The 59,365-nt window shown below is 43.0% G+C and overlaps 2 protein-coding genes across 2 annotated transcripts; one reads left to right on the top strand and one right to left on the bottom strand.

Annotated features, from left to right (window-relative positions):
• Positions 1-28,163: 28,163 nt before the first annotated feature.
• LOC115946887 (uncharacterized) lies at positions 28,164-32,426 on the bottom strand. Its single transcript, XM_031051108.2, has 4 exons — positions 32,192-32,426; positions 29,683-29,820; positions 29,287-29,318; positions 28,164-28,544 (listed from the first exon to the last, which is right to left on the bottom strand). The coding sequence occupies exons 1-4, from the start codon at positions 32,424-32,426 to the stop codon at positions 28,164-28,166; spliced, it is 786 nt and encodes a 261-aa protein (XP_030906968.2).
• A 4,168-nt stretch (positions 32,427-36,594) lies between these two features.
• PDCL3 (phosducin like 3) lies at positions 36,595-44,556 on the top strand. Its single transcript, XM_005151370.3, has 6 exons — positions 36,595-36,681; positions 38,083-38,212; positions 38,866-38,956; positions 39,605-39,748; positions 40,561-40,769; positions 42,982-44,556. The coding sequence occupies exons 1-6, from the start codon at positions 36,676-36,678 to the stop codon at positions 43,122-43,124; spliced, it is 723 nt and encodes a 240-aa protein (XP_005151427.1). The 5' UTR covers positions 36,595-36,675; the 3' UTR covers positions 43,125-44,556.
• Positions 44,557-59,365: the final 14,809 nt, after the last annotated feature.

Here is a 59,365-nt window from a genome sequence, read left to right as displayed (position 1 = left end):
CATCACTATAGACAGGCAGTTCTGGATAGTAATCCAGATAGTACAAACAGACTTAGTATGAACAGCTCCTCGTTTATTGTTGTTTGCCAGTCTGGTCTGATTACTACTCAGGGATGGCCATTTCCCTGAAACTTATAGTTCCAATATTTTCAAGCCAATATAATGCTTTAAAAGCTGAAAAGCTTTTGCTTTTTGCTACAGTAAAGCTTTTGTGGAGTGATATAATCTAATGATGTGAGAAAATACTCAGGCTGATAAATGTCCAGGCATAACCACTTTGGCCAAAGGGCAGAATATCAAGTCTCACAGATGTCAGAACTCAGCAGACATCCAAGAGTTCATAAAAAAGAAGTTTAATATGTCAGGGAAGCAATCTGTTCATTTTCAGTGACAGTAAAATTCTGTGTAAATACATTTGACCTGAAACAGAGGAAATTAATTGCTTTTGTATAAATGAGTCAAATTACTTAACAGGAAAAATACAGATATCTTCAGCAATAATTATAAGTGGTAATATTTGAGTACTCATTCATTTTGAATGCCACTTAGCTCAGGCCTCTGACAGGAGTAAGTGCTGCCAAATACAACTAAGGGAAGCAAAGCTTTGGGTTAAACTCCTTGCTTCTCTCTCCCTGATAGATGCATAACTTGGAGTGTCGAGAGGCCTGAGCTCCCAGTTATTTACAAACTCAGCTTCTTAGATAGGCTGGGTTTTGTGTATGGTTTTAAAGTCAGGCAGATAATGAGTAATATCACCAACACAGTGTTGGTGGCTCATATGATACTGAAATAGATTAACATAGTCTTCTCTCCAGCTGGTGGGTTTAGAGTGAGTGAAGTTCGAAGAAACTTGCATGGATAGTAAAAATGGTCTGGGATTGGTTCTCCCTGTAGCTGGCTCTTGGTGAGACTTTTATTTTAATGTAATCTTTTCACATATACTAATGGAGAGTCAGAATTTGGTATTTGCAGAAATCTGAGACATGGTATACATGTTAGCCTATTATCCTTTAGTAATCAATGAAAGGTATTCATTACCATAGGCTGTAGTAATCCATTTATAAACACACAATTCTGATTTACATATAACTATGCTCAGATAAAATTAAAGCTACAAATTAAATCATTCCAATTTAGGAGGCATGGATGAATGTCAGCATGTTATTCAGCTGTTAAAATCAGATCTGTTCAGCTGGTGATATCAAGTATGTGTCAGCCATTCCAGTATTTGACTGGGAGGCCAACTGGAAATTTCTGGTAGAGCACAAGCTAAAAAGCCAGGCACAAATCATTCTGGACAAATCCTTGATGAAAGCTCAACCTCAGACACAGATGGGGTTATCCCACTGGTTGCCTAAGTAGAAGAGCATACTGCTTCCCTGTCTGGCTGGAGAAGCAACAAATAAAATTAAGCTGAGCAAAAGTTCCAGAATGAAGATCTCTTCAAATGCCTCAAATGTACTAATTATAATGATTTTTCAGCCCAATATGGCCCATTGCCACAGCACTGTTTCCATACAGCACAACCTGGTAAGTGCAAATTGCCTCATTTCAGAGGAATTTCGACTTCTCTGGCTGAACATAGCAGACATAAAATCATGTTTATCCAGAAAATCAGCCAAGAAACTATTGAAAAAATTGCAAATGTTCAGATCCCTGGTCTAGTTCCCTAACTTCCCCATTAGTACCCATCCTCTATTTTGATGCTTTTGGTTAGTTCTTATCTTTGAATTCCCACCCTATGGGGGTACTGATCCCTTTGAAATATTTACTTGCTGGCCTACTCATCTTTTAAGATGTAAAACCAAAAATGAGACAATCTCTCTCTGTTTGGACCACTTGTCTGCCCTAGAAAGGTAAAAGAATGTTAGTAAACCCACATTAAACAGCCTTGCATTCGGCAAAAATAGACACTATCATGTTTAATAGAAGATGAGTACTGGGAGATGTCTGCAGGCTTTATGGCAGGTTTGCTTAATAAATACCTTCAAATTTCTACAGCTTTTCTCATCTTTTCTAACAGGCTGTGAGTTGGGTATAGAAAGCCCTCAGAGGAGGATAAGGCTTTATACCAAGCATTGCCAAGGACATGCAAGCAGAAGAAGCTGTTTGGGATGCACTTGGGCACTGCATGATGATGGCTCTGCCCTCGCTGTCTGTGGTAAGATCTGGTTTCATTGAAGAGATTATTTACAAAAAGGGAGCCAGCCCTTCACATTTCTGCCTGTTGAAGCCAAATTTTCTTCTTCATTTATCGATCACAGCATGTTTTGTTCTAAAAGTATGTGTGCCATAATATTGCTGTTGCTAAATATATGTCAAGCCTCTTGACTCACCATAAAAAAAATCCTCTTGTTTCTCATTGACCCCCAGCTGAAGCCTCATTTCTAACTCTATGAATCACTGTGGACACTTAACCTATTTCTCTTTCTTCATGTAGGAAGCCCAGGATCTTGGAAGCAGGAATTTAATTTGTTCAATAAAAGTATGGCTCATTAACATGGCTTGGTGCTGATATATCCATTGAGCTGCACCTTACCCAACACCTTTGAAATGAAATATACACCAGCAAAGAAAGTTGTGATTGAAAGAAGGCGAATGTGTTCCTAATATGATACACTCATCTATTAGAAATTTTAAAAAATTTTCCCCAATCTTCCCTCATGCTTCACAGTCACTGATAAAATACTGTTTTCAGTTTGGTAATAAGTTGCACTGATTCTTTTGGTGGAGCTTGTATGAGTTAGTTTTCATCTTGTCTTTAAGTGTAAGCCTTACTTGAAGTAAACGAGTAACTCCACAGGCTTCGTGGGACCAACATATAGGCAAAATATGCTGAGGGAAAGCACAGAGTGCATTTAGGGTGCTCATTGGAAAAGGTGAGGTAAAGGTAAAAGGTAAAGCAGAAGGTACTTTATTGTGCATGAAAAGGAGGAAGGAAAGGTTCAGATACTTCATGGTTCAGTACTTCATGCCAGGGAGAGGTAGATTTTACCTACCCAACATGACCACACACCCTTTTCATTATGCTATTGCAAAAAAATTTCACTTCTAAACTCAGATATATTTAAATACTTAGAAAAGGGCTATGATTTAACAGGCTATATGGGACAGAAGTGGGAATTTAGGCAGGTAATGAGTAGCCTGGGAAAGAAAGCAGAAGACTATGCCTTTCTTACCAGGCAGAGAAGGACAGTTGCAGTGAATATTACTAGCAAATTGGTAACCAGTAGTATTCTACTAAAAATTGTAGCAAATACTTAGGTTTTAAAAGTATTAGTACCTAACATGCTAGTATTCAAAAACATAGTAACAAACAGTGAATCTGGAGTGGCTCCCTAAGATCCTGTGTTTCTGCAGCACAGGAGTTATTAGGGTGTAAAATCTGCAATGAACATGGAAACAGCAACACTGTTGTGGAGCAATAATTTTCAGTTTGGTTAAAGTGGAGTGTCAAAAGACAGAAGGAAGATAATTAATATGAAAATGTGCAATCCTTTAGAGTATCTTTACTTTCTAGTGTTTTACTGCCTGCCTCTGATGGGCACAGCTCACAGTACTGGGGCTCTGCTTTCACATTTCTGCAACCACGTTGGCTTCAATGAAATTACACCAAACAGGAACCTGCTTCTTGCTGCCATCATAAAATGACATCCTCCTTTTCTCAGAACATTTAACAAATGCACAGAGTCCTTTACTCTGAGATTGCATGGGCTTGGACAGAAAGCAGAATCACTGTGAAAAGAGGTACAGGCTTCCTGGAACCCTGTGTCTCTGCATTACTGAAAGGTTGGGAGGACTTGCTATGAGAGACCATAATCACAAAATTCACTGTATTTTGCATTAGCTCACACATAGGGTAAAAAATATACAGTCAGAGGGAATTACCTCTTTGAATGCTATCCTGTCTTGAAATTTCTATTTCAAGTAGAAATGAATGAGAAGCTGAGAGCTGAGTGCCTGCTCTAGCTATGCCTGACTTCTTGACAGCTCCCCACTCAGATTATTGCCAAGGGGCTGTGATGAGGCAAAGACGTCTGCTGCTAACAGGGGAAGGAACAAAGTGTGAACTAATGGTGCTGGAGTCACTCAGCTGCTCCTGTGCCTCTTTACATACTTGGGACACACAGCTGTGGAACTGAAGAGGTCACATGAAGCCTGGCTCCCCTTTTCTTCTCTGTGAGAAAGCAGGTGCATCTCCTGTCTGACTGCTCTGAGATGCTGAGATACTCCTACCAGGAACAGTCCTGCCATAATCCTTTTAATGCACAGCGCAGCCAATGGGAGACATTACACGATAAGGTGGGCTGCTGCACCAATAACGCCTTCTGCAGTTTTTAATGTCTTACATCACACATAGAGTCATTGCCTCCCAAACAGCTCTATTGTGTATGTTAGACATTGGAGAACTGGATATGTATTTGCTTTAGCAGGTGCAAAGGCTATAAAAAAAGAGGTTGCCAGGACTCTGCCTTTCTCAGTCTCAGTTTTGATTAGAAAGCATTGCTCTTGGAGAAAACTAGGAAACATTTTCCAGAGTAAAACCAGGCGATTAAATCGGGAGAATAGTCACCTTTCTGTTATGAGCAGCTCTGTGTCAGAGAATCACAGAATTGCTTGGGTTGGAAGGGACCTTAAAGATCATCTAGTTGCAACCCCCTGCCATGGGCAGGGACACCACCTACTATACCAGAGCTTTGCCCAACCTGCCCTTGAACACTGCCAGGGATGGGGCAGCCACAGCTTCTCTGGGCACCCTGTGCCAGGGTCTCACAACTTTCATATTGAAGAATTTCTTCCTACATCTAATCTAAATCTACCCTTTTTCAGTTTAAAGCCATTAAATTTGTTTACTACCATACCGACTCTGAAATCAAACAAGAGGTGTTGGGTTTTTCTTATTTCACATGAAGGTAAATGTAAGAAGATGGCCTGGGACTTGTTCGATATGAAAGTTCACATCCCATCAGATTAGAAAGCAAACTTTATTTCCCAAGCTGCCAGAAGAAGAAACATTTTCCAAACACTCAGTAAGCCCTACCACAAAACTGAATGTTCCATTTGAAGTGAAAATCCCAGCAGCTCCATCGCTTCTCCTTGCACAGCCCCTTCTTTCCCTCCCTCCTTTCTGCCACCTCTTCTAGGAAACCAGCTTTTACGGGGGGGTTACAAGCAGACGGAATGACTGATGCCGGGCTCCGACAGCCTCCCGCGGGCGGGGGGGTATCCGCTCACATCGGTCCGGGGGCGCAGCGGCGGGAGCGGTGCGCGGGGCCGCCCCGGCGCCCATTGGCTCTGCGGCGGCCCGGGCTCGATGCGACCCCATAAAGGCAGCGGGTCGGTCCGTCCATCCGCTCGGTTGCCGCTGCCCAGCCATGCCCCCTCCGCTGCACGCCCTGCCCTGGCTGCTCGCCGCCTGCTGCCTCTGCGCCCTCCCGCGGGGCTCAGGTACGTCCCGTCCCGGCACCGGGAGAACACATGAGACCCCAGCCGAACCTCCCCTCGAGGGGCACCGTCGGGGCTGGGCTCCGGGGCTTCCCCGCTCAGCCGCGTCCCCCCGTGCCGTGTCCCCGCAGGGTTCCCCCAGCCTTTCTCGCGCTCCTGGGACGGCGCGGACCTGCCCAAAAGCCAGGTAGGTCCGTCTTTGCCTTCCCCGCCAGAGAGCGATGCGCGGTGGAGGGGCAGGACAGAGACCGTCCATCCCGAGCTGGCCGCGGGAGGTGGGAAATGGGACTAGCTCATGGCAGGGAAATAAGGTAGGGAATTGGCAACGGGCTGGAAATGCGTCCTGAAATTCCTTGGGGGGGGGGGGGGGGGGGGGGGGGGGGGCGAGGGAGGTGTGATGAAGACAGTAGGGAGGTTGAAACTCTTTGACACCCGCAGAAGGAGGTGAGACAGGTGCAGGCACAGTGGGTTGTGCAGCTGGGTGCAGAACAGGTTACCTGTGTCAGCAAAAGCTGGACAAGCTAATGACCACCCAGTCCTGGCTCCCTGAGCTAAAAAGCATGTCCCAAGGTATGATAGACCTATTGTTAATGTCTGTGCTTTTTTTAAAGCAGCTGGCATTGTGTTTCAGTCAGTGGATGGAACTGTCTAATCAACCCCAGGTAAATTGACTTTGGTAATGTCTTTGATCTGCTGGGATTCTCCCTTCCAGACATACTAATTGCGCTGTGTAACCCTTAGCATCGATGTCTGCAGGTGGAAGAACCTCCTTCAGAGAGCCAGCGGCTCTGGAAAGCAGTGACTTTGCTGGTGTATGTGCTCTCCTCCCTGCAGAGATAGCTCAGACCTAGGCAAAGAAAAAAGTGCTTTTCTTCCCACCACAGTGATAGCTAACACTGGGGCAAGAAGTAGTGCTGGTCAGTGCTGCAGGAGTTACGGGCAGGGTCCTGCCTGGTCCCAGCTTGGTGGTGGTGGGTGGATGAGTTTTTTCCAGGGTGCTCAGAGGGCAGGGGAGGGAGAGGAAGTTTTTGCAGTTCATTTCTGCTGTGATGTCTCTGGCCCAGAGCTTGCAAATGGTTTAAAAACACCCTCAGTAGCTTTGAAAGATCATCCCTGCTATATTTGATACCCAACCGAAGGGTCATTTTCAAAGGGGAGAGAAAAGTCTGCAAGATCAGGAATGATCTGGAAACTTTGAACATTCTGTGCTGAATTTTTCTTCCTGAAGTCTTTCAGTTTTTTTAAACCAGAGCTGGTAGGCAATAGTTCCCAGAACCAGTTATTCAGGTATCTTACATTTTCTTTCTCTGGAGCTGTTGTTGTTTCCTATCTAATAGAATTGTGTGCATCGGCAATCCCTGTCCCGTGGCAGTGAGTATGGGACAGTACTTTTCAGTATATGATTAAAGATTATAGTACTGATTGTCTGAAATGGTTGTGAAAGAGAATGCGTGTCGATTAAATACGCCAAACCCCCAAAGCTTTTTTTACAACATAGAAAGATGTATTTTAAGTGTAAGAGGCTGACTTAGATCTTTATAGCACAAGACTGTTCACAACATTAGTAGGTTGTGTGTATTCTCATACAAAATACTAGATTTCCAGCTCATAATAGCATCATAAGTCTTTCCCTGCTCAGAGTGGTTTTAGTGGAACCATGTTTGATCTAAATCATGCTGGGATCAGGATCAAACCTGTTCTTTATCAAAATACACCACATCTTCTCCATAAGTGTATTGTATACTGTTTGGTTTTGCAGATCTCCAGCACTGTTTTGGATCTCTGTTATTCCATATTCAATAGCATGCAAACAAATGAGGTAAGGTATATTTGTTTCTTTTATTTCAAAGCACCTCTTTCTTAACCTTAAAAAGCAGCCCCTCCAAACCCAACTTTTAGACACTTCTCTCCAAACAATAATGTATAATCTAATAGTGTCATGGTTTAGGAGCTGTGAGATAGTATAGAAAAGATCATTTCTTCTTGCTAGTAGCTTGCATGTAATTCTCAACTCCATTAAACTGTACATGAAATTGCTGTTTTTCAGAGCTCAAGAACCAAAACTTCCATTTACAGCCGGGGTCAGTATTTTAACCTGTCACTTTTGACTAATACAGGGTTAAATATGTTAAAAATATGCATAACATTGGATCAACAGCATATTTAATATCATGCTAAACATAGAATCATAGAATGGTTTGGGTTGGAAGGGACCTTAAAGATCACCTAATTCCAGCCCCACTGGCATGGGTAGGGACACCTTCCATTAGACCAGGAGGAATATGAAGCATAGCATGCCCCCACTAGAACATGGAGGCATATGACTTGCTTTACTGACCTTAATACTCTGTTTGAACTTGGGGTTTTTTTGTGCTTCTGACTCACATCCAAAAGATTTAGTCGAGGAATTACTGAGTGTAGCTCTTTCTTATTGGTGCAGACATATTAGGACCTAGCTCAATGTCAGCTCTGCTTTATGTAACTTTTTTTATCACCACCAGTTTATTAAGAACCTTTCCCGTAAAATTCACTCAGCTCCTGGTTATGTTAAAAACGCCAATTTACTTGTGGAGTTTGAGTCCTCTGTTGTTTCAAATCACAAGTAGAGCCTTCAAGAGAACAATAAAGTATTTTGACATGTATTTCAATATCTCTTCTTGCCAGCATGCTTTCCTAAAGCAGCCACACAACTCTACAATACTCAAGTTGATTGTATAAAAAAATCCAGCATTTCAGTCTTAAATGTCTACTAAATGTTTTTGAGTTCAGTATTGCTTCCTGTGCTTCTGCAGCTTGGCTAATGAGGGGACATGCAGAATCATTCGGTAACTTTAAATGGAGCCCTATTCCTGGTTACTATTTTGGTTATTAACTTTGCAAGAAGTTCACACTCTGTGTCTTCAAGATTGGGAGCTGAAACAGGTACAGTATTCTGTTGAGAGATATGACTAATATCAGCTCCATATCTCCAATATGATTTCTAGATGTGGTCTGATTAAGTGGCAGATCAAATGGATGTGTGCAATATGGCAAAAGGACTATGCTAAATAGCAAGTTTTACCCAACTGGTTAAATCTCTTATTACATGAAGTTGTACTTTCTCTCTCAGTCCACAAGGGATCTTGAGAAGACACTGTAGACATGCATCTATATGTAGTGCACCCAACGAAACAGTTATGAAATCCTACTGGTTTTAGCTGGACTTAAACTTTCTACATGAGCCTATATGTGGATCTTTTAAAACAAATTTGGTTCATTAAGTTATAGATTATGTAGAAAAAAATGGATGGTTTTTCAAGAGAAGAAATGAGGCCTCAGAACTAGAAAGGCAAATTCAATGGCAATTTGGGTGTTAATGGGACTTGGATCCCATCTGGAGAATTTAAAATCTTTTGGGAGAACTAATAGACTATTTAACTTCAGTGTCTAATCTTTGGATAAATCTTGCAGATGGCACTTTCAAAAGAATAAAAAAGAGCTATCTAAATGTGGCTTCATCACAATCATCTCTGTAAGAGTTTCAAATTTCCATCCTAAAGTCAAGCTGACACACAATTTAGAAGCTTAGTTTTTACCATGTAAACTCCCACCTGTTATAAATTAGCTGGGATATTTGAAACTGCAGGCTAAGTCATGAGTCAGTCTGTATCTTTGCATGGTATATAATAATCATCTTGTAACAAAACTAGCATTCACACTATCTCTTTGCTTTAGTCTCCTCCTTTGCATCCTTTAAAACACCTTGATTGAGCACTTTTTTCTTTCATTGTATTTTGTAGCCCTATAAGTTGATGTCAGTTGCTCTATAAATTACTGTCTTGAGGCTTGAATCACAGAAATCCTTGTCTTATACTCTGAATAATGATTCTTTCATTGTTGCTTGTGTATTATGTCTTTCATAATTCCTCCTCTCCAGTTTCATCTGTATGCTTTTCCTGTGTTCTCATCCCGTTTTCATGTCCTTGCTCATTATATGTGACTGCTCCAGGTAACTAAATCTGTTCACTGTTCAATCTAATTCACTGATATAACTGTGGCTGCAGCACACAGAGCTATCCTAGCTGGGAGCAGGCAGCCCTGCAGACTTGCCATTGGCAGGAAGGTTCCCAGACGTGGCTGGTTTACCAGAGTGCTACTTCAGGGTTTGGTTAGACACAGAGTCCCCATGAAGTCATGAGGAAAAGTTCTATTCCTTGTTGTAAGACCAAGTAATAAAAATGAGCAGTTTCTTGAAGAATAAAGGGTGCAGGGAAAGCCTTAAAACCAGCAATCATGCCTGTGCTAAAAACAAGGGCAGTCTGAAAATTGAAGAGCAGCTGTGTTTTAACGAGATAAGAGCTATGTGTAGAATTCAAGCCAGAGGAGTGGAATTGCTGCATTCACTCCAGGTTGAGCTCTGCTTCACCTGCCAGAGCACGGCTGTTCTTGGTTGTGCAGCAAGGGAAGCATGTTTAATGTTTGTAATGAATGGGTAACATTGGATAAGGCAAGGTTCAAACACCAACCTTTCAAAATATCTGTTTGTTGCTGTTCTTACATCTGTCTGTGGTAAGTGTAAGACTATCTCTTTTTCACATGGAGTGCAGCAATCACTCATCAGTGATGGAGGATTTACTGTAACCAAACAAAGAAATTACAGCATCTTGATTAACTTTCACTGTCCACTTGCAGGAATCACAGATTGCTGCTGCAAAGTTTACAAAGAAGGTAGGTAAATGTGAAGACAAGTGAGTAGCAGTGGACAGGAAAGTATGGCCTGTTTCTTTTACTGCTTTTTTTAAAGTCAGCTTCATTTTTCTTTTCTTTCCAATGGTTGGGAAGTGAGCTGTGCCAACCTTGTTTCTGCAAAGCAATCCAATATGTGTAAAGCTTGCTTTTATACATTTTCTAAAGCCCTTGAATCTGTAATTATGGTAATATAGTATATGTACACTAGGCAGAATGGGTAGTTCTTGACAATGCCCTTTGTGTATTAATTTTTAATCAGCATTCCAGATGAATGGACATCAGGGATTAACAACATCTTGTTGTTTACATGCTGCCGAAAAAGCCCCTGAATTATTGATATTCTGATGGAATGACACTGAAACTTGCCAACTGGTCTATGGAACTGTGTTTAAAGTATCTCGTTATTGTTTGTGTTTTATTTTGCAGGATAGTCATGCGACTCTGGGACGGCCTTTTTTCCTTTTCAGGGTATCTGGAATCTCTTACTTAAAGATTCTGAATCACAAACAACGTGATGTGTTACAGTGTAGATGAACAGCTGTTTCCCTTCACAAATTCTTTCTGCACTTTTGAGTAGAGGCCAAGTATCCTTTGAAAGCTTAGGGAGCCGTTTGCTTATAAATCTCTGGTTCCATTAAAAGATGACAAGATAATGAGATCTGGGGTAGTAATGGATTAAGCACTTTTTTATTTGAAGAAGTGACTCTGCAAATGTTTTATCTTGAGCCAAATTATCCAAAGACAGAAGTAGCATGTGGCCTGTATCTCCAAGGTGCACTGATCCTAAATTTATTACATAAAATGTGTGTGAGCTGAATGTCCACTTGGTCAGAAAGGTCTTGCCAGAAAGTGATGGCACACTGTAGCAGGGTGAAAAGCCAAAGCAATATTATGGACATCATCATAATATCTTTTGTGTGTTTTTTTTTTTTTTCCACCCATCGTCTTGCTGAACTATGGTATGGTCTATTTTTCTGTTTATATTTGGCACACACAGATTAACACCAAATCAGTTTTTAGTACCTAAGAAGTTATAAAGTAGGTCATAGCAGATAACCAGAGTCCTATTTCAGCTGCAATTTCCATTTTGGCTCACTTCAAGTGTGTTTGGCCAAGTGCTTTCAGTAGTGGTATTTATATGCTCTTGCTTAGGCACCTGCATATAGTATCTCAGTGAATTGGGACCAAGACCCTTAATGAAAATAATTAAAGCCAGAATGTTTAGCCGTTCGGGCAGAGGCTGAAGGAATCTTTCTCAAACTCAAAGGCAAAACCCACCATGCACAGATCCCCTGGTATTTGACCTCTTGTCCCCTTGAAGGAAATCTTACTGTAGCCTTCTTATGTACTCTGTCTGCATGACAGGAGATGTATTTTGGTGTGCTTATAAATCTAGCATCTTATACTTCTGCACAACCATATAATTCTTATGTTTTTCAGCCTCGGAATGGAAGAACTGTTGAAAGCAGTGGTAAGTAGGCATCCAAAAGTGACAAAAACTTGTGCTGGCTTTTTATTAATAATGATCTTCATGACAGAAGGAGTTACTGCAACTTATTACAAACCTAGACCCCTACCAGTGTTTCATATTGTCACCAGGGAGTTTTTTGGGCAGAAACGCATGTTTTTTCATGCTCAGAGACTTCCAGTGTATGCTGTTGGCAAGTACTCTTCTGTTCTCTCTTTAAAGTTCAGTAAGGAGGAGCTTTCCTCCTCTGCAAAATTATGGAAATGGTACAGCAATTATAAAGTTTAAAACCAGAGGGTATAAATTGTACTTGGAACACAAAAGCTAGACCCCTCTCTGTTCCAAGAGACTATCAGTACCTAATCTTACACAAGATCCCACTAATACAGATCTCTGCATGCAGATGAGAGTTATCCTCACATCAGAATTAGGATCTGCCTTGGGGTAAACTAACTAGAAAGAGTAGGGGTGGGGATGTAAGGAAGAAAGGTGGTGAGATCTAATAATATCACCTAGCATTGCATATCCATCTTTGAACGTGTCTGTTAAAGGTCTTAATGGGAAATGGATGAGACAGTCAATGTACACATGTTCTCTCCTTCAGTCTCTCATCTTCCAACCTTTTTTCCTGCAATAAAGATCACTGTTTTCTGTTTGCAATGTAAGAATTACTTCCAGCTGTTGATTGAAAGGGTTGGGGTTTTCTGGGGGAACAGAACAGAAGAACAGAAAAAGAAAAAAAACCTGCAAAGGAAACCCAAGGAAAGAGAAACTTTGCTGTATATTCTGGATTAAACCATTTCAGAAAGAAAGGAACCAAAGACTTGGTGGAGTGTTGTAGAGCAGCATTGCTGCTCACTTCCTCTGGTCTTGGGCACTGCCCTCCGTGTCCATTGCTTCTCGTGGATGAAGGGAAGATAAAGAGCTAGATGCATCTCTGCTTTGAGACAGTGCAGCTATTCTTCTTGCGTGGTTAAGTCCACATGCATGCAGGAAATATTTCGTAGCTATGAAACCTTTAGGGGCAGGTAGTGCTGCCCAGATCTGTTTAGAGTAACCGGCAGCATGAGTTTTGGGGCAAAACATTTCAAAACCAATTAGATTAAACTTGTATGAAAGTACTTTATGCAGACTACTCTGCTGTTAGCAGAATTGCTGGACTATCAACTGCATATCACTGAAGTGGTGGTGTAGAAGCTACTACTTTGTAACCATGCCCTGGCCTTGCATACAGCAGTAAATTTTATCCACAGCTTAGCCCCCTGAGCCAACCTGGCTGCGAGATGCACACCATGCCTCCACACTATGAAAGAAGGGCAGTGAAGTTAGGACATGGTGGAGAGAGAACTGTATGAAGAGGGAGGTTTCATGTTTGAGCACAAGTAACAGGTTAGGCACTTATCTGAACTTTCAGACTCTCATCCATCAAACTTCTGCTAGAACTTAAAGCTATTTCATGTCTAACTTGGAGAAGGACTAGACATACAGAACTGAATGAATACTAAGTCATATTCAGACATAAAATATAATGTGTTAATTTGTTTCAGAATACCATGGAATATGAAGTTCATTGGTTGACTTACCAGTGCGAAGACTTGGTTTACATAAAGAGACTTCCCATTGCACTAATTGTCTATTGTGTGACTCAGTTGCCTGGATTTTGCTGTTCCATGTAATAAATTTGCAACCGTTAATTATTGTTGTCCTTTTTTTATTGAAGTGGATACTAGACCTCATTGGGCTATAGTGTAGCATTGCATGGTTCCAACTGTATTCAAAGGAAATCAATCATCAGAATATCGGCCATTTTCAAAACAAACAGTGCATTTTGTAGTATCTTCTTTAATGGGGTCATGAATTACCAGCTTGCATTTTTGACTAAATAATATGTTTCCCTGGCATCTCACAAAGTGCATCCCAAACAGCATAATGGAACGTTAGAATCATCATTGATATTTTGACGACTTGATTCTTGTTTTTCATAACTAAGGGCTTGAGTGTGATAACTGCTGAATCCAAAGTACTTTGAAAGAAGGGGAACAAGTACTGCTGTTACACACAGGCACTATTTGGTCAGATGCTGTGTTTTTCAGCCTTGCCTTACTGGCTATCATAAAGCACAAATGAGTCACTTATGAGAGATATTCTGAACATCTGCCCTTTTTACTGAAATCATGCATTTAAACCTGTGGTCCAGCCAATTGTGCTTGCACTGTGTGCAGTGGGGTGATCTGTTCTGGTAAGTGAGGACATATATGGGCAGAAAACTTAAAGCAGCTACTTCCTTACTAAGAAAAAAGCATAGTAAAAGCCAGGGTCTGGAGATACACACCAGGCTGGAATTCCTCAACAAGGAGTCCCACGGTGTTGGCTTCTTCAAGCCCTGTTTTATTTTCCCTTTCCCTCCTTGATTCCTCAGCCCTAGTACATGGCATGATCCCATCTCAGTTACACTGGTACAGAGGAATGCCAACTGTGAGAAGGCATGGGAATACCTCTGTCTTTAAAAACAAATCCTGAGAAACCTGGCATTTCTGGCCTGTTTCACCTCAAAGACTAAGCTGAACAGTATAAAGTTTTACTCAGCTCTGCATAAATACTGGTATTAATTTTGGGCAGGATACAGTTAATTTTCTTCACAGTAGCTTGTATGGTGTTGTGTTTTGGATCTGTGACCAAGACACTGTTGATAATACAGGGATGTTTTAGCTATTGTGAGTAGTGCTTACACAGAGTCAAGTCCTTTTCTATTTCCTACACCACCCCACAAGTAAGTAGACTGGTAGGGTACAACGACCTGGGAGAGGACACAGCTAGGACAGCTGACCGCAACTGACCCAAGGGATATTCTAACCTGGCCTTGAACGCTGCCAGGGATGGAGCATTCACAGCATCTCTGGGTAACCCATTCCAGTACCTCACCACCCTAACAGTAAAGAATTTCCTCCTTATATCCAGTCTAAACCTCTGCTGTTTAAGTTTCAACTTGTTACCCCTTGTCCTATCTCTACAGTCCCTAATGAAGAGTCCCTCCCCAGCATCCCTGTAGGCCTCCTTCAGATACTGGAAGGCTTCTATGAGGTCTCCATGCAGCCTTATCTTCTCCAGGCTGAACAGCCTCAACTTTCTCAGCCTGTCTTCATATGGGAGGTGCTCCAGTCCTCTGATCATCCTCGTGGCCCTCCTCTGGACTTGTTCCAACACTTCCATGTCCTTTTTATGTTGAGGACTGCCGCTGAAAGGACTCAGTCAGAGACCAATATGATCAGACAAAAAGCCATTTATTGCAAAGCATTAACTCCTTATATACTATTGCTTACACACACCTACAGCAATTTGGCATATCATGATTGGATACTTGTCTTGAAGACCCTTAGTGACAAACATATAATTGGTTAAGCACAGGTGTGAGAACTTGACCTCAAAAGCTTGCCAACAGTCCACAGTTCTCATAACTCAGTGAATCCCAGCTTCTTCTTATCTTGCTTGCTTAGGCTTCCTCGGGCCTCCCACGGCCTTGCTGTATCCCTCGGAGTTATTCAGAGCTCATGTACCAAATATCCATTCTCCTGTGAGAACACTGTCTCCACAGAGGACACCAGAACTGCACACAATACTCCAAATGAGGTCTCATGAGAGCAGAGTAGAGGGGCAGGATCACCTCCTCCGACCTGCTGGTCACTCTCCTTTTGATGCAGCCCAGGATATGGTTGGTTTTCTGGGCTGTGAGCGCACACTGAAGCTGGCTCATGTTCATTTTCTCATCAACCAACACCCCCAAGTCCTTCTCCACCAGGCTGCACTGAATTTCCTTTTTGCCCAACCTGTTGGATGAAGCCTTGGGTGATATGGTTTAGTGTGAGGTGTCCCTGCCCATGGCAGGGGGATTGGAACTAGATAATCTTAAGGTCCTTTCCAACCCTAACTATTCTATGATTCTATGTCATGCTCAGCATACAAAGCTGGTGAAAGCAGCAGAGAGGGGGACATTTGGCATTAATGCTTCTGTCTTCCCAAGTCACTGCCAAACATGACAGAGCCCTGCTTTGCTGGAGATGAACATTTGCATGCTGATGGAAAGCAATGAATTCCTTGTTGTGCTTTGCTTTACCTATAAAACTGTCTGTATCTCAACCCATGAGTTTTCTCATTTTTACCCTTTCTTCTCCCCCTGTCTTGCTTGGGAGGGGTAATGAGTGAGAGGCTGTGCGGGGCTGAGCTGTTGCTGGCCAGGGTTAACCCGTAGCAATACCGTGCCGTGCGTGAAACATGATGTGTTCTCACAATCAGCAGTGGCTTCTTCCACCCATTGCAGATTCCATGAATAACATCAATTTGGTCCTTGAAACTGGTTAAATAAGAAGAAGGTGGTTAAATAATAATCAGGTGGTAATTTGCAGGTAAGGACCTAGCTTAGGTTCCTCAGCTGTATTTCTGTAGTAATTGTGGCTCCTCTGTAAAATGTACAGGAGAGCTCTTGTTCACTGCTCATTGGAAACCCTTGCTTCCTGGAGGAAGACAAATGCCACCTGTGGAATAGAAGCTGTTAAGAGTATTGGAATGTAAATGTCATCTCTTGCCCCAAACTCGTCCTGCACTGCAAAACCCACAGCAGAAATCAAGGCGCACAGTCAAGGGGGAGACAGCAACAATCCAAAGCACAGAAAAAATATGTTCAAGAAAAGGAAGTGAAAGCTCAGTTCCCATTGTCAGCGAGAGAAGAGGTAAATAAGGAGTGACATGACAAGGTATGCAACTAATGAGTGTGCTTAGGAGAGTAAACCCAATGCTTATCCATCCTCTTGTAATAAAAAGGAGCAAGGAGGGAGAGTCAATTACACTGAGAGGCAATAGATTTAAGCTGCAAAGGAGAACATTTTTTCTAACACTTAATCGACTCCTGAGACCAGTTGCCACAGCTCAGAGCATGTGGTTAGAGACAGCTCTGCCGGCTCTTGGGAAGACAGGCTTATCCAGGAGCACACACCTTCGTGCCATCGAGCTTTCCTCAAAAATCACTTCAGGCTCACCCAGGACCTCCTGTGTTAAAAGCCTGGCCTGCTCAAGCCAGGCTTAGCAAGGCATTTCTCTGCAGAGCACACAGCAAGGGACCTGGAAATGTATTTGCCGGTGGGGGAGTGAGTGCTTCCTTTCCCTACAACCTGCTGATCACCAAAGAGCCAGAGCAGGAAGCACAGGAGTGAAACCCTCTGACATAGTTTAACTCCATCCAGCAATGAAGCCCGACACAGCTGTTCACTCACTGCCCCCTGGTAAACTTGTGAGTTGAGATAGAGACAGTTTAATAGGTATAGCAAAAGCCATGAGCACAAGCCAAGCAGAACAAGGAATTCATTCACTACTTCCCATGGGCAGGCAGGCAGGGCTACATCATGGTAAGGGTTATCTGGGGAGAAAAATGCCGTCACCCTGAACACCCCCCTTCCTTCTTCCCCCTGCTGTATATGCTGAACATGATGCTGTATGGTGTGGATATCCCTTTGGTCCTTGGGTCAGCTGTGTCCCCTCCCAGCTCCTCGTGCACCCGCAGCCTACTTGCTGGTGGGGTGGTGTGAGGAGCAGAAAAGGCCTTGACCCTGTGTATGCCACTGGTCAGCAATAATGGAAACATCCCTGTGCCACCAACAACATTTCCAGCACAAATCCAAACTATGGAGATCCAAACAAATCCACAAATCCAAACGAATCCACTATGGAGAAAATCAGCTTTATTCCAGCCAAGAGCAGCACACGTTCTCTAGTGCCTCGGACAGCCTCACTCCCTTCTCAGCTGCCACAGGGAAGAGCATACTTACTAAATATCCAGACAACAGCAAGCTGGGAGGGATGGCAAGTGCTGGAGGACAGAGTCAGCATTCAGAATGGTCTTGGCAAAGATACATCTGGAAAAAATACGTATGGCTCATGAAGGATGTCAGGCAGGTATTACCCATACTGAAAGATAAGGAGTTGAAGCTTTGCAGCAAAGGGGATGTTTAGCTGTAGACAATCAAATATCACAGTGTTGGGGAGAATGCAAAATTATGATGTGGAATGAATGAGAAGCTGTAGAGACCATGACATGGGAGGTGTTGCACTGCTGATGATACAGAAGACTTCATGTAGAGAGTAGCACTGGGGAAGAAAGGGGGGGACCACCAGGAGAGAGCCCAGCAGAGAGGAAAGGCAGATGTTTCATTCAGGAAAGCTGGTGCCCTGAACCAAATAGGGCTGGTTCCCAAGAAGGGAAGTTTGAAGAGGGGGATGATAAAATGTTTCATTTTAAGCTCACCTCCCCTGGCAGTATCCGACATGGCCATGGGTGGATACTGCCAGGAGAGGCGAGCTTAAAATGGGGACAGATTTACATTAAATCTGACTATCAGAAGCATTGACTGATAGGCAGTTACCTTGTCTTGGTCATAAAAATTCACCAGGGGGACTGACACCTCACTTGGCATCTAAGTTACAAAAATCCCAGCTCTGAAATAACTGCTGGCAGCATTTTCTCTCTTTAGTGCTACATCATGATGCAAAGTTTATTCCTAATTACATTTTGTTTAATGAAATAGTAGCACCATTGTTTTGTTGAATCTCTAGCATACTTCAGCTTGAAGTTGCTCTGACTGCTTCTGGAGAAGTGAAGATGCAATCTTAGAGAGTCCATACTTTGCATGCTTTTATCTCATGATAACACTTGTCATACTAACAGCTGTGACAAGTGGACCCTGATTCCCAGAGCTGCAGGGCAGACCCGGGAAGGACACTGTCCTTACTTCTGGAATGTTTGGGCAAAATGAGAGAAGACATCTTAGGATGGAAAAGGAAGCATGTGGATTATGGAAAAAATAAATGGAAAAACCCATTTGTGATCTGCAAATTCACACTGCACACGAACTGGAGTCCTGTGAAAATTCAGTGAGAGAATTCACATGACTGGCAATAAGGGCTGATCAACAGCCAGTGAAACAACTGTCATGCATGCATCACATGAAATACCATTTAGGAACTAAAACCACATTAGCTGACTGCTGGTTTCCACAGTTCTCAGCAAGTAACGAGAAAGAAGTAGCTGCAGAAATTTCAGATCTATCTGCTGGAGATTTAAAACCATTTACTTAACATAGCCGGTTGGGCAGAAGATACGTAACTGCTTGACAACCTGGCCAAAAGCTGCCAGAATCCTGTTCCAGCCTTTTCCTAGTGCACATGAGGCTGTCAAATGAAGTCCAGCCTCAAGACAGATGTGCTTGTTATTCTAAACACAGCAACAAAATGTTTATTTCTTTGCTGGGATCTTAGAGTTGAGCAGTGATCAGAGGGTCTCTACAGGCAGCCAAGGCGGATTCTTACGTGGAGATCACTCTGAAGACTTGTTTCACTTATCTGTTCCAGACACATTGCAATTGCCACCCCTCTGCCTTATTAAGCAGGGTAAAAGCATATGTTTGACTGGGCTGGACTTCATAAACTGCCTTAATCTAGACATCTATCACTCTGATAGATTTCTTCACTGAACAACTAGAAGTAGCTGCCAAGTTTCCTTCTCCAGTCATCTCTGGATCTACTTTTCCCACAGTGCAGAAACAAAAGTGTGACTGATCTTATAGCTGGTTATGATTCACCATCTGAATTTTTGACATTTCTCTGGGGCAAAGAACTTTGTACAGCAAACACCATCTATCCGTTAGCCTTAAATCTGCTGCAATATCAGTAGAGAAAGTCTGAAGGAGAACATATGGCAGACTTGAAAGGAAAAAGTTTTTAATACCTTTACACAAAGCTTCTGCACCCTGGGGTTTCTGCGCAGCAGTTCAGCTAGTACCTACTGAATTACTGCAAAGGGGAGATGTGTGCACAAAAATACATGCTTCTGGAATATAGATATCTAAACATCAACCAGCAAGAGACCAAAATATGGCCTAGAACTTCCAATGGATAAGGCAAAAATGCAGAACACACATGAGCAAAAAAGACTGGCAATCATGTGGGACCCTCAACAAAAAGCCTGATCCGGTAGCAAAATCCAGGAGCCTTGATCAGCATAGGACCAAGCTCATGTCTCCTCTCACGACCCTGCAGTGAAAGGACATGCTGCAGCCACTCACCCTGCTAGGCAGCATGGCCTCTCTGGGGACTACACCAGAGATTCTGCTACATAAATAAACACAAAAAATAGCCTTTGGTTATAACCTGGTAGTCTTATACCACATCTTTTCCTTCATTTCCACAGCTGTGTATAGTCTGTATAATTCCACGGGCTGTGTATAATCTAAGATAACCCAAAGTCACTGTTTTGTGACACACAGTAGAACACACACCTGACTTCCAAGAGGACAAGGATGTTTAGCATTGCAATATTTGGACTGGTCAGCAGAGGGCAACGCCAATATCAAATTTGGCCGTGGGGGAGCCGCTGGAGAGCTGTGCTTGTCCCGCTCCTAGCACAGGTAACAAATGAGTTCAGCAGACATTATGCATCCCTTGCACTCACCTGGACAGGCCATAAGTTGGGATATTTCCTCACCTTACAAAGCAAGTAAAGGTGGCAAGCTTATAAACACAAATCTCAGTACAGAGTGAAATCCAAGCCCTCGGCACAACTGAAGCATCCACCAGCAGCATCAGTCTTCTGGACAGGTAGAAGAAGAAGAATTGCTTTTCTAGGCAACATTTCATCTCCGTGCTTCCATCTGCCCACAGCTTCATTGAATTGTGGAGCACCATGTACACACATTTTCAAATAGGTGTTATTGAAAACATCAATTTTCCCTGACAATTGTACCGTGCCACAATTGAGTTAAGAAAGTAACGCTACATCAAGATAAATATGTTTTGCAGCATCAGTAACAAGAGAGGTGCCAGAGGTGCTATGTTCTGAAATTTTTCATTGCTTTGCTTTACAATTCAGTCAGTGCCAGCCTCAGCTACACATGGCTAGACTATGCTGAAATCTGTAGTGTAGGATATACGAGAACTCGCTATGTGCAAAACTACTGTGCAATTAACTTCTTGTTTTACCAAAGCAAATTACCGGTTACATGATCAATAGAACTAGCAAAGTTATTTAGATTTATACTTGGAGGAAGATCTCCTATTTTGTTTTTAATTATAGATATTTTTTGTTATCATTTCATTAGTATAAGTTCATGCTGTGACGCTTACTTCAGTCAGGACACACACTGGAGCTCTTTCTTTCACAGGGTGCCTATTTCCATATAACTGCTAGGAATCAGCTTGTGGTTTCAGCTCTGCATCTTATTTGCAAAGAAATGCTCAACAGATTCAGAAGTTAACAGGTGAGGACAGATGGATAAGCAAGCAAATTATGTGCTACCATAAATGTCGCTTTCTTAAGAAGAAGACCAAAACCAGAAGGGAGAAAGGCAGCTGAGTAGGGAGTGTATAAAATGAGGAATTGGATGTCTGAGCTCTAGTTCTAGCCCTCTTGATCTATAACAGTACCACTACATTTCAGTGAACCACCTAAAGGCATGATTTCCATACTTACCAAGCACTTTGTTTAACAGAGGCTTACCCAAGGGTATGAAGCTAAGCATGTACACTACCAAGATAGGACCTTTCCACCTGACTCAGCTTCCCTGTTTGTGAAACAAAGGTATGGTTACTTAGCAAAGATTTGCTATGATACCCAGTTAATTTCTGTTCAGAAATAGCTTCAAAATTCTCAAGAGTGTCTATTAATCAGCCTGGATAAAACTTTAGCCTTCCAAGGAAGCCAAATGCTGATGATCTAGATATTTATCTGATTTTGTTTCCAATCCCTATGTCTAGAGTAAATAAATGATATTAATTACAGTAATAGACTAGTAATATTTTTCACAGTTTACCTTATAATCAAGTAAGAGATTTTTATCCTTATATTCAAATTTATCTTCAAATAAAAATTGTTATCTTATTACAGTAATGCATCATTATTTATCAGAGAAACTAGCCCTACTCTAGCAAATGTTTAAGTACCCTTCAGTGCACATCTTGCGGTGCTGAAACCCAGTCCTGCATTCATCCTGTTCAGACTGGTAACACAACGAAAAAACTTTTCCCGCTGTTCTGTCCCCATGCTTCTCTTCCTCTGCTGATGCGTTGTAAGGCAGCAGTGAAGTGTCATCACTGTGTTTGCTTCCTCTTCAGCAGCCATTTGATTTGTTGGTGGCCCCTGCCAAGGCTGGTACAAAGTTTAATGAGCTGCATTCACTTTTAGCCAGTGCTGTGGAAGGAAGAGTATGTCTGGAAAATATCAGTGGTCCTGTTGAGTAGGTAATGTGACAGCAGGTATAAATGCAGAGCCAGAACAGCCAGAAAATATCCTGACATTTGTCTTGCTTGACAACCTTTACAGCATAAACAAAAGAACATGACCCAGTAATTCCTGCCATGAAGGGAATTATTCTTTCTTTTTTTTTTTTGCTTTATTCCATCATGAAAAGGGAATTATTCTTTTTTTTTGCTTTATTCTATCATGAAATGCCATTTTGCGCAATAAATTTTACGTTCACTTCCTGCAGATATTTATGCTGTTCTTTCTTTCCCTGTCTATCCTTCTCTTGCTATTTTTACAGCATTTTCATCTCCATTCTCCCATTTCATAGTTCCTCACCACTTCAGCACCATTTCTCCCAACAGTAACTTCTTCAGCCCTTCCTCCTCTGGAATATGCTCTGTGGAGAAACATGCTTTAAAGCAGGTACCAGAACAAGTTTTCTTTTAGAGGAACTGTAGATTCTTAATGTAGTGAAAGTAAGTGAAAACCTTCTGAATGTGGAAGAGTCATTTTACTTTTTTAAAAATTACAAACAAATCTATGGATCCATGGAGGAAAAGAGATGGATTACAAGGGTCTGAAGGGGGAGAAGATCCTTTCTTAAGATCTTAATAACTTGCATACTCATTTGTACCATGGACAAGTACTGAATTTATAATCTGTGTTAGAAGACCTGGCTTCACCAGTTTCTGAATCTTTTTCCATGATTTCAGAGGAAGGAAGACTAGGCCTATCTGAAGACAAAGTGATCTCGAAAGAGAAATAGCTTAAAGACATAAGGAGTCCCAGTGTGGACATCTTTGAATTTCTCAGAAGAATGCTTCAATTTGCACTATTAAGTGATGGTGAAGCACTCAGTTGATATTATTTTACCAGGATTTCTTATTGCTGCCATTGTTTTGTCATGTAAGAAATGCCCCTTATGCCCATCAGGAGGCCACAAGGGAAGTTCTCAGTCAAAAGTAGGCCAGGGTCTGCATCTCGAAACAGTTTAACACCAGTGTATCTCCACCAATACAAACACATTTAAACCTAAGTCATAGTGAGAACTGGGCCTCTGTGATGACATGCAGAAAGAAGCTCTCAGACTGGGAAATAGGAAGCACATTGTGGCAGGTTTCCCAGGTCTACTACTGAATGGTGTCCCAGTGAGCAGAGTACATGTATAGGGTACCCTGGACAAGTTGGGTCCTAGGTACATTATCTGATGTGTTACCATGACTCAAACAGGGGAGAACAATAAAAGTAAATCTGAAATAAGTAAGGAAGTTAAAACTTGGGAAGGGAGAGGGACCAGGCTGAGTGACAGATGCTTAATGTTTCCTAGACAGATGCATAGGCCATGTTTGAGTTCCCTTACTGCAGCAAGCTCCTTCCTTGGTGAATTCACCTAGCAGAGTATGATTTAAGCCTCATCAAGCAACTGCATGATGTTTGAATGAATAGAGAAGCTCATAAAAGAAATCTGTTTCTTAGTTCAGGCAGTAAATTTCACTGTCTTCTGAGCACATTTGAGACTCAGCGCTGAGTTTCAAAAGAGAAAGTCAGCCAAATGCTGCAACAGTTCAACATCGCCCCTCGCTGTTTTGCCATTAATTCTGGCTTAACCAGTGCCCTGGATTCAGTGCATGCTACAAGGAGAAAGACTCAAGTTTCTCCTCTGACCTAGATGAAGGACAGCTATTTTCAGGTTACTAGCTGCACTTCTTTTGCGTTCTGCAAGGTAAGCCTGGTGACTCCACCTTTTAGTCTGCATGGCATGATGCCTGGAAATGCACTCATGGGTTGAGATCACATCTGGACAAGACATTAAAAAAATAAGGAATAAAGAATCAGTCAGTGTCACTGCTGATTCACCTAACCACTGAGTAACAGAGTCAGGTTCCCTCCTTCTGCTGCTGTGCTGGCTCTGCATGGTGCCTTCACTTGCCATGAGTCAATGAACTCCCACTGGTGGGAGTTCAGAGCCCTAGATTCAAGGCATGGTGCAAAGCAAGGTGCTGGGATAATGCAGCTCCTGGGAGGAGTAAATTCAAATGAAAGTATAGCTGCCAAACCAAGTCTGAGGGAACTTCATGAAAGCCTCCTGAACCTGGGGCATGAGTAGAAAGATGCATGAATTATGGTGCTTAGGAAGATGAGAGGCACCCAGACACTGAGGCAATGCCTGAGAACATGTGTGTGCCCTCCTTGGCTTGGCAGGTAGAGAGCTTGCACTCTGACAAAGGAGGCAACGATCAAGTTGAGGCAGTGAATGCTTTTTCTGGGTCTGTCACTTTGGCAAATGCATTTAAAAGCTACCTCAGCCTGGTGACCACGTCCCCCTTTCCCTGCTTTCAAAGGAGATCAGAGCACAGAGATAACCCAGGGTCAGCTTGCACATTTTGGTGGTTCATTGGTTACACATTTCTAAGAGTATGACTGACTCCTCTCCCCAGCTGCCAGGCTGCTGTAGACATTATAAATGTTAAAATGGTTGACAGTTGAGTGTCAATGAATTTTTTTTCTTGGAGGGCAGAATGATTAAGAAATCCCACCATGACACTGCTGGCAAAAATATTCTCACAGGTGCTACACACAGCACTGGGGTAGCTGGAGCAAGCTGGAGAAAATTCACTTTCATCGCAAAGCTGGAAATGGTTGTGCCATTCTCTCTCATGCACTCACTTCACATAACCCTTTGGTTGGGAGTCTAAGGAGCTGCTTGCATAAACAAAACAATAATTTCCAGTAGTTAAAACACCCATCAGCTTCAAAATAGTCAATAACTTTAGCTAGTTAACAAACAACGTGCCCCCTGAGGTCATGGAAGTATGTAAGTTGTGACACAAAGGAGAGCTAAGGAAGAGAGACAGAAGGTGGTAACAGCGGTGAAAACAGGAGCAGAATCTGACCCAGCTACTAGGATAGCCTTCACAAACCCTATGTTTCACATATTATCAGGTATTTATTTGGGGTAGAGCAGTGCAGAGGGCTGAGAATATGCTGGAAGACTGAATGTATGTTTTATTGTGTATTTAAACTCAGACTGGCTTTCTTTAATCAAAGATTAAAAGTTTCCCATTGAAGCACTGATAACGTATCTTCAAAAGACAGACAAAACAGGCTTCACAGCTGCATGAGAGAAATAGAATTAATGAGTTCCTAAAATTAATATCTTAATGTTGGGCATTATATTTTCAATTGCCTAGAGACTTCACAACAAAAAAAAAAAAGCAGGAATGAATTCTCTGGTTGTTCTACATTTAGAAGTACAACAGAAAAGCTGTAGTTGGGAGCACAGAGAACTGGAGAGCCACAGTAAGGCGTATTTCTGTATGGAACCTATATGTCTATAGGTCAGCTCTACTAAAGACAGAGCAGAGCTGTACAATAGCATCTGGGACTCCTGCATGCTCCAGGGATGCTCTTTCCCTGTGGCTCTCCCTGGACCTACCAGTGTTTTCTCCTTGTTCCAGTGTTCTTCTAGTTGGTTCTCATCTGTTGAGTTTTACCAGGTCACTGAGGGTGAGCCACTGCTGAAGGTGATGCCTCTCCTCACCTTGCATTTTAGCAAACATGAGCTGCAGGCCCCAGATAATCTTTTGGGAACTCAGCTGTGAAAGACCGCATCTTCCCAAACTTGCTGCTTCTGGAGTAGCAGGATGCACCCTGTAGTCACACTTAAGTCCACATAAACTTTCCAATAAAGCTCAATGAGTTGAATAACAGAAGTATTGAACTGTTTTTTCAGCAACAAAGAGACCAACCAGCATCACCCCAAAGGCTGCTCTCCCTCTGACCAGGTCTCAGGCAGAGTCCTGTACCCTGGATGGCAGCAGCAGCATCTCTTAGCTAGCTTGTCCCAGCACAAGCCACACAGCTCTTTGAGATGGTTGTATGCTCTTATACATGCCAGCATCAAGCTTTCCTTCCTCTCCATTATTGCTGATACTTGGAGAAAGATCTCTATTAATTTCTCTTGGGGTGGGGGGGGGAAGGTAGGATTTTTACAGGCACAGGGGTCTGCTGAAACCTCATGCTCCATAGGTCATGTCTCAGCTCATGTACTTGGTGTTATACAGATTAAGTCCAGATAGAGACCTTTTAAATATCCATGGGGGTTCATAGTTGCAGCCCATATCACAGAAGCATTGAAAACAGCCTCTTCTTCAGCAGCTCCAGCCATCATCAAACCCTTGGTCACTGCCTCCTGCCAGCATGGAAATATTCAAGTTGTGCCAACACCACCATGAAGGATGGTGTTTTACTTTAACAATCAAAAGAAAAATAAAATGAAGGCTTTTCACATGAGCACAGCAGCCTGGCTCACACTGATGCTGTGAGCAGCAGGAGTGGTGCAGCATGACAGGAGCAAGCCCCTGCTACTGCAGAGGCACCCATGCTGTGGGCAGCTGGCTCGAACAGGCAATGAGCAAGCCTCTGAGCCAACACAGCATGAGATACAACCATCAGCCTGACAGGAGATCAGGGGGCTGTTTTGATTCAACAACAGCTCATAAGGTCAATGTTGATTGAAACTGCTGTAGGAAAACATTCAGCAGTCCCCTAAGGAGCCCCTGTTGCTTTCAAGACAGAGGGTTTGGTTTGTGATACAGGTCAGCAGCATTTTGCCCTCTAGATCTCTAGCCAAAGGTTGCCACATTTACACAGGTAGCAATGGCTGCCTTCAAACCAACATTTTTCTACTGTCTGCACTACAAAGCACTTATCTCTAGTGCTCATAGCAGCCAGTTATATTGAGACTGACCTGACACCAACACTCTCCTCCCTTGGTTTTCTTGTAGTCTAGCCTCTAGTAGATGTTTGCAGCTTACACACCTGCTAGAGGTTTCACATACATAGTCTTCTGCCTGCAGTCCCACAATACCACTTCTTCCTCTTCATTTAAATTCCCTAGCCTGCCTGTACAAAGAGATGAACACCCTGCAGCCCAATCTCCAAAAGGTCTCAATTCTCAGACCACAAAAGCAGCAGAATATTTGACTTACACTAGAGAAAGCAGCAGCACAATACAGATGACTATAGGGAACAGAAGCTCCCAAAACCCTGGCCTTCTAGTGTCAGTCTTGAAGAAGTTCTTTATATAGCCTTTTTATCTGTCTGGATTTATATATGTGAAGATGGTGGACACAAGGGTCTTCCTGTTCTGTGTTACAAATGGAATAATCCAAACACAAAATAATGCAATTATTTTGACAAATAGAAGAAGTAATGAACTTTTAAATTTGAATGGCATCATGCTGGTGAAGCTTTTAAAGTCTTCCAAAGCACAGCAGACACTAATACTCATGTGTTTCCACCATAATGTTGCAATCCAGAGTGCAGATCTAACAGTGCTTAGGCAGCCTTTTGTACTGCATAGGCAGAAGACAACAGTTTAGGAAGGTCCTGGAAAAGGCCACTTCATGGATTGCATTTTAACACATTTCCTTGGTCTGAATCCTAAGGGAACAAGCCTCAAAGCAGCTAATGATATTCCCAGCACCGGAGAGGTGGAAAACATATTTGGATTCATTCCTAAGAAGAGTTTGTAAAAGAACCTAGAGAAGGTTGTAGATTCTAGTTTCTTTAAGGCTCAAGCACTAACAAGGTTTATTTACTATGCATAGAAGACTCCTTGGATTGCACAACATCAATCCAGAAACAGAAAGGACAATTCCAACACCATCTTCGGACCAAAGAGTGTGCAGTGGCACTCCAAAGCCACAGCACAGCTTTACATCCATATCTAAATCTTAAAGAAGATAACTCATGAGCTTTACCACCATTATAAGGCAGTCTCTGCAGCACACCTACTTAAAATAGTTATCTGTGCTTGTGATGAGGTTTGAAGTGGTCAAATGAAGCAGACTTCAACACATATTGAATAGAGATTCCAGCTATACACATGAAGACACAAGCTTTAAAGACTATAAAGCAGGTTTCCTTAAGTAACTGCACTCCCCAAGAAAAAATATCTTCTGTTTAGTGCAACAAATATTCTATAGAAGGGAACAAGATGGACACAACTACTTTTCATGATTATTTATTCATGTACATAGGATTTTTTCATTTGAAGGACATAACTACAGAAAGCCAACCAGCCACCCTCCTTTTAATGGCTTTTCAGACATACACATAGGTAGACACACACAGAAATTTTGACCAAAAAGGCCAACCAGCATGAAACACAGTTGTGGAGAAGGCCAGGGGTTAAATGCAAGGTCAGGAGCCTTGTGGCTCTTAGAACTCCTGGGACTAGGCATGATGGTGGGGGGGTTTAACCGGAGCAGGCATCTTGGAAATACGTTCAGGAAGAATAGTAGGTATCACCCCTCCTTGAGCAATGGTCACACAACACAAGAGCTTGTTCAGCTCATTATCGTTTCTCACAGCCAGCTGGATGTGTCTGGGCAGGATTCTGGTTTTCTTGTTTTCCTGTGCAGCTTTCCCTGCCAGCTCCAGGATCTCAGCACTCAGGTACTCCAGTACGGCAGCCAGGTAGACAGCAGCACCGGTACCAATCCTGTCAGCATAGTTCCCTCTTTTAAGGTACCTGTGGATGCGACCCACAGGGAAGTGCAGATCAGCTTTGTCTGATTTGGATTCCCTTGGCCCCGGGTGGGATTTTGTGGTCTTCTTCCCCATTTAGATATTAATCTAGTATAAAAAGAGAAAGAATTAAGAAAAACACAAACTAAACAGACACAGAAACGGAAGTTCTTCCTTCCTCTTCATCTCACTCACTACCTAATCCCTTTACAAGTCAGTTTTCCATTTCAGAAAGTTTGCTAGCTGTTCACACTTTTGTCTGAAGGAGCAATGGGTCAGGCTGCTGCTTGGGGAGAGTATGGCAAGTTTCCAGCCAAGAGGCACTTACAAGCTCAGTCAGATCAACTGGTCATCCATCTACTAGATTTCCAAAACTTTTCAAGGCAGTAAGAACTTAGGAGAAAAGTCTTCTGACTCAGTATCAAGGATAAGCTGCTCTTAAGGAGAAAGGTTAAGAAAACTAAGCTTAAAGACACTTGCAAGCATTCAGAAACCCTTCAGGGAAGCTTTATTGAACTTGCCCATCATAGGGATCTAAGCAGTTTCTGCAATGATGGACTTACGAGAGCCAGACATAGAAACTTGCATCTCTATCTGAAGAACAGGGAAGAACTTCACCTACTGGAAACCACTTCAAATGGATCTTGCCTTGCAGAAATGAAGGGACCAACAGCTGCAAGATAACAAGCCACAATCAGGAACAAGAGAAGCTTTGGTTTACATCAAACACCAAAATTGCTCTGCTCAGCACACTGCACATCAGGCTCCTGCAAACACACAAGCACAATCTTCTTGTATGGTACTGGATCCATCCTAACAAACCCCATACAAAGTCTCTGGTGATGAACAGTACCAATAAGTCTTCAATACATAACACAAAGAAACTGGTCAACAAATCTAAAACCAAATCTGTATACAGAAGTATCTCAAGTTTTAAACATCAGTTGTTTTTAAGTACTGAGAAGTTCTATCTAGATGTGGAGAGGAGCTAAATCAAACTTAAGTGCTTAAAAATGCCATAAAGAGTTCTTGTAGGAGATGCTTGCAGGCCTTAGAAAACTTTAAAACATATAATACAAGAATAAATAAATAAACCCACCCTTTAAGCAGCTTCACACAAAACACAGAACTCCCTTAAATTCCTGGGAACAAACAATAGCTGCATAATACAAAGGAAACATGCAATAATTACTTAAAAACTCACATGAACAGGCCCCTAGCTTACCTTCTTTCCCAGCAATACCACTATCCCAAACCACACCTTCCACCAAAAGCTGTCCCCTTTTAAACTCCACAGTGGTAGCCGTATCTTTACCAATCCTTGCATTGCTTACAGCCACCTGGGTGAGCACTGATTCAACCCCTCAAAATGAGAACAATCAAGGACCAAACACAAGAGCAACTCACTACTGTCCTTGAGAGCATGAAAAATTGCCACTACTCCTTGTAGAGCTTAGCACCTTGTAAGCTGATCTCCTCTGGAAATAAGCTTAATATTTACTGTATTAGTATTAGGATGCTGCAGAGAACTGCAGTATTTCTGATTTGCAGTTAATTTATTACAGCTGGAAGGGGGCACACCTCACCTTGCTGCACTCATCAAGAATTAAACCCAGCAACCTGTACTACTGCTCTTTGTGCTGCCAGCAGTGGTCAAGCTGCTCTGTGACCATGCACTGCAGAGCTTGGAAAAGTTCAGGGTCTCTGACACTGGGTTCTCTCTCTTCTAGGACTTGTCCCCATCTGCCACACTGTCATTTTTTCTCCAGAATCACTCTGAACAGTATTTTTTCTTCAATATATAAGTGCTGAGAAATTGAGCCCTGGCCCAACAGAAGCTTTTGCTGAGCAGCTGGGTTAGGAAACTATCCTTTGTTACTGTGACACCAGAGGGGTGAGTTTTCAGATCACTGTGCTATCTGGTTAATTTAAGAGTGGGTTGAACCATAGGTTAAAAGAAAGCAAATGAGATTGGGTCATTGATCAATTGTGATTAAGAAAGTGCTTTAAAAATTTACTTTTGACTTGGACCTGTGCTTCACCACAAACTCTTTGGGTGTAAGCACAGGCAGAGCCACACAGCTCACTCTGTCTTTTATCACACAGAAAATGGCAGGTGAAGGCACTTCTAGAAGCTGATTGAGCACCGGCCATGCCTTGCAGAGTCTGTTTGGTGTGGTGCAAAGCAGGCTCACAGGACCAGCATGATGACTGACACACAGCTCCAGATTAGCAAAGGGTGCTGTAAGCACCATGCTTAAAACTGCACAAAATTACTACCTTGGTTGAGTCTTCCACCATTACTGCAAACCTTTAGATTTTCACTTGGTCCAAACAAATAATCATTCCCAAGCCTGCTCCCCCTTGCTATGGTCAAGTGAAGGAGATAAATTTGGTTTGATGTGTACATTTCTCATGTGTCTCCTTTAAAGCTTTTTTTTTAATCTACAGTGTATAGAGTAAGCACAAATATGATACATCTTTACTATATGCAGAAAGCCTAAGATCTACTTTCATTGTTACTTCTCTCATTTCTACAACATCTTTCACTTCGCTGGGTTAACTGCAGGCCATCTCACCAAATTGCTCTTGAAAACCAGGCTACATACAATCACTGTTCCAGCTGTCCATCATCCTGAAATCACAGCTGTCTGCTCAGTCAGGTAACCTCTTCCCATTTCTGCATAAGCACAGCCTGGAGGAAAGTCATCAACTCAGCTGCATACAGCTCTGATAACTGTCAGCATCACAAACCTGGCCAGTAGGCTTTGACACACTTATGCCTTGAGGGGGTAAAGGAGCTAGGTCAAACTCAATGGGACAGGCAGATATCTTTCAAATAAAAAAGTTCATGTTCCAGCTATAGCTTAGGAAGCTGGTCCTAGCCAGCTCTTCTCTGTGTGAGATGCTATGAAATCTGTGAGACACTGCCCCAGGGCCAGAGTGATTCTAATACAGCTGCAGCAGATCCCTGGTTTCCAGTTCAACAGCAAGCTCCAGAACCCACTGTGACCAGAGAAACCCTGGGCACTTTCCTGGGGGATGACTGTCAATGACTTAGTCAGCAAAGGCCAGGGGACTCATTTGGATGTGGAGAGTTTTACTTTTCTGCACTGATGGACAGAAGCAAAACAGTCATCTCTACAAACATCACAAATATTGCACTGGATTTTAAATAAACTGCCTATGGTTGTTACAACAAGATGGAGGGACAGAGATTTAGTGTCATGCTGGAGCAGTCTAAAGATGGGCAGCTGTTCGTTACAGCTTTACAGCAACAAGATTTAAAAGCATAGGGTTACCAACTTCTAAAGCAGAGTTAAACAACCTCCAGGGCACTGAACTAACTGCCCTATGAATCTGTGATGTAAAAAACGTTCACATGAACAGCAGTGTGGGTCTTGACTTTTCTACCTGATCACAGCAGTTACCTATTATGTTTTCAAAAAGCAAACATGTACTTGACATTAGAAAAACTTATTTGGGTGGTGTACTAGGCTTCTTTGATATTTTCTGTGTTCCTCTGTCCCTGGAAAGGGAGCTGAGAAAAGAAAGGAGAACATTGTTGCATTCTGGAAACTTTATTACAAACTTTAAAAGTATATTAAAATTATAAGGAAAAAAAAAACCCACTTGACAAAGAAGCAAAGACACATACAAATTAGTGCTACTGAGTCTCATCATCCATAAGTGAACAGGCCAGCCCAGGAAAAGCATGTTTCACTGGCTACCACCTTTTTCCTGAGAAGGAACAGGATCTCTGGAAGTTTTCTTGGGGAGGAGCTGGGAAAGAGTATTTGGCATAACCCCACCTCGAGCAATGGTCACACAGGATAAGAGCTGTGAGGTACCAATCCTGTCAGCATAGTTCCCTCTTTTAAGGAGCCTGCAGATGAGACCCGTGGAGAACTGCAGACCAGCTTTGGCTGGTTTGGATTTCTTCAATGCACCTCCAGGTTTGCCAGCCATTACATGTTTCTTTCCACATCCAGGTATGCTGACAGGTTGGAGATCTTCAAATTAGCCAGGTGCCTGGGCTACAGCTAACTGATAGCAAGGTGAGTTACACTTTCCTCTTTTTCCACATCAGGAAGAAAGCTTGTTCTTTCCTTCAGGAAAGACAGCACCATGCAGCGCAGTTCATTAATAGCAGAGCTAAGAGTCTAACTACTATAACCTTTTTACAGCATACATTTTGAAGAGTTCCTGCAGCCTACAGCATCTTCCACCCAAAATACTCCAAGAAGTTTTCATACTAAGTTCTAAATTAATCCCCCAAGTGATATTCCCAGGCTGTAACGAGAGTACTGGAGGTGCTCTGCACTAGGGAAAGTTAAAATTGATTCAGACAACACAACGTGAAGAATAAAAATTACCATCTATTTACTCAAGATTTAGGAAATTCAGTCCAGTTAGAGCACTCTTAAATTTGGCTGGCAAAAATACTCATTTAAATAACATTTTTAATCTATGAGTAAATAGCACAGTTAGCTTTCAGCACAGCTGCTTGCAATACACAAGAACATCCATCACTAAACTAACATGTGGGAGGTTTTGTGTGGTTTTTAAAAAGAGATTTAAATATTTAAGAAAAAACAGAATAAAATTTGGAAGGGAGAAACAAAAAAGTCCCAACCCATAAAAGAAGCCAAGCAAATCAAGCCATAGCTCCTTATCCTTATTATCAGGTGATACTTCTCATATTCTGCTTACATAACAGACATCTGTGTTACTAGTACAGCTAACTTACAAAATAACAATAAGCCCAAACCTTTCATGGCATATTATCAATTTAAAAAATAGCCCATTATCTTCAAAAAGTCCTTATTTTGGCCTATGCTTTGCGATAGTCTGCCTTCAAAGGCAAGCAAACCACCTAACATCATTCCCCTACACCTGGAGCAGAACCTCTTTATTAGCAGCTTTTGCTCCTTATCAGTGGTTCACCTGGACAATTAATGAGGTGTTACCACATGTGATTTATCTTCCTCCTAATCCCTGATTTGAGGGAAAAGGAAGAATGTGTTAAAGATACCCAGAAGCAAGTTTTCTTGGGAGGGATGGATGGATGGATAGATAGATAGATAGATAGATAGATAGATAGATAGATAGATAGATAGATAGATAGATAGATAGATAGATAGATGGATGGATAGATAGATAGATAGATAGATAGATAAGTCAGGCTGTCTCCAAGGGTTGAGCCACAAATGTATTTCAGTCTTACTGTGACATTAGCAGCTCTCACCAGCTCTGGCTGAAGTATTTCTGTCTGTACACCATGTGTAAAACCAGTCCTCTCTTTCAAGTTGAAGCTTGATTTAAAACATAAAAGTACACAGGAGAAATGTGCTTTGCAAATACAGTTTATATTTATTTGGGTGGGAAGGGGGAAAGTGTGCATTACTTTATGTGTGTCCTGCGCAGAAAGAGCTAGGCTTCGTGCTGTGTCTGAGCCCCATCAAGTGACGAGATGCGGCTGCTGATAAGATCTGGGCTTCTGCACCCTCTTCTGGTGGCAATCTCCCCTATGTAGGACCCAGGGTTTCCTCTGGGAACAGCAGGGTTCCGGTACCAAGGGTCCTTGGCTAGTTCCTCTCAGTTCAAATGGGCAAAAAATCTCAAAGCAAATGAATATTTTTGAGCACCTTATAGAAAATAAATGCTCTTGCTTTTTCTGTTTGCTTTCCAGTGATTAAAATAGGTTCCAACCAGAAGCCATGTGGTATTTCAGCCAAAGAAGATGACTGTTAAACCAGTAGGTCCCCGTGGAAGCCCAGGCTTTGACAAAACATTCATAATTCATATCACAAAACTGGCACTGACAGCTAAGCCTTCATTTCTGCATGCTGGGTACAACTGCAGGTCCGAGCCAAAAAACTTTGGAGGACCTGCAGAAGACTCCAAAATTGTGATGCCAAAAGCCTTAGCTCACATGCTGCCTTGCCAGAAGGTTCCATTGCCCTTTCTGATTTAAAGTTCTTACATCATCTGCACTTGTGGCTCCATTTATCACTCAGCCACTTTTCCCACAAGGATAAACATCTAGTCCAAACTGGGTGAGTCCTAGGCTTCTCCACCTTAGGGCCCTGGGAGATGGGTGCACACATCCGAATACTCACCCTAAGGACTGACGTTCTCCCAAAGTGCAGCTACCCATCTATTTTAATTCAGAAGCAGAAAATGTGGCTGTGTCTTCCTTTCAGTAAGCCTTAGCACAAGGTATGTGCCGTAGGGTGCTTCAGGATACATGGGTGTTAATGGGATGTTCATGATGTTATAATGAGGCTTCCAAATTTCCACTTCAGGCCCTTGGTGGAGACAGTAATTTTTCCTCATGCCCAGAATAAACACAGTCTTAAGGCCTGCTGGCAGGTTGTGTTGGGGTCTTTTCCTGGAGACTCAGAGCTGGGCTACCCTCTCCTGGGTGAGTGTGCTGACCATCAGCTAGAGCAGGAAAGGAAGAAGAGGTGGAAGCAGGTCTCTCCTTTGAGAGGAAAGCACAAGGTCTGCTCAATTCTTTGGGAAGACAGAGGTGTCCGTTTTTAGGGAACGGCTTGTTGATCCCACATGTACTTGGGTCACCACACTTAACCCACTCCTCAGTGTCTGCACATTCATGCTTGGCATGCAGTAAGCCAATTCCACACGCTCAGGAGAGAAACTATTTTGATTCAGGTCTGGGTGCTGGGTGGCCTGTTCCACAAATCAAGCACACCACTACCAGCTTTCTTGTTAAATTTATACACAACAGTTATAAGGTAGTACACTGTGGGATTCTTAAAGAGCCAAGGCCACGTAGTGAGCGATCCCAATACCATGAGCCTTGTTACTGTAAAGAAGATTTTTGGCAGACATAAGCAAGGTCAATTGTCTTGTTAGGCCTCTGTAATTTTCCACTGAAAACGTGCAGAGAATGATCTCTGCCAAGGTTGTAGTTTCCCACTGTATTTTTAGAGTAAGGTATTTAATCGCAATTATAACAAGTTATAAACATTAGCTCTGTAAACGGTAGTAACCTCTAGACTAACCAATTAGAGCTCAGTATCCAAGGCTGTTACATAAGGGAGTAAGGGTATAAAAGGAGCACTGTATCTGAATAAGCTTTGGCAATTGCTTGATCACATTGATCATCTCAGCGTTGTCGTGACTCCTGCATCAACAGTACACTCCCATTTACAATGCTTGATTGGAATGTACATGTAATGTTTGCTGCATATAATATTTCAAAGGGATTAGTCATTCCTTCTAATCACTCCACATGCTCAGAGGAGAGCTGATTTTTAGTATTATAATGAAGTCAATTCATTTCAAGACACCTTAAAAGTTAGTTTCATTGCCAAGTTAGGTAATGGAATGGTCACTTTGCCAAGCTGTCAAATAACCTTTAGTATTACCAATCCCAATTGTTCTTCTTCGATCTTTCAAACACGACCAGGACCTGGTTTTGTCCATGAGTTTCTTATTGTTTCAAGAAAGTCACTTCATCCCAGGCCCAAGATGCAATAACTATAGCTACCACTTGTAGGTACACAGTATAGCAATGAACATATCTAACTAGCTATGCAGAAAACCTCTCTAGCACCACTGTCCGGGAAGCACGCAGGGATGGACGGCTGCCTAGGGGCCGGGAGACCAGTGGGTGCCCAGCCTAGCTGCCGGCGGACCGGGACCCGCCAGCCCTGGCTGCTCCATGAGGCACCCACACCCTTCTGCCTGCAGGAGAGAAGGATGGGGAGCAGCGAGAGACCAGGACAGGCGAGAAAGGAGCGTTTCTAAGTCACGGTTCTGCCCACGCAGGGGCTCCCTTCACAAAACACGAAGAGGGATCCCCCTTAGAAACAGGGACCCGGACCTTTTAAATCCCGGTACTGGCGCCTATGGGAAATGCTGGCGGAAAAGGATAAGAAGATGGAAGAAATAGGCCCACAGCAAGAGCTGAACCCCATAATTCATGTAGCCGGACAGCCGCTGCCCCACAGTGCTCACGTAGAGTGTTCCGGCCCACTGCAGCCCCCACCAGCCCACGCCGGGTCTGCGAGAGCCGGGGCCGGCCTTATTTGGCGTTGCGGGAAGGGACTGTGGAGCTGCGACCGCCCCGCCGGGGAGCGCCGCCTCCTCCGGCCGCGCCGCGCACGCCGGGACCGGCCCATCCCATCCCAGCCCTGCCGAGCTCCGGTGCTGCTGCCGCTGACTGGGCCCCGGCCCTGCCGGCAGGATGCAGGTGAGCAGCTGGGGGGCTCCGCGTACCCGGCCCGTGTGCTGCAGCGGAAGCCTGCCCGGGCGAGGAGCTGCGGACGGGCACAGTGCTTGGTCACGGCCGCCGGGGCGGCCTTGGGCCCGCCGGCAGTCATGGGCTGCCAGCACCGGCGGAGCACCCCGGGGAAGGCGGGGGGGGGGAGCCTGGATTCGGCTCCCTCTGTGCGGGTGTAGGTGTCCGCCCTGTGGGGCCTTGGTATGCAGCTCCATGGCTTGGTTTTGTTGTCGTTTGGTGTGTCTTCAAGCACCCTGCTTATTTGACTACTGTTGGAAGCACGTGGATGGGCGTTTTAGGGTCAGCTTTAGTACATTGATAAACGGTAGTAGATGCTGTGTCAAGGGAAAACGATCACAGTCAGAGACAAAACAAAGAAAGGTAATCTCATGTGCTATTTGCTGTGCTACCTTTTAATTTCTTACTTTATTTTCTTCTCCCAGTAGTCCAGAAGTATTGTGTTTTGGTCTAGAGAGAAGATGCAGTCTCTTAAACAGGCCTCGTGTAAGCTCTGTTGATACAAGCCGTAGCACAGCAATAGGTGGTTTTTAAAGTGGACTTAGCTAAAGACAGTAAGGAACTGCAATCAGCCTGTGACTGCATAGCAATGAATTTTCATGTATTAAAGAAATAAAGCTTTTATCTAACTTGGAAAAAAAGCTCCTGGATTTTTCAACAATACACAGGTGCTTGCAGGCCTTAATTTGAAGGATTATTACAACTGTGCCACAGTAAAGTCTGTCTTTAACTTTCAGGGACAGTCTAGGCATAGATTTAGATCTGATTTCCTGGCAATGTGCTTGTTTGGCAGAGTCTGTGCTTGCTTTCCCCTAAGCACTTGTGTAGTCACACAGGCTTGAATCTCCTAAGTATTCCTATATGCCCAGAATTATGCCTGCAAGGCTGGTGCCGGTGTGTCTTCTTGCCAGCACTTCTCGAGGCAATTGCTGTTGACCTGGTAGGTGGCCTGTCACTGTGTTGAGGCTCTGTATGTGAGCACTGTGGGCAGCCCACTTCCCTGTTGTCCAGCTGATTTTCTCCCCTTTGCCTTGTGAGAGCTACAACGATGGTTACAAACTCTTGTATTCTACTGAGACCGCTTCTACTTGCGGGGAGTAGGATCAAATCAAATAAAGACTCTTCTGCATTTGTGCCCTCCCCTATATTTAAAAAGCATTCTGTGATTCAGAGTTGGTCTGGGCTGCAGAGAAGCCTCAGCACCAGGAGGATGCACACTGTGACTTTCTGGTGACATCTGTCCCATTACCAGTTGTGTTGTGTTGTGTCTCTTGAAAAACTTGCCTGTGTTAAGTTGTGGAAGTGGTAAAGTTCACCTTGAATGCATGTAGTCCATTTCTTGGTCTGTTCTAGGACCCAGATAAAGACACAGAGTGGAATGACATCCTGCGCAAGAAAGGTATCCTTCCTCCAAAAGAAAACGTGGAGGAACAGGAGCGTGCAAAGGAAGAGGAGCAGCTTGCCATCCTTCAGAAGTCTCTTGGTGAGCAGCAGGAGGACAAATTTTGGAATGATTTCTGGTGGAAGCTTGTACAAGAAATGGCTATCAGTAATGTTCATGTGCCTGTAAAATGATGTGTCCTTTTCCAAGTCTGTAAGGAATACCAAAACTTCTTCTCATATAGGGTGGTCATCTAAGTGTCAAACAAATACATTCCTGAACACATGGATTCTTCCAGCACAAGAAAGCTTTGTTCCTAATGTCAGCTTCCTATTTTTATAGATGTTTGAAAACTGAAATAAGAATGGTGTGAAGGGAGTCTCCCATGTGAATGTTCAAGTAAAAGTATCTTATGACATTGCCTGTTGTGTACTTCCTCCTTCCCTTGTTGTTCAGGCATCCCTGTTGTGTTGTGTGTGTCAGGTATGTCTTTGCTGCAGCCATCAAACTTGAATGCTAGCACAGGTACTTATGTGCTAGTCTAGGCAGCCTTCAAATGAGAGTCCTTTGCACCTGTATGTATAAAGTGCATAGTATTTTCTAAAAGTCCTGTAACACTAATACCTCAGAGAAGCTGTATTTCTCATAGTTAATCTGTCCTTAAAGTAAATAAATTCTGTTGGACTGAAAAAAGCTGATGAGCTTTAATCCTGCAATGATTTTTTTTTTCTGATTTGATGTTTCTTCTGTTCTAGTGAAGACTTATGAGGACATGACTCTGGAAGAGCTGGAAGAGAATGAAGATGAATTTAATGAGGAAGATGAGAAAGCTATTGAAATGTACAGGTCAGAGCAGCATACAGAATTTGTTTTTAGTGAAAATTGGAGTTATTTTCTTTTATATGCTATTAAATACTGCTGAAGAGGGAAAGGATGTTGTTAGGGCTGATGATGGAAAAAGTGGGTTGTGTTTCTGGTGTCTTGTAGAGCTTCTAAATGTCTTTAATAGGATAAGTGCATTTAAATTCCTTGTCCTTTATCTACAACCTACTTTTGCAGAGATAATGTGCACCTGCTGAGTGCATGGCTGGGGATTCTGAGAGCTTTGAAAATCACCTCCAAGACTTCTCAATTTTTGCATGAATGAGATTAAGGTGCTGCAGATTTACATAATTACAGTGTTGGCTTTCCATTATTTCTTTACCTCTACCATCTCTGTTTTCGCTATTTCGTTTGCTAGTATAGTGTCTGCTGAGGGCAGAAATGAGGGGAAAAAGTACTTAATGAAACATAATTGTACTTCCTGCATGTTAGCAGTTTAGGACTGAGATGCAAATACAAGAGCACATATTGTCTGTGTAAACTTTTGTTGCTCTGGGGTTTGAAGAAGTTTGTAATGTGTCTAAAGTATAGGTTTCAAGTAGTTGCTTTAAGTGTTATTCTGTCAGAAACACATCTATTCTCAAGATCTCTTTCCCATTCCTTGCTGTTCAGGCAGCAAAGGCTAGCAGAAATGAAAGCAGCACAAATGAAGAATAAATTTGGGGAAGTTTTGGAGATTTCGGGAAAAGATTACATTCAAGAAGTTACGAAGGCTGGAAAAGATATATGGGTAGTTCTGCACCTCTATAAGCAAGGGTAAGAATTTGTTTTTAAACTTTAAACCTCTCACTGTCAATAAATGTGTGGTATTGTGGAGATTAAGGAACTGGTTCTGGACTTCTAAGAAATAAAAAATTGAATTAGTGATTTCATTACTGTTGACTCAAGACTGCCCACCTTATCCTTAAAATGGTGTTACCATGAAGAATGGGGGTTCTTTTGTCCATCTGTATAGCACAGCACGATTTGTACCGTACAGCTACCACAGATGTAGCTGCTGCACTGAAATATCCAGGTTTTGGAAATTATTCCAGGTAAGGTGTGAAGGGCTGTGCTTTAGAAGGATCACTGTGTCTTAGCCTGGTTTCTAGAGGCACAAAAATGGAGTGAACCAGGTTTCCAGTCCTGCTGGCATGATGGAAAAACTTGCCTAAAAGGTCTAATAAGTTGCCAGAATTTTCTGGAAAGGGTTAGAAGTATTTGGTTTTGTTCATTGTCTCTAATTGCCCAACGTATTCTTGTCATCTGCACACTTTATTCCAGGAAAAATTATTTTGCTTTTACCCTTGCTCATGCAATTTCTAAATATCATATCTTCTTAAATTAGTTTATCTGTATGATGGAGGGAAAGGTTGTATTGCTAATATCTTAAAACAAAAAACCCACCAAAACCTCCAGTGATTCTGATTTTCTTTGAACAGTGGAACACTGGATAACTAAAGTATTCAGAAGTTGCTCCTGGTAGACTTGTCTTTCCATGAATTCTGCTTACTGAGCTGGTATTTCTGACCTTTGTTCTGGAGCTGATTACTGTCTTTTTTTCCATACATGTGTGTTGCTGTTTGCAGGATTCCACTCTGTGCCTTAATAAATCAACATATGAGCGGGCTTGCAAGAAAGTTCAGAGATGTGAAATTCATCAAAGCTATCTCTACCACCTGCATTCCCAACTACCCTGATAAGAACCTGCCTACAATATTTGTCTACTTGGAGGGAGATATCAAAGCCCAGTTCATTGGGCCTTTGGTATTTGGTGGCATGAACCTGACAAGGGATGGTAAGTGGCTGTATTTCTCATCTTCCAAAGGAAAAGCAAAACTACTTTGCTGGGAATGAGAGAAATGAGGTTTAGGAGGAGAAGGGAGGTACTAAAGATTATATTGGATTTTTTTTCTGCACTCTTGTAGCCCAGCAATGTGCAATTAAGCCTTCTTGTAAAAGCCATGAGTGGCTGAGTAGGCCAACATACAAATATTAATCTTATGTGTGTGGAAGTATTCACATCCTGTGTTGGGTGAAACAGATTTTCCTGAATATGTTAGACTAAATAGTGCCCATACATATTCTTTGGTGCTCTTGTACCTGAATGGCTGACCTTGCCTCCAGTTGCTGAATAATCTGCACTTGATAACTGGTGCTTCCCTACTGCATTGTAGTGCTCCTTGTTTCAACCTGAGAGCATGTATTTATCTGTTGTACTTTCCTGACATGCAGGCTCTGCTCCTCATGAACCTTCAAAGAGAGCCTGTCCATTTATCTGAATGGGGCTGCTAGCCTGAAATTGGGTTACTTCCCTTTCCTCTTGCCATCTTAGTAGTTCAGGGCCACGAGGCTCCACAGGGAGAGGCTGTTACCTTTCCTGGAGGCTGTGGTTTTCCATAGGCCTGTTTCTCCTTGCGCAGGTCAGTAGCCTGGAGGCAGGCTGGGTTGTGCAGCTTTGTCAGCATGACATGCTTCAGGAGGTGATGAGGGCAGCAGTGCAGGTCTTGGAGCACTGTGGCTCTTCAGCAAAAGCTGCTATTTGGAGGTGGTTGGTTGGGGATGGTGTCCTACAGCAGTGCTTGAAGACAGAGGTCAGCAGTGAGAAAGATTCTGCTTGGAAAGCACATGCAACTCTGTAACCTGTTGGATTTTACTTCAGTTGAAAGGATGCTCATTAGCCTTCTCAGTACGCATATTGGTCCAGATGCCTTAAGGGTTTTTTTATGGTTAGATTTTAAGGACATCTTTATCTAAAGTGAGCAACAGTTAAGCAGCATTTCAGGATCCCTGCTGCATTGCATCACTGTCTATACTGGGACAGGATGCAAAGAGGTGGGTTTTTTTTTCTACTAAACTTCTGAAGTTTATGGGTTACTTTGAGCATGTGCTGTAGAAAATGTGCGTCTGCCTGGAACTGTCAGAAGGGGAAAACCTCACTAGTGAGATCACTGATTTGAGAACAGCTAACTGACTATAGTGGTTGCCTAATTATGTACTGAAGTGAGCAGTGGGAGCAGAATCTATAGTTATTTCTCCCATTTTTAGTACATAAATAGTTGATTTTGGGGGATGTCTGAGCCAGCTTAATTTGGTCATCGCAAGTAGCTGGGCACTGGAACTCTGCACGTTCTTTTGTTATTTTCTTCATTCCTTGTCCCCGAAGCCCAGATGACTTCCACCAGAGGTAAAAAGAAGTGTGAGGTTGTATTCATTACTCTGTAGTTTCTGAAGGAAATTAGATTTAATGATAGGCTTGCAGCAAGAGTAGAAGAGAGGTTTCAACTGAGTGTGTTGTATTGACTTTCTGCTGCTTCTGGGAAGCAATCCAATTTGGGCCTACATAGTAACAGGCCTGCTATTGATGGTGGAGTCTCTCTTTCTATTTTGCTAAGGAACTAATAAGCAAGGCATGGTGTAATGGGAAAGGGGTGAATTGCATTTATGGAATACATCCTTGAAAAATACCTGTAATTCTGATGTGTCAGTGGAATTGCTGCAATTTGTTTGTCCCTCCACAGGTCTATTCCCAGACTGTTTTGATTGGGATGAACTCTGTATATGATGGAGACAGCTGTAATATATGATCAGTACTCCTTTACTGGTGATAGATGTGCAAACCTGTCTTCTGCCCTTATGTGGTTAGAAGAAGGTTGAATTTGCTTTCACAGGGAGAGTTGCCTTTAAAGCTGCTGCTTGGTATCAATCACCTCTTTTGCACTCCTGGTTGTAGAGGTAGCAGGAAGGCACTGGGAATGCTGCTGGTGGGCTGCAGAGCAGTACCCCTGTGCCCTGGGCTGAAATCTGTGCCAGCAGTAGTGACTGTATGAAGGGAGGGCTCAGCTGGAGTGTGTGCAGGACAGGGGCTGGGGCCTGGATGTGGAAGAGGAGGAGAAGGAATAGAGCAGGGTCTTGCTTTTCATGGTGGTAAGAGAAAGCTGGGGAAGCAAGGATGGCCTTTTTCCCATTTGCTCCCTCCATTCATAGCTCTCTTGTTTTCCTCTATGCAGAATTGGAGTGGAAAATTTCAGAGTCGGGTGCCATCAAGACTGACCTTGAGGAGAACCCCAGGAAGCAGATCCAAGACCAGCTTATGTCCTCAATCAGGGCACGTGTCCCAGCCAGGAGCGAGAGTGACTCAGAGGATGACTAACTTCTGCGGCAGCATCAAGATTGATACAGTACTCTTGAAGCCAGTGTTCCCACCTAGAACACTTGGAGACACTCAAGATCTCAGCCCCAGAAGAGTAGTATTTCGAGACAAACACCTATCTAGAAACTTCTAGAAACTAAAGAAGGTGTTTTGTTTTTTTCTAAAAAGACCAATTTACTGCAAATTCACTTAAGATTGTGAAAGACATTTTATATTAAGAAGCTGAAGTAAATCTGACTCAAAGTTTTAAAATACAGACTTCAGTAGAAACAGGTCTCCTGTTATTATTTTATTAGTAAATTACTGATTTCTTAAAAAAAAAAAAGGAAATATAAGCTGATCTTAAACAATTGGTTATAGCACTTAGTTGGGCCTTGTCTTGGTTTGTCATGTGTATATGTCCAACAGTCTGGACTGTGTGGAAAGTTAGGGAAGGTGATGCAGGATGTGGGTGTCACTGAAGTGGCATGTGGTCCTTTGCAGAGGTGTGCTGTCAGGACGGCCAGCACGAGGCCATGAGCTGAAACTCCAGACATCTTGAGAGAGGCCTTGGTGATGGCCAGCATCTCCCAGGACCTGCTGAGTCCAGATCACGCTTTCATTTAGCAGTGGTATTTTGCCTTTAATAGTGGCTAAGTTTCTTGCACCATCTTACCTGCTAACTGGGGAAAAGGAATTCAAGATGGTGATGCTCAAGAGTGAAACTGCTGACTTCTTCCACAAATCAGAAATCCAATGCGTTACTACAGTAGTGCCATTGCCAAATGGGAGAGAAAATGATATTTGACCGTCTGATGTCTTTCTATATTAAAGTCTTCCATCTTCTAGGTAATAATAATTGAAGCCTTAGAAGAGAATGAACTGAAATACCACCTTAATTATAGATCTGCTGACACTCAGAGCTGCTTGCTTATTTTGGGTTGGGTTTAATGTCCACCTACACTCTCAATTTGTCTACACCTGGACTAACAAGCTTCAAGAGCTTTTGCTAACAAGGCTGCCCTAAGGACATTGAATTACATTGCTAATGGAATCTGTGGGTGGATGGTATTGAATGTAACAATAAGCAATTTTTTAATAGTGTTGTATTGGTTCATAGCATCTTTAAAGCATGTTTCCTGCACTCTGTCTTCCCAGTCAACTTAGTCAAATAACTCTGTTCCTTCAGTTTCAGGTGAAGTTGTAAAATCCTGGTGGAGAGCTTCCTCTTTGAGATCTGAGAGGTGTTTTTAGTGACTTAAGTCTTTTTTCTTTTTTTTTTTTGCAAAATATTAACATTGTACAAGTAAGCCAAATGCAGCAGAATACAAGCTGATAAATCCTGAGTAGTACTGTACATAGCACCATGCTTCTCATGACACTGGACTACCCCAAATGCTATCAGACCTGATGCTTTTCTGTACTTATAACTTATTACAGTCTAGGAAGAGGACAACTCTTTCTCCCCACAGAATCATGCATTTGTTTATTTTGTTTATCTTTTGCCTGTCCTCATTTAACAGTGGTTTGGTAACCTCCGAGCATGTGGACTGGGTTCCTTTTGGAGGAAACTATCTAGAAGACCCCCATTCCTTTACCCCAAAGGTAAAGTCAGTCCCAGAAGCTAGGCTAAATAAGGCCTGAAATAAGGCCCTGTGAAATGCGTGTAGAGTGAATGTAACAACCTCAGCCTTTCTCTCAAGATCTGGTGCAGTTGAGCTGTCTGTGTTGCTGATGGAGATGCAGCTGCCATATTCAGCTTGGTTTTAATATAAAATTTATCAAACCTCCTAGGGAGGGGAAGTGGGATCTGCAATCCATCTTGTACCATACTGTGACAACTTCAGTTCGAAACCCGATTTTAAAAGTAGGCAATGTTTTGGAGACATTTTTTGTTTTGTTATTTTTTTATTTCTGCTACTCCTTATCTCACATTTCAGTGCCTCTATGGAAGCAGAGTAGCAGTGACTTTGCAGCTGCCTTTTCACTGTCTTCTAGACCACTGATGATTCATGGATCACAGCAGGAGAGGAGCTCAAAGCAGGATGAGCACTGCAATTGGATGAGGTTGGTGTGAGATCTGATCTTTGAAACATCTAGGGATGAAGACTCCTCAAGTTGTCCCAGTGCTTTACTGGGACCTTAAAGCTCTTCCAGTTCAAACCGCCTGCCATGGGCAGGGGCACCTTCCACTAGACCAGGTTGCTCAAAGTCCCGTCCAGCTTGTCCTTGAACACTGCCAGGGATGGGGCAGCCACAATCTCTCTGGGTAACCTGCTCCAGTGTCTCACCACCCTCATGGTTTGACTTGTACCATCTTCTATCCTTAGCTATTTAATGTGTTGACATGTTGGGGAATGCCATGCTGAAAGGGGCTGATGCAAGAATAAGCATAAACCAGAAGAGGATGAATGTTCTGCCCATCTGCTGAGACCCATGTGGAGCATCATTTCAAATGGTGTCTATTCTTACCAGTATTTGGCTAAATGTGAAAACAGCTTCTTGCAGTCTTTTCTTTCCTGCCTATCTTACTGCCTTGCTCAAGGCCTTTTGTAGAAATTAGGTCTCTCCAGGAAATGGATAATGAGATCAGTTTAACCTTTTGGCAGAGCAGAAGCTATGGAAGCATGCAGTTAAGGGGAATGGTCCTTAGCTTAAAAAGAATCCAGCTGCTAAATAGCAAACCAAAATAGCCAATTAATATACATAGTAGAATGAGGCAATGTAATAGGAGAAAATAATTGGAGAGTGTGAATTCTCATTTGCCAACAATTGGGGTGCTGTTGCTAAATGCACTATTAATATTTTTGCAGCTGGTCAACAGCTAATTTCAGATCAGTGCTCACTTCTCAGTGATATGAGAAGGGTCTTTTGGTCAGCTATCATGGGAGAAGTCAGAGGCAGAGATCCTGTAAATGGCGCTGAGGCTTGTATGAGTTACTGTCCTGCATAACACTGAAAGCATCTCTGACTCATCCCGGCCTGCAGCTGTGCCAGCAGGTGTATGTGTATGTGTAAGAAGTAATCCTGAGCCATAGCCAGGGGCAGATGATTTGCCATTAGCAGTCAGTCATTCTGAAGGGTTTTTTTGTGTGAAATATAAGTGAACCACTAATAATAAAAGAGTTTTTCTTCATGGTACAGGTCTGAAGTCTACTGCTCACTCAGGTTATGTGAGAAGCCACATTAGGTTCATAGTAGGCTGCCCTGATCCAGGTAAGTCACCACTCAGATTTTCCTTTACCTAGACCTGTTTGCATTCACAGTCTACACTCACCAAACCCTGCTGAACTTTTTGCATCCACTTCTCACGCTGAGGGAGAGACAGGTCTTGTGCAAGCAGGGCAAGGCTGTGGAAGGGGCTAGGTAAGCTGCCCATTCTCCAGGTACTTAATCCAACCATGGTCAGGGACTGCACGTAGGCAGAAGTGTCTGCAGGACTCTGATCACAGAAGGTGAAGTTGAGTGTCCTTTGAATACCCATGCTGTGCCATACCTGTCTTGGTCAGGTCTTCCTTTCCTAAGGCTCAGCTCAGCCCCACATGCCTCCTCTTCTGGTCTGGCTCATCCCTTCCTTTCCCAAACACACTCTAGGTGGGTTATTTGGTTGGCCTCGCTGCTGGGAGTAGTTTAATTTAGTTGAGATGATTCATTATGGGAAAGTTCTGCTCGACTGGAGTATAGAATAAGCACATGATATTAAGCCGTAAATCAGCACGACATCTGGACACTAATACTTACCTTTATAGAGTTCATGAAGAGAAGATAGCTCCGATCTACAGCAATTCCCATTAAAGTTAAGATGTACTTTTTATTCCTGTATTGTAATCTCAACTTCACAAAAATTTGTCATTATTCTCTTGAAGTCTTGAGAAGTTGCCTACTTCACAGGCTGTGTAGCAATAGAAAATGAGACTTCTAATAGAAAGTTCAGTAAGTTAGTTTGGACTGCCTCTTGTTTTGTGAAAGGGGTAAGAAAAGCACCATTATCTGAACCTCTTGGGGAGTATTTGTTTGGATCGAATTATGTCTAAAGAAACTGCTCTTACTGAGATCAAAGGGTAATGCTTTCCCTTCATTTTTTTTAAATTGCTACACTACTAAAACTATTCCCTGTCAATTGTTTGGAAGGCAGTTGAAATCATTTCCTACTACAGCCCATTATAAATCAGTCCTCATTTCTATCTCATTTAGCTAATTCAGTCATCAAAGGCTTGCAGGAGGCATAAAGTATTTTATTGATGCATTTAGCTCTTCACAGAATTATAAAAAGTATTGAACTTCTTAGTTCTATCTATTTGCAGAGAGCTGTTGTGATGCAGGAAGAGGCTTCGTTCCCTTCTGAAGGAGGCAGAACCATTAAAAAATGCGAGCAAGAGACTTTCTGTAGGCTTGTGTGGGAGACTGATGAATGAGTTGACTCGTTTGCATGTAACGTGTTAAAACTTTCATCACTTAACACCATGCTGAATTTTTCAGGACTTTGCCTTATTAATTTTAATTTACAGAGCTGACTGAAGGAATTGAGGTCTGATAAAAAACGGCAGGAAAAATATCAAGTAATTCTGAGGCTGTTTCTATTTAATACTTCAGGTGTTAAATAAGCAAGGAATTATATTATCTAAGGCAGAACACTCCATGTAACAGTTATTAATGACAATTAATGAGATTAATGTAATTATGCATACTTGTGATTTATCTGGTTCATTATATCTACTAGAATAAGTAATGTTTCTTCCAGTATATTGAAATCTTGAACACAAAGATGCTTCCTGTGAAGGCAAAAGTTACAGTATTTACTGGAGAGAGGAAGTCTTGATTTTCCAGACAGCTTTTGCCCCCCTGAGGAGTGACACTGATGCCTGCTATGGCATGTGTTATCCTGATCCATTCCCATAAATATCCACAGGAATACTTTCATTTACAGGGAGGACAGAAAAGCTAGCTACTGAACTTCTTGCCTGAGTGCAGTTTTATCCTTCTGTGCAATAGTACAGACTGTCTGGGGGTGTTGGGAAGCTTTATTAATTATCTGCCCATATGCAGATTATTTCTGTTATGTAAAGCTGAAAGTAGTGATGCTCTGAATCCTTCAAGTTGACTACCACTTTCTGTGGTTTAGTTGTGCCTGGTCTCAGGTGATAAGAGAAGCAATTGTGAGGCCTATCTTCAAGGCAGGAGAAGAGCAGCAATAGACACTTGCAAAGGTTGATCTCTGCCATAGTACCAAGACATTGACTATTTTTATAGAATCACAGAATGGTTTGGGTTGGAAGGGACTTTAAAGATCACCCAGTTCCAACCCCGTACCATGGGCAGGGACACCTTCCGCTAGATCAGGTTGCTCAAAGCCCCATTTTCTTCAAGAAAAGCGCTGGTGGTTAAGAGGATGCAAAGTTTAGTGGGATGAAATAATAACAGAACAATATGCAAAATGCAGACTAGGCTTTCGTGTCTGGTAATGTCCCCAAACTTCTTTAACTGAGGTGCCTTCTCTCTGATTACATCTACTTAGCAAACTTAATAGGGCTGGGGAATTGCATGTCAGTCAGATCCCTATGAGGTGAAATGAGTCCAGATCAAAGGGTTGATCCTGGAAGTGCTTGAAGAAGTTTCTTGTCTTCCTTCCCCCCTGAGAAGAGAGAGAGGGGGAGAGCCTTTGAGACATCAGAAGGGATGAGGAGCAAGAGGCGCAGGCGGGCTGAAAAAGGGCTCAGATAGGAGCCCCTTGATGATAAGGCTTAAATTAACCTTTATGCCTTCATGAACAGGCTTAAATGATAGGTCTGTCCATCACCAGAGAAGAAGAGTAGAGGTGAGGAAGAAAAATATGAGCACTGGTATTATGATAAAGGTTCAGAGATGTTTGGTGTTGGGATACAGTAGGAGAAGCACTGTGCCTTCCTGTGTAGCTGGAGACTGCACTTATTGGAGTGGATGAGAGCATTAAATCACAGACCAAAAGGAGAATTTTGTTGCAGACCCATGAAAGCTTCACCCCTAGCTTCATTCTATAGGAAGGAAGAAGTCAGATAAGCATGGATGCTCTGATCCATAGGAAAATGTTAGGGAGTGGACTGCAAGTAAGTGCCACTATTACTGAGAACATTAATCAGGCAAGTTTTCAGTAAGGAAAAAAAATCATGTAATTCAAGCCAGGAAAAGATATTGCTGTATTATTTGCATACTAACAAGCTGTTTTAGCACAAGTTCAGCAAAAACTGACTCTTTCAGGTGAGAGGAGCTGTTTATATACAGTTTTACAAGACACATTGAGCATCATGTCATCTGGCATATGTTTGTTACAGATTCAGCCCAGCAGGTAATATGGGCTTTCTTTCTACGTTAAGATATCAAATGGTACTTCCAATTTAACAGCATCACACTGTCATTTTCAAACTTAGCTACTGCCCTCTCCATATGTATTTTGTTATAAAAGGAACATCAGAGCAATTATTAAATCAGGTCAGTAATAATGCTACACTGGCTTATGGGTAGCAGTCCTACCTGGAATGCAGGTTTAGAAAAGGAAGGAAGAGAGAGAGAACATCTCTTTGTTCTTTTTGCTGAGTAGTAGCTGATACTTCAGGCCTTAAAACAATGAAAAAATGGCAACCTTTGCGCTTTAACAAAATGAGCTCTGATGGCACATCCTCAAAACATACATGCCCCTGTCCTCCTCCCCTCCTGGTGGTAGGATAACCAGCAACCACAAGCACATCCTCCTAGATAAATCACTGTCATGCTTCCACCATTCTGAGTTTCAACCAGGGGAAAATCTTTAACATCAAATCCAAATCAGCTCTAACTGTCATTCCAAGTTTGCATGGATTTCCCTAGAAAGTCATGCAAGAAACTGAGTCCTCTTATATCCCCTGCCTTGTGCTCCATACACCTTGTTCTGAAATGCACATAGTGTCATGGTGATCTAGGCACCCAGCTGGATACAGACATTACCTGGCTTGGAAAGTAGGCAGAGGGGAAGTGAGAGCTTTCTGCAGAGTCAACTATTCTCCCTTGTCCATCAAGGCTTCCTCAAAACGCCAATGAATTTCCCCCCCCCCCCGGTGTAAAGGACGCTGTGGAGCAAGTCACACATTCTATCAGTGCGCGTGGATTTTACTCCATTACTCCATCAAATAGGGAACATGTACAAATCACAGCACGTCATGCCCTGGTGATGGTGTGGTGGTCTGTGCAGATGGGATCCTCACTGAGGACAAGCGGCTGGTGGGGCTACGCTCAGGTTCACCAGAATCCAGAGAGTGCTCGATGCCACCTTTTTGGAGCCACTTTGGAGTTTGCTGGTAGTGAGACAAACACTTATCTGGAGCATAGCTGCCCACCTGCAGGTGATAAAAAAGTACGGAAGGAGGCACAATGTGGAAATCCTGTGGGATTGGCCTGGACTTCATGGGGGATTGGGTGCCTGATTTTCCACATACTCCCACAGGAAGACTCCTAGACTGCTGTGGAATATATTGTTCTGCATTTTAGGGAAATGTCCTCCCAGATGAGGCATGGAAATGCTCTCTTTATGGCTGTGGCAACTTTTCCTTACATAAACAACATAGCTTCACTAAGCCTTATATTTCTCACAAAGAAAATTCATATTTGTGTTTAAACACAGGTGTTTCAAGGTTTCTGTAATTTATAAATGCAGTGAGCTATGAAACTCCATGGGGGCAATTGCTACACTAGAATCATAGAATCATAGAATAGTTAGGATTGGAAAAGACCTCAAGATCATCTAGTTCCAACCCCCCCTGCCATGGGCAGGGACACCTCACACTAAACCATATCACCCAAGGCTTCATCCAACCTGATCTTGAACACTGCCAGGGATGGAGCATTCACCACCTCCCTGGGAAACCCATTCCAGTACCTCACCACCCTAACAGTAAAGACGTTCTTCCTTATATCCAGTCTAAACCTCTGCTGTTTAAGTTTCAACCCATTCCCCCTTGTCCTATCACTACAGTCCCTAATGAATAGTCCCTCATCAGCATCCCTGTAGGCCCCCTTCAGATACTGGAAGGCTGCTATGAGGTCTCCATGCAGCCTTCTCTTTTCCAGGCTGAACAGCCCCAACTCTCTCAGCCTGTCTTCATATGGGAGGTGCTCCAGTTCATCCTCATGACCCTCCTCTGGACTTGTTCCAACAGTTCCATGTCCTTTTTATGTTGAGGACATCAGAACTGCACACAATACTCCAAGTGAGGTCTCATGAGAGCAGAGTAGAGGGGCAGGATCACCTCCTTCGACCTGCTGGTCACGTTCCTTTTGATGCAGCCCAGGATATGGTTGGCTTTCTGGGCTGTGAGTGCACACTGAAGCTGGCTCATGTTCATTTTCTCATTGACTAACACCCCCAGGTCCTTCTCTGCAGGACTACCATGAATTTCCTTTTTGCCCAACCTGTAGCTGTGCCTGGGATTGCTCTGACCCAGGTGTAGGACCTTGCACTTGGCATGGTTAAACTTCATGAGGCTGGCATCAGCCCACCTCACAAGTGTGTCAAGGTCCCTCTGAATGGCATTCCTTCCCTCTAGCGTATCAACCGAACCACACAGCTTGGTGTCATCAGCAAACTTGCTGAGGGTGCACTCAATCCCACTGTCCATGTCCCTGACAAAGATGTTGAACAAGACAGGTCCCAACACCAATCCCTGAGGGACACCACTTGTTACTGGTCTCCAGCCGGACATTGAACTGTTGACCACAACCCTTTGAGTGCGACCATCCAGCCAGTTCTTTATCTATTGAGTGGTCCACCTATCAAATTGATGTCTCTCTAATTTAGAGATAAGGATGTCATGTGGGACAGTGTCGAACGCTTTGCACAAGTCCAGGTAGATGACGTCAACTGCTCCACCCCTGTCCATCACTTTTGTAGCCCCATCATAGAAGGCCACCAGGGTAGCTGTTTTGTCTATACATATATATAGGAGTTCTGTACTTCTGTACAGGAGTTATCTGCTGTTGCCACACTTACTGTGTGTCTGCATGGCTGCCAGCACTTGCAGATAGTTTGTGAGTAAATGCTGCTCTTCCATTTGTTAAAGAATAACAGACTTCTGTAAAACTTTGTTAGCCCTATTTTCCCGCTACTTTATTAGTTTCATTGTGATTCAGCTGGGTTTTTTTAATTAAATATTATGAATTAAGCATTTGGCAAGATAAAAGGAAAATTTTGCTAGTTCAGATCTTGTCATTGATTAAGGACTGGAACAAATTGATGTTATTTAGGGAGATTTCTCCATTCAATGGCTTGAACACTGCTTCAGGCTTCCTGGAGTTTTCAGAAGAGGTGGGAAGATGAGAAAGTTCTGCAGTATCACCTCTCACAAGCATGCCAAGCACAAAGTAAACACAATTGTGCACAAGATGGCAATGTTCTCCACAAAAAGGTCCTTTCCTTCCTTCCTTGCTACAGTCTGTCTACTTTTAGGTATAATGCTGGTTTCAGAGAAATATCCACGGCAGCACTTGAGATGCTCATTCTACTGAGTGCCAGGTTGAAGTTTCTGTGAATGCATAGAGTGAGATAAGCATGCCAGCTGTATGTCCAGGTATGTCTCACTGCAGGCATGTGTAAACCTGTCCCACGTGTTTCTAACAGCTTTAGCTAATGCACAGGTAGCAGCTTGTTTTTCATGCATTGTGACCCAACTCTGTAATTGCACATAAACGCAGTGTCTACAGCATTAACTCTTCAAGGCTTTTTTAAATGAAGAATAAATCTGTCACCACGTTGATCACAATAGCTGGCCATGCATATTTGTGATTCACCCACCACCATGGCCTCAGGCATCTTGTCAACAAAAACATCACATCCAAATCGGTCTCCAGGGGTAATTTGGATCCAAACCCAATAAAGGCTGGGCAATGGGCTCAGCACAGCTTGTAGCACAGCAGTCCTATCCCAGTCTTCACAGGACTGAAGTGTGCCAATTCCCCCTAGTTGTCGTTGCCTGGTGTAAGATCATTTCCATGCCTTTCTCTAGGTTGGTCTACTTCTCTTTTGGAGAAATGCCTACATAAATAGATGGCTTTTACTGGGTGGGCTTCATGGGTTAAGTATTAGGACTGATTCAGAGAATCCCTGGATCAGGAGCAGACACCTCTAGACTGAGAAAACTGTATTGAGTGAAGGAGTTGAACACTAATACATGTCAGTGGTGTTAAAAAAGACCCAGAAACTTAAAAACTGAAAAAGTTTGTATTGGACTCTATTGTTTTGAAAGACTATTGATAAAACATTAATCCAAATTGATTATACAAATCTGTGAGAGTCCCTTCACAGACCTTCAGTTTTCTGATCAGCCTCAGGAAAATCCCTGGTTTGGCATTGCAGGTGCCAGTCTGGGTGGGCTTCTGCCATGCCAGTGGACAGACAGCCTGGGAAGAGGCATGAGAGCCTCTTCCTTATCCCTGCAGACATCCAGCTCCTCAGTATCCACTACTGCAGAGTAGAAGCACTCAGTCAGTCTCCCTGTAGCTGAGCCACATGTGAGGATGTTGCCACAAGCTGCCACCACCACTTCTCCCCACTGCAGCTCTGCTCTCTTGAGAGGGAGTGCTCTGGAGAGGGCTCTTAGGAGAGAAACAGGACTTGAAATCTCCACCAGCAAAACCTAATTTCTAGGCTTGGTGAGGGCACATCTAGGCACAGTCCTGTGCGTTGCTCAATAATCAAGAGTCAGGCATCCCCCACCTGAATGAACAGTGGTGCATAATCAGTTGAGGAGATTTTCAGTATCTATCACTCATTGAGCAGACTAGGAGGGATTTTAGCCCTAATTTGTTTTTCTTCAAGGCTCATGTCCCAGCTCTGCTACAGGTGGTGATCCAGCTCATCTTCATAGGTTCACCTTCCTCTGTTCTTCCTGGAGATACATTGGCATGGGGAGGTATTGCTTTGGTACTTTGTTTACAAAACTATCCCGGTTGATCCCCATTAATTTATGGCCAAACCTTCCTCAATCTCACCATTAGGTACGATGGTGAGGAAAACAACATGAATCTGGACAGTTTACAAGTCAGAGCTGGACTCTGGATGGACACACTGAGATACAGACGAAGAGGACCTGCTTAGAACTACTGGAGCACACAGCATCCAATATGCTCATTCATAATGAGAGTGGCAGGGTGGATGCTTCTCCTTACATTCAAGGAGAATGTGTGGTCTCTCAAGTCTTAGGATCTAATGCTATGCTTTGCAAAGCTGAATGCTGTTCTGTGAGGTTTCTGAATCCTGTGTTCAGGTAAATGTAGTACCCATATGAGCTTACGGCCTGTGCCTAAGGACAGAGCACCCCTTACATCCCTATTCCTGTATATATGACTGACATTCTGTTATTAGAACCTCCATAGGGCTTTTCAAACCTTAAATAACCCAGCCTCATAATCACTCTGGGAGGTAATTAAGCCACCTGGTTATCAACAGTGGAACTGAAATATGGAATTGGGATCTAGATTTTGGATGAGATATCCTTTTCTTTTGCAGACCAGGTGACAAAATATTAATACAAATGGTGTGGATGAGGATTTCTGTTTCTGTCATGGCTCAGCATCAGTACTTGAGTCAGGAGCCTTCAGCGTTACAGCCCTTTTCTCAGAATATCTTCCCATAAGACAGAACCCAAATGTATCTTGTTAGAAAAATTAACAGAACAGGATGTTTTAAAAAATCCAGTTTATCTGGATCATGGCAATTCTAAGAACGTCACATGTGTGTTTCTGTGTCTTGATGCAATGCCAGTGTCTCTTTTTGTATCAGGTTTTAGCCCAATCTGTGATGGACTGAACATTTTTTCTTCTTTTTTACCATGGCAACCTCACTACGGTGATTTCAGGGCTAGGGAGCTTTATATTTATCTTGACCAGCATGAAGAAGTCTGAGCCTCATTAACTGAGGAAGGTGGATGGATAGCATATGGAACACACCGCACACGAGACGGTGCTTCCCTTCCCAGGGCAACTGGGTCATTCATATTATCTACACAAGCTGCAAGTTTCCTTTTGGAAATCCTGAGTTGCTAACTGTTCTGTGTGTCCCAAGGGAGGAAAATCCAGACAGATGGCTTCAGAGAAACCTTGCATCTTTAAGGGAAGATATCCTCCTGGAACAATAATTAATGCTGGTGGGATTTATTTATTTAATTATTTTTGTTTAATTCAGAAACTTGGAAAGAATTCAGTATCACCAGAGGGCATTAACACAGAGCCCAGCAGAGGACAGAGAAAGATAAAGAGGGGGAAAAAAATAGCTATCACAAACCAGTGATCCTATTAAAATGACATTGGAGAATTCTATTAGTGCTCTTTGCCCCCTCGCCTGCCTGCCTTCGAAGATTCGAAGCGAAGCACAAGTGCTTGTCAGTCAGACAAAGACTACTAATAATCTCTGCTAAAGGGTGACATTCACACATCGCAAAGGGACACATGGGGCTCCTGGTCAGGAGTCTGCCAGCAGAAAAGCTGTTCCTGGCTGTGGGTGCCTGCACTCCATGCTGCAGGGAAGCGCCTGGTGGGGTGTAGGTTGGGGCTGCTCACCCACCTGGAGGCTCAGCAACTCTGCCTGTATGCATGAGGCTGAGTGACTGCAAGAGCAGCAGCAGCAGCATTACAGCGTTGCCTCCATGGGCAGGGAGGCTCATGTTATGTAGGCTTTATGTGAAGACCCTCAAGTACTGGCTATGTGGGATGGACTTCATCCTCACCATACCCCGGCTGAAACGCTTTCCTATGCTGCTATCCAAGGATCTCCAGTAAAACCTCAGCTGTATTTAATTACCATTGTTTAAGCTTTGGGTGTGTTGACTCGTTGTTGGTGAGGATCTTTGGAAACATAAAAGCATAGGGGAAGAAAAGCTAGATCCTAAGCTAGCCTTTAAGAAAAAAAAGCAAACCAAAAAGTAAGTGGTACCTTAGATGTGCTGCTTAGTTTGGTACTGTGTGCTGTACCACAGGGGTCCCAAAAACAGTGGTGATTTGGGGAGTCACAAAAACTGAGACTAAAGATTGCTCTCTACCCAAGATCACTGGGAAAATGCAAGACCTCTTTCCCTACTAGCAGGGAAACCTTCTTAATTTCACTTCCTGAACTTTTTCTGCCAGTATGTTTCAGCAAACATCTGTTCATGCAGGAGTATCTAGTGCACTATGCACTAGCTACAGGGAATGAGAATGTATTCTTTTCTTAGACATGTTCAAAATAAGTTTTGCATTCCATTAATTTTTCCTCTCTCCTGGTGCTTTTTTTTTGTGGTAAAAAATCCTATTTAGATCAGGATCAAAGGGACAGTTACTGCTCTTTGTAGAAAAGCAGATTCTCTTTTACGTTTGGAGATTACTAAATGTAGCACAGAAAACTCATACACCATCTTCCGTGCTTTACTCAGCAGAGATAATGTCTCAGCTGGAGTACTTTGTGTAGCACTGGGCGCTGCATTCCCAGAGAGACGCAGACCAGCTGGAGTGAATCCAGAAGGGAACTGCAGGAAGGATCAGAGGGCTGGAAATCATGACCTACCAGGAAGAATGACTGCACTGGGGCTACTTTGCTTAAAAGAAAGAAGATTAAGGCTGGGGGAAGGGAGGATGATAATATTCCTCAAATATGCAAAAGACTGCTGCTGAGAGATGAGGGAAAACATCATCTCCCTGGTAGAAAGCAAAAGAAATAATGGGTTCAAATTGCAGCAAAGATAACTTCAGTTAGGCATTATGAAGAAGCTTTCTAACAAGAAGAAAAATGAAGCACTGGACAAGATTGTCTGAAGAGACATGTTATAGACCCCACTGTGAGTCTTTAAAACCAAATTAAGCAACTCTTCCTCTTGGGCAAAGGAAAGGAGCAGATGACCTTGGAGTTAAAGGGACTATTATGGCATTTTAGAGGAAAGTAATTCGCCTAGAAATTCAACTACTGGTAAAGAGGCAAGTGAGAAGAAGAATCAAGTTTTTATCACTGCTTTTTTATACCTTACAAACTTTTCAAATCTTGCTTTCAAGCCTCCTCAGATCTGACATGTCAATTTTTAAACATTAGAAGGTGACACAAAAGTTACAAAATATAAAGGGGAGATGTTTCAGGGTTTCAGTACTGGGTTGCACTTGGCAGCAGGGAGCCACTGACTTACCCAGGAGCACTTGGAGCAATATTGCTCTATGGAAAGCTCATCCTTCCAGATCATTCAAGTGAGGAAAGCAGATTTCCCTCTTGCCTTGTTCAAGGGGCCTGGTGCTGCCAGAGGTGGTTCAGAGAGTATTACTGAGGCAATCCAGGAAGGAGAATTACACCTGCTCTAAATGGTGGCTGAGCACCGAGCTGGATACGTAAGAGGATGGAAATGGAAAGAGATGATAAGAAGATTGCCAAGTTAGCCAGTGCAGTTAAAAACATACTGGCAAGCTTCCTTCCCTGCCTCTCTGCTGCGACCTCTCAATCACCCTTGGTACAACCCTTGTAATGCTTTGCCAAATAGGATTACACTCCGGCAGAGGGAGAATTTACACATTCCATAGGACTTGATGAAACAACAATTGGTAAGGACACGCCACAGTATTAAGTGGAAAAAATCCATACATACTAGGGGACGGGAGGTGGCCGGGTGGGGAAAAGGAGAGTTACACCCACTGTTTGGTTGGGTTTAAGCCTGAACAACCTTTGCCTGTGTGCAGGGAGTCCTCTTGCAAGCCTTGTGCTTGTTAGAATTTAATTGCTTGCTGATTGTGCTGCTGGCTAACGGTGCAAATAGAGATGATCCCTCATTAATGCAGAAGCTTAGATGAGACCAAGGAATAGTTTCGATAGTGTCTAAATACTCTCTGGTCCAAGTTTCCTTACTCCAGAGTGCCATTTTAGTAACATATCTGACAGAAAAATAGTCGTCAGGAAGTCTGACTGGGAACTGCCTCCTCATATTTTTAAAAGTAAGTCTGTGAGTTTGTCTTAGAGGGTATTTGTGGCCTGGAACTGTGTGGAAATGCATTTGGAGACACATCATCAGTCAAGAGGCCAGAGGGCCAGCAGCCGCTATTAATTGCCTTGCAGCTAGTCAGGAGCTGAAACGCTGCCCTTCTGTCTCACTCATACGGAGAAAACATAGCACAGCTGCAAACAGCAGTAAAGAGCTGTCAGGGATGGAGACAGCTACACCTGCCTTTTGCTTTTTGCCTTGCATGTTAAGAAAAGAAGAGGAAATGAAAAAGTCAGCTCACAGGTAGCTACACATGGATTACTTCTCTTCCTCTTCTGAAGCTTGAGACATCAGTCTTCTTTCGCACAAGTAGCAAGCTGCATGTTGAGACAGCCTGTGATTGTAAACTCACCTCAGGAAAATTACTGATGGCCAAAAAATTTGGGGACTCACGGGATAATCTGACTGGCAGGACAATTAGGTATAGGCTGTGTGCTCTCATTTCTGCTGGAAACAGGAAACGTGGTGTAATTACAGCTTCTGTCTCTGGCTTCTATAATGCCAGAGGTCAGATGAGGCGATCAGGATACTCCCTCTGGTTGTAAAAATCTATTAACCTTGCTTTGCACTGCATGTGGCTCAGGCACGCAGAAATTCAATACCTGTCCACCATCTGAAAGCTTTCTTGACAAGGAGGAGGAAGTAAAAGCACCGAGGTGAGCAGGGCTTCTCTCCAATTTTTCCATTGAAATAGCTGGAAAGAAGCTGCCAGGTGAAGGGTTCAGCTTCAAGGCATGGCTGCATTTTGGAGGCTCTGCAACAGGCATACTTGAGCTGGGAGAAGCAGCTCCAAAGCTGGGGTGCACTGCAGAGCTGCTCGGCAATTGATGGACAACCCTGGGAGAGGCAGGCCACAGGAATAACCACACTCACCAAAGGTGCTGCTTTCATTACTTAAGGGGGATGGAGAAGGAAAATCGTGTGGAGACATGGTACCCTTTTTTTATAAAATGAAGACTCTTGAGCACGGGAAATTAGGCTGCCCCAGAAACAGGCCAGAAAATCACCATACTCCAGAGACTGCCATCTTTATTTTTGCACATATAGGGCAGGAGGATTTTTCAAGTGACTATCCTACTGATTTATCAGCTTTCTTAGGGCATAGTTTTTGGAGAAAGGGGCTAGTGACAGTTTCCAATTAATTCAGTAACCTGCCTTACTGAGTGGGGGATTCATAGGCTCTAAGTTAGGTATCTAAATGTAAAAATGTCCAAACTTGATGCAGCCAGACTTTTACTCCCATTGTAATCGGTAGGAAAAACAGAAGAGATGGCA

The sequence above is a fragment of the Melopsittacus undulatus genome, chromosome 2 (assembly GCF_012275295.1).
Source record: "Melopsittacus undulatus isolate bMelUnd1 chromosome 2, bMelUnd1.mat.Z, whole genome shotgun sequence".
Lineage (NCBI taxonomy): Eukaryota > Metazoa > Chordata > Aves > Psittaciformes > Psittaculidae > Melopsittacus > Melopsittacus undulatus.
Note: the sequence above shows the minus strand (reverse complement) of the source record. Positions and strands in the feature narration are given on the sequence as shown.

Excerpts from the sequence above, each read along its gene's own strand:
- LOC115946887 (XM_031051108.2), bottom strand. The coding sequence starts at position 32,426 with ATGGCTGGCAAACCTGGAGGTGCATTGAAGAAATCCAAACCAGCCAAA. Across the intron at positions 29,821-32,191 it reads TGTTCCTTCTCAGGAAAAAG|GGGTTGAATCAGTGCTCACC; the intron begins GTGGTAGCCAGT and ends TCTCATTTTGAG. Across the intron at positions 28,545-29,286 it reads TGTTCATCACCAGAGACTTT|AAGACCACAAAATCCCACCC; the intron begins GTATGGGGTTTG and ends TAAATGGGGAAG.
- PDCL3 (XM_005151370.3), top strand. Across the intron at positions 39,749-40,560 it reads CTGCACCTCTATAAGCAAGG|GATTCCACTCTGTGCCTTAA; the intron begins GTAAGAATTTGT and ends TGCTGTTTGCAG. Across the intron at positions 40,770-42,981 it reads CATGAACCTGACAAGGGATG|AATTGGAGTGGAAAATTTCA; the intron begins GTAAGTGGCTGT and ends TCCTCTATGCAG.